The sequence below is a fragment of the Peromyscus leucopus genome, chromosome 3, assembly GCF_004664715.2.
Source record: "Peromyscus leucopus breed LL Stock chromosome 3, UCI_PerLeu_2.1, whole genome shotgun sequence".
NCBI classification, from domain to species: Eukaryota; Metazoa; Chordata; class Mammalia; order Rodentia; family Cricetidae; genus Peromyscus; species Peromyscus leucopus.
In genome coordinates, this window is record NC_051065.1 from 138,615,225 (window position 1) to 138,684,169 (window position 68,945).

Consider the following 68,945-nt stretch of genomic DNA (forward strand, 5'->3'; position numbering starts at 1 on the left):
AAAAATATGTTCATTTGAACCATTTCTAACTATTTCTTTTTATTAAGACAGTAATCCAGGTTAGCCTTGAACTCTCAACAATCTTCCTGTATCTGCCTCCCAAGAGCTGAGGTTATAAGTACGATCTCCCAGACCACACATTGCTAGCATCTTCTCTCTTGGACAGTCTTCCAAAGTGACACTTGCCTCTGTTGCTCATAATAGGGACTGGGTTGTGATTCATTTGTCCAGGCCTTTACTGAGAAACAAATACCATATATTCCGTTGGTTTACTATAAATAATAGTTCAGTGAATACCCATTTGTGTGGACACTCATGTTTTGCTTGTATGCATGTATGTGTACCACATGCATGCCTGGTGCCCAAGGAAATCAGAAGGGGATGTTGGATTCAAGCCAGCTAGGATGATATAGCAACACCTAGATTCGAAACAAAACACAGAGAAAGAAATATCTAAAGTTTAAATGTATTAATTTAACTTAACTTACTCAATAGAGACTCAACACTTTCCTTTTCTGGGGACACAGAACTAATAGGAAGAGGCAAGCTACAGTTACAGCCAAACATTCATATTTAAGCCATTAATCCAAAAGAAATCATGGATATTTTTAACCCCCAAATAAGTGTGTCTTTATGAGAGTTTCTGAATCTTACAGTTATTCAGACAGTGTAATCCTTGAATCAGCTTTCTGTCAAGGAAAGAGAACAATCCCTAACTGTTTGGACTAATCTGACCAGAAAGGGTCCCAGTAGTTTCTAAGTGTGTTGGATTAAGCACATGATTAAAAATAAAACCCAAAGAATATCCTGATGATAAGTTTTAGAGAGTGTTCATATAATGGACAACTAACTTCTGTTCGGTGCCCAGATGCCAAGACATTTACCACCACAATTCTAACGTTAAGTTTACACGGTTAGTATCTCAAAGGAAGCTTCCAAACAGACAGGGTAGGATTGTTCAGCATTGTTTGTAAGAAGTGAAAAACAATTTAAACTCCTGTTGCTAGGAAAAGGGGCCAGGGGAGCATCCCAAACATGGAATGTTGTGTTGCTCACTGTGTGTGTGTGTACCCTTACAGGTGTGTGTGTGTGTGTGTGTGTGTACATGTGTGTGCAGGTGCATATGAGGCCAGCAGCTGACAGCCAGTGTCCTAGTTCAATGTGTGTGTGTGTGTGAGTGTGTGTGTTGTGTGTGTGATGTGTGTGTATGAGTGTGTGTGTGTGTACATGTGTGTGCAGGTGCATATGAGGCCAGCAGCTGACAGCCAGTGTCCTAGTTCAATGTGTGTGTGTGTGTGTGAGTGTGTATGTGAGTGTGTGTGTACAAGTGTGTGCAGGTGCATACCTATGGAGGCCAGCAGCTGACAGTCGGTGTCCTAGTTCAATGTGTGTGTGTGTGTGAGTGTGTGTGTGTGTGAGTGTGTGTGTGTGTGTGTGTGTGTGTAGTGTGTGTGTGAGTGTGCTGTGGATGCCAGCAGCTGACAGCGGTGTTAGTGTGTGTGTGTGAGTGTGTGTGTGTGTGTGTGTGTGTGTGTGTGTGTGTGTACATGTGTGTGCAGGTGCATACCTGTGGAGTGCCAGCAGCTGACAGTCGGTGTCCTAGTTCAATGTGTGTGTGTGTGAGTGTGTGTGTGTGAGTGTGTGTGTGTGTGAGTGTGTGTGTGTGTGTGTGTGTACATGTGTGTGCAGGTGCATGCCTGTGGAGGCCAGCAGCTGACAGCCGGTGTCCTAGCTTCATTTCCGTTGCTGTGAGAAAATAAAATACCCTGACAAAATGCAATTTAAGAGGAGAAACTGATTTCCCCCTGATTTTAGTTTAGCTCACAATTCCATGTTCTAGTCCATCATAGCAGGAGGCCAAGGTGGCAGGAATCTAAAATGTCTAGTCATGTCATACCCCATCGCTGCATTCGGCCTGCCTACTGCTCAGCTAGCTTTCTCTAACTGTATCTAGGGCTCGTAGCCCAGGACGCTGCCCCGCGCATTGAGGCTGGGTCTTCCCACATTAAGTAAAGCAAGCAGGACAAAACCCCACAAACATGCCCACCTACCAGCCTGAGCTAGGCCATCCCTCTGGGAGACTCTCTTCCCAGGTGAATTCTAGCTGTGTCAGGTCGGCAGCTAAAGCTGACCATCACATCAGATGTCTTCCTCAGTTTCTCCCCACCTTAGTTTTGGGACTCTTGCTGAACCTGAAACTTTTGGCTGGTGAACGCCGGAAACCCTCTTGGATATCCTGTCTCTTTTCTCCCCACCTCCTCTAGCCACTGTGCCTCCTCCCTCTGTCCCTTCCCGGACTCATGACTCTTGGTTTTATTATGTGATGACTTAGTGTAACCAGGACTGTCTACGGGACCCTGAGTTTGAGAGGGAATAAAAGGAATGGAGGGTGAAGGGAGGACATGGGAAGGGTGGGAGGGAGGGAGGAGAAGGGAGAAAATGATGTCATTACATTTTAACTTTAAAAAGGAAATTATTTCCAAAATAAAGGCTGGAGCAGTCCGAGAAACACAGTGACACCTTGTCTCAAAAAGAAACCGAAACAAGCAAAACAAGCGTTGTTGGAAGGACAGAGAGTTACTGCTACATTGAGATGAAGTGCCTACAGCAGCAAGGGTAAGGACACACAGGGAAGGACAACTGAGGTAGTCTGAATGCAACTGGGTTCTGTAAGCTTATAGGGAGTGGGACTATTAGGGGGTGTGGCCTTGTTGGAGGAAGTGTGTCATTGTGGGGGTGGGCTTTGAGGGTTCATACATTGCTTAAGCCACACTCGGTGTCTCAGTGCACTTCCTGTTGCCTTTGGATCAAGATGTAGCTCCTTTTATTTTTGGTTGTGAGCCTAGCCTTTAACGGCCGAGCCATCTCTCCATGGGCTGGAGAAATGGCTCAGATGTTAAGAGCACTGACTGCTCTTCCAGAGGTCCTGAGTTCAATTCCCAGCAACCACATGGTGGCTCACAACCATCTGTAACGAGATCTGATGCCCTCTTCTGGCCTGCAGTCATATATGCTGTATACATAATAAATAAATAAATCTTAAAAAAAAAAAAAAAGAAAGAAAGAAAGAAAAAAAAGATGTAGCTCTTTCTACAGCACCATGTCTGCCTGCACGCTGCCATGTCCTACCATGATGATGATGGACTGAACCTCTGAAACTGTAAGTCACCCCAATTAAATGTTTCCTTTATAAGAATTACCATGGTCATGATGTCTCTTCATAGCAATAGAAACCATAACTAAGGTGGGGCAGTGGTGGCACACGCCTTTAATCCCAGCACTCAGGAGGCAGAGGCAGGTGGATCTCTGTGAGTTCAAGGCCAACCTGGTCTACAGAGTTAGTTCTAGGATATCCAAGTCTCCACAAAGAACCCCTGTCTCAAAAACAAACAAACACACCAAGAGAAAGAAACCCTAACTAAGACAATAAGGAGTTTAACAAGTACAAATGCTTATGTTTGGGAAGGTGGAAAAGTTGTAAGAAATGGACTGGGAATGTATCTCAGTTGGTAGAGTACTTGCCTAGAAAGCACAAAGCCCTGGTTTCATTTCCCAGCACCACATAAAACTAGGGAGGAAGCAGGAAAGTAGAACATACAGAATGAAGGAAAGGTAAAAAGCCTTGAGGCAAAATGTAGATGAATAGAAACAGGTTAAATTAAGTTAAAAGAGCTGGTGGGACAAGCCTACGCTAAGGCTGAGCATTTGTAATTAATAAAACGTCTCAGTGTCTTTATTTGGGAGCTGGTTGGCGGCCCAAAGAAAATGCCAACTACACATACCTGTCATCACAGCAACCCTGGAGGTAGAAGTTGAGGATCTGTAGTCCAAGGTCATCCTCGGCAATATCAAAAAATTAAAGTAAAAGAGTACATGAATTTGAGAGAGGGCAAGCAGAGTATAAAGGGCGGGTTGTAGAGAGAAAACGGAAGGAGGAAATGAGGTAATTATTTATTTAATTTCAAAAAGATAAATTTTTAAATAAATAAATAAGCATGTTCCTTTGAAAAAAAAACTGTCAAGGGCTACTGAGGTGGCTCAGCATGTAAGAGCACTTGCTGCTCTTCCAGAGGACCTGGGCGTGGTTGCCAGCACCCATTTCAGGGACCTGTAACTCCAGCTCCAGGTACCTCTCTCTGGCTTTCACAGGTACCCAAGCACATGTGGCATACACATACGTAGACACAAACACATGAGCAAAAATTAAAATCATTTTTTTAAAATTGAGTTGGGGAAAGGACTCATGAGTAAGAAAGTGTACTGTATGTATAAATATGAGTTCCTGAATTTGAATTCCCAGCACCCACATTAAAAAAAAAAAAAAAAAAAAAAAAAAACAGTGTGGCCCTATGTGCCTGTAACCCCAGCATTGTAGGACAGAGAAAGGCAGATCTCAGCGGCTACCTGGCCAACCAGCTAACCAAAATAGTAAAGCTTTCCGTTCAGTGAAAAACTGTCTCGCAGCACCAAGACAGAGCGCGACAGGGAAGTCACCAGATACACACCTCTGGCCTCCACACTGTGTGCCCATAAACACGTACACACACACACACACACACACACACACACACGCACGCACGCACGCACGCACGCACACGCACACGCACACGTACATATTCACACACACACACACATACACAGAGAGGGAGGGAGAGAGCGATGAATTAAAATGTAAATCACATTAAAAAAAAAAAGAAGAACTTCAGTGCAGCTCAAGAGGGTTTGACTGATGCCTGGACACAGCCAAGCCATGCTGACATGTCACATAGCTCATTCTCCAAAATTCAAAGTCTATTGTTCATGGATCCAAGGGAACTTTTTCTACTTCCTACTCCCTGAGAAAACACCTATGGATTACCCAGAATACTTCCTCCTCAGTCTAGCACACCGAGGAGCTCCAGGTGGCTGGTCTTGTCTCAGAATCTTCTTTGCAGCTTGGCTTGTCTGAGTGCCCTTGAGGCGGTTCTTGCTGCTTGGGAAGGAGAACCGCAGGGAATTTGGTCAGTTTCAGGAACCCCCTGAAGCTATTTTGAGTTACGTTCCTGTGTTACTGTGTTTCCCTGCAGAATAAAGTGTTTCGCCTCCCTGTAACCATCTTGTTTAAAATACCCTGTTGTTTCACCTCCCTTTTTATATCTGTACCTTGAGGAGTTTCCCTCCAAAACGGAAGGCTTTAGCTAAGAAGAAACTGCTTCACAACAGGCCAGATGTGGTCATCTGGTGTCCTGCTGTATTACTCTGTCTTTATGTCTCTCTCGGATGTGAGAAATGGGGCTTACCATTTTTCCAGCGAGGCTGGCTGGCCAGCGAGCCCCAGAAATCCTCTTGTCTCCCTCCCATCCCAGTGTTGGGGTGACATGTTATGAGAGACCACGGGCGTCTGTTAAAGGATCTCAAGAATTTGTTGAGCTATGAAATGGGAATAATACACTCACTGATATGGAATAAGAAAGATGCCACTGCTGTTCTGCTGGTCCACCTACTGCTGTCCTGCCCTTCTGTCCCCCTCACCCTCACCCCCTGTGGCGGGAGGAAGGGCCAATTGCAAGTTGCCACCCAAGAGAGAGAATGACTCCTCTCTCTCCAATCTCAAGGGGTCACTTACTCAGACAAAGCCACGCCCTAGGGCTTGTACAGAATGGATTCCCACAACAGTGACTTATACACATGGCCACGCTCAGCTTTTAATGTAGGTGCTGAGAATCTACTTCAGATCCTCATGAGAGTGCAGCAAATGCTCTTTTTCTCTTTTGAGTCATGTCTCCAGCCCTCATTCATTTATCTATTGCCCATTTTTATTGTAAGTGTCCACATAATTCATATAGCATACCAGAGGGTCAGCACTGAGATAAAAGTAACAAAAGCATACTACTTCTGTGTCATGCATTAAAAAAAATTCAATAAGCCAGGTGGTGGTGGTGCACACTTTTAATCCCAGCACTCAGGAGGCAGAAGCAGGCAAGTCTCTGTGAGTTGGAGGCCAGCCTGGTCTAGAAAGTGAGGTCCAGGACAGCCAGAGCTGTTTCACAGAGAAACCCTGTCTTGGGAGTTGGAGGAGAAATTTCAGTAACACAATGTCAATCCTGTTGAGAAAATCAAGCTTTATCACAAAGTTACTTTTCCAATAATGCAGGAGATATTCCACACTGTCCGGGGTCTTAGTGGCTCTCTGGTTAGAACGGTAGGGATAGTAGTAAGTGTCACAGCTCTGAGGGAAAGGTATCCTGGCAGTCCGGAGTCAAGGATTACCACAAAGTCACACCACACAACAAACCTCACACAAGAGAATCATCAGGAAAAACACAGGAGGGTGGCTGCCTCTGCTCAGGTGAGAAGCTGCAGGGAAACCAAGTGGGAGGGCTTAGACATGGCTTCTTGGGGGTGGGATTTCCCAGGGTGGGGATTGGTGAGATTTCAAGTCCTGAGCTTGGAGTGAGCCCAGGAATTGGTGGAGTTTTGAGCTCAGGGACTTGTGGGATTTCAAGCCCTGGAATTGAGCTCAGGCTTTTTACCCTATAATAGTGGCTGTGGGGGTTCACTGGGGTGTTTCGATTCTCAAGCTGTGTGAGGATTTAACCACAGCTACATCAAGCAAGAGGGCAAAGACCACCACATAGAAGACACACCAGTCATTTTTATCAAGTTTCTAGGAAGAATGCAATAGGCAAGGCATGATTATGGTGGCACACACCGGCAGGATGTGTTGAAGGAGTCAAGAAGAATCAGGCATTCAGGACTCCCCTGGGCTCCACTGTGTGGACAGGCAAGGTACCTCAGCCGGTTACAGCGCTTGTTACACAAACCTACTGCCCTGAGTTCGATCCTCGGAACTCACCTAAAGGTGGAAGAAAAGATCGGACTCCACAAAGTTGCCCTCCATACAAGTGGCCAATGGCATATGCACCCACATGAACACACAATGATAATAATTTTTAAATTAAAAAAAAAATCAACATTTTGGGCCAGTAAGATGTCTCAATGGATTAAGTAAAGGTGCAGGCCACTAAACTTGGACACTTATACTGGAAGGAGATAACTCAACACCTGCAAGATGGCCTCTGATCTACACACACACATACATACACACACATACACACACACACACACACACACACACACACACACACACACACACACACAGAGTGTAGCACATGAGTGCCCCTGCACATGAAGGAACACAAATCAATCAATTAATTAATTAATGTAATTTTAAAAAATTTTAAAGATAGGAATGGTGGGTGGTTCAAACCTTTAATATCAGTACTCTGGAGGCAGAGGCAGGCAGATCTCTGTAAGTTCTGTGCTAACATGAGCTATATATTGAGTTCCAAACTAGCCAGGGATACATAGTGAGACCCTTCCTGAAACAAAAAATTAAAGCCACAATTCCTAGAAAGGAGCTCAAGCAAAATCACATATACAGGCAGGCGGGCTGGAGAGATGGAACACCAGTTAAAAGCACTTGCTACTCAATCATAAGGACTGGAATTTGGATCCCAACTCTCATGTAGCAAGTGGTAACTCCAGCTCCAAGTGACCCATGCATGCACAGGCAAATATAACACACACACACACACACACACACACACACACAAATAAAATTAAATGTTAGCATATAACCGAACTTTGAGATTTTCTTTTAAATTACATAAATAGATTCAAGGGGTCTAGCACAGTGGTTCATGCCTGTAATCCGAGCACTGGGAAGGAAAAGCAGAAGAATTTCTGCAACATTGAGACCAGCCTGGGCTACAACCCACAGAATCAATAGCAAACTGTCAAAGTCAGTTGCAGAAATTGTGTCCCCACCAAGACGCTGGCTGACCAATGTCCCAAATATACTGCCTGTGAATGCAATGCCAATTCATGGGGATATGCTAACCAGTAAGTTAATTTCAGGACTGTGGCACTGTGCAAGTTTCTCTGGGAAAGGGTCACTGGAGAGTGTGACAGAGTGTCTTCTTGCAAAGTTCAGAAAGGCCCAACAGCAGCATCCCCCAGCAGCATATCTCATCTGAAGAGCTGTTCTTTCCTGCCTGTGTGTTTCCAGGTTCCTGTTAAATCCTCGGGGTCAGTACCACACCGCTGCATTGAGTGTGAACACTGCCTGCTGAGGCCTCCATTGCTGTTCTGCCTTGACTATGCAGACAGCCTGCGAGCCCCACACACTGTGGTGAGGTTACAGGTGTGCCCTGGCACACCTAGCTTTTTAAGTGGGCGCTAGATATTCAAACTCTGCTCCTCACAATCGCACAGCATGGGCTCTTACCCACTGAGCCATCTTCCCAGTTCCCAAGGCACTGATTCTTGAGCCTTGTGAGTTCACATTTAATTCATCTACCCTTCCCTCCTCTGCCCTTGAGGATAACGCAAAACAACATAAAAGCAAATTTAAAATGAGGGCTCTTTGTTTGCCTCTCTAGACCTAGCACTAGCTTTATTGAAAGTGAATCTCTTGTGATTGCTCTGTGGTCCATGAAAAGCCAAGCTGTCCCACAGTTAAACAAACAACAAAAGCCCCAGCAAATTCCCTTCTCCCTAATATCCAAAAAGGCAGCACATGAAAAGATGCCCCCCATAATTGAACCCCTGCCCAAGCTGTAATAGATTATAAGGCTTTCCCACCCTGCTGGCCCCTGCTAAGGCCCTGGCATGGCCCAGTGCCCTTGCCAAGGCCCTCCAAACTCCTGAATGGCTTTTCCAAGGTCTTTTCCCCAGGCCACAGCTGTCACAAGCTGACTGCACCATCATAAAAACCTACCTGGCCCAAGATAAACTATACAAACTGCCAGCCTGAGATAAACATCCCTCACATGAAAGGGAAGGGCTCCAGGACCAAGGCCAGTTTCTGGCCTCTCCAGAATCCTTGGTCTCCCTGTGTTTATTCTCCTGCTTCTCCCTAATTGTGTTTATTTCTTACTTATCAATTTTCTGACCAATGCACCAAGTCCTGGAACGTTGACAGGGTGCCCAGTGAACTAATTACACCCCTCCTCAGAGTTCTAAACAAAGCCAAACAAGACAGAGGAATGGAAGGAGACGCCAGATCATTGTTTATCCCTGATGGAGCTGGCTTGCTGAACATAGTTTAAGTGAGAATCAGAAGTTTCCCAACATCATGCTGATAAGTAAGATTCAGTGGTCTGAAGCTCTATTGGGAAAGAGCCCCAAATCTGCCAATTAAGTCACCAGTCCAAGGGCAGAGTTAGGAAAGGGGGTCGTTGGGGAGAGCCAGGTTTATGCTAACACAACACAACTCTCTTTACCTAGGACAGTCTCTTGGTTTGTTTTGATTTGTTTCATTTTTTGAGACAAGGTCTCATATTTCACAGGCTGGCCTTAAACTTGACTGTAGTGGAGACTGACCTTGAACTTCTGATCTTCCTACCTCCACCTCCAGAGTGCTGAGATCACAGCTTTGAGCCACTACACGGTTTACGGGGTTCTAGGGATCAAGCCCAGGGCTTATTGCTTGCGAGGCAAGTACTCTGGTAACTGAGCTATACCCCAGCTCTGGTTTGTCTTTTGGTTTTTTTATTATCGTGTTGGATGTGTGTATAGGCACACACGTACCACGGCGCATGTGTGGAAAGCAGGGGAGAACTTTGTGGAGAGGGTGCTCTCCTCCACCTCTTCTGGGGCTCTGGGACTAGAACTCAGGTCTCGAGGGTTACTTCATAAGTGTTTACCCACTGAGCCATCGACTTGGCCTGTGGTTGGTGTTTTGGATTTTGTTGTTTGAAACAGGGTCTTACTGTGTTCATGAGGCTGGTCTAGAATTCCATATATAGGCTGGGCTGGTTGTCCTATCTCTCTCTGAAAAACAGTTTTCGTTTGAATATCTCAGGCCCCTCCATGGCTATCAACCCCTTGTGCATTCTAAATAAGCATCCTACCACTAAGGTATACCACCATCACCCTGAAGGCGCTTTACTTATAATAGATACACCTGTATCATTTCACTATAGTTAAATCTTTGAACTAGTCAGACATGGCTGCAGTGGCCTGTAAATCCCAGGAAAGAAAAGGACAGAGAGGAGGAGAGGGAAAAGGAAAAGTTTGCTTTGCTTGAGGCCAGCCTGGGTTCCACAGGGAAACACTCTTTCTTTTCTTTTTTTTTTTTTTTTAAAGGTTTATTAATTTATTATGTATACAGTGTTCTGCCTGCATGTGTCCCTGCAGGCCAGAAGAGGGCACCAGATCTCATTACAGATGGTTGTGAGCCACCATGTGGGTGCTGGGAATTGAACTCAGGACCTCTGGAAGAGCAGTCGGTGTTCTTAAACACTGAGCCATCTCTCCAGCCCAGAGATACTATTTCAATCGATCCATTATTCTTCACCAATCAATTAACTAAAAGGGAATTCCCTGAATGATCATGACGAGGCCAACTGACACCACTAGGAGATATCGAGATATCAGACATGCCGCTGGAAGCCTTGCTGTACCCAGACAGGCACTGAACTCTTGGTAATCCTCCTGCCCCAACCTCCTGAGTTCTGAGATTGCTGGTGTGCACCACCCTACCCAACCTGAACATTTAAAGAAGCAAAAGGAATGTGAAAAGCAAGAAAACTTCCTTTACACTATGATTTGCATTTCTTTCTCTTCCTTCCCAAACCGTGGAGCTAGCCCATGCCTGCTTCCTCCTCTACATACCTTCCTTTCCTTCTCGAACTTCCTGTACTGTTCCCTTCTACACGTCACCCTCTTTTTGTGCTGGGAAGAGCCTTTTGGCCTCCTCTCAGCATTTTGGCTCTCCTCACTGCCAATGACCCTGCTCGATTCAACAAAGGCACTCTAGAGAGCACTGGTACAGAGCGCCAACTCTTCTTGTAGACAGAGAGGCGTGGGCAGTGCATGATTTTAACATGTTTCCTCTGTCACGCAGGCATAAAACAAAATTCCAAGTAGGCCAGAACTCAGTGGGGAAGAGAAGGCAATGTCAGGGTCACCCAGGCATGGGATCTAGGCAGACACAAGTTTGCGGTGAAGAGATGTCAGAAATGTGAATCTTGAGTTGAATCAGGCACTGCATAAAACCAGATTCCTAATTCAGCGAGGGCCCCTGTGCAGGCCGGGAGCTGGGGAAGGATCACCAGAGATGCTGGGCATGGGCACAAGATGAAGAGTGGGGAGTAAAGGCACTCCATAAATACACAGCAAACCTGGATCCCACTGGCGGTGACAGATTCTGGAAATGACAAGTGGAGACAGCACTAGAGACATCCCACCAACCCACCAGGCCAGAGCCAAGGAATCACGGATGCAAACAACTCCCGACTCGACACCTTTCATTCACATTTAATACCACCAGCCTTCCATGTCTATAAATTCCACATGTGTGGGTTCAGTCAACTGTTGGTGAGAAACATTTGAAAAATATTTGTAGCTGCACTGAACTGTATAGATTTTTATTCTTGTTATCCCCTAAACAGCACTGGATGACTGTATAGCATACATACACATAAATAAGATAAAAATGTATCTGAAGAACACACAAACAAGCTTTTTCTTCTTCTTTTTCTGGAAAACACCAAATGGCGGATGGCGTCGGTAGGTACAGCAGGAGGGCCCGGAGGACCTGGGGATCCAGGATTAGGGGGCTGTGATAGCTTCCGTGAAGGATTCAGCAGCGGTCTTAGAGGCTGCAGTCATGGTCATGGCCAAAGCCATGGGGCTTCTGGAGGTAAAGACAAAGACAAGGAGTAGATCCCTGTCACCAAGCTGGGCCGTCTGGTTAAGGACATGAAGATCAAGTCCCTGGAGGAGATTTACCTGTTCTCCCTGCCCATTAAAGAATCCAGGATTATTGACTTTTTCCTGAGCCCATCCTTAAAGGATGAGGTTCTAGAGATCATGCCAGTGCAGAAGCAGACTCGGGCTGGCCAGCGGACCAGGCTCAAGGCTTTAGATGCTACTGGGGACTACAATGGTCATGCTGGTCTTGGTGTTAAGTACTCCAAGGAGTAGCCACTGCCTTCCAAGGGGCCACCATGTTGGCCAAGCTATCCATTGTCCCTGTGCAGAGAGGCTACTGGGGGAACAAGATTGGCAAGGCTCACACTGCTCCGTGCAAAGTGACAGGTCACTGTGGCTCTGTGTTGGTGCATCTCATCCCTGCCCCCGGAGAAACTGGCATCCTCTGCTCCTGTGCCCAAGAAGGTGCTGCTAATGGCCAGTATTGATGACTGCTACCCATCACCCAGGGTCTGCACTCCCACCCTGGGCAACTTCACCAAGGCCACCTTTGACGCCATCTCTAAGACCTCCAGGTACCTGACCCCTGACCTCTGGAAAGAGACTGTGTGTACCAAGTCTCCTTATGAGGAATTCACTGACCATCTTGTGAAAACCCACACCAGAGTCTCTGTTCAAAGGACCCAGACTCCAGCTGTGGCCACCACAGAGGGGTTTTTATACAAGAAAAATAAAGTGAATTTAGTCTGTTAAAGCACACACACACACACACACACACACACACACACACACACCCCTCACAAAGTTTTCTATTAACTTCCTAGACAGGGAATGTTTACCGGTGTGCATTTTTTTTTAGATATTTAGATGTCTTCAAAATCAACCCTGTCACCACCACAACCAAGATACTAGATAATTCTACCAGCCCAAGTGTCTTAGGGTTTCTATTGCAATGATAAAACACCATGACCAAAAACAACTTGGAGAGGAGAGGGTTTATTTCAGCTACAGTTCCACATCACAGCCCATCATCAAAGAAAGTCAGGACAGGGACCTGGAGGCAGGACCTGAAGCTGAGGCCAGGGAGGATGCTGTTTACTGGCTTGCTCCTCATGGCTTGCTCAGCCTGCTTTCTCATAGAACTGAGGGCCACCAGCCTAGGGGTGGTACCATCCAGAGTGTGCTGGGCCGTTTCCATATCAATCATTACTCAAGAAAACACACGACAGGCTTGCCTGCAGGCCTTAGCAGATACATGATTTTGATCGGGAGTTTTCTCTGCCTTGGAAAAATGCAGTGTTGGAGAAACACCAACCCCAATGTGGACTCAAAACGTGCAAGGGGTAAGTCTTCTTTGAGAAATCCACATCCTAGTTCTTGGTTGGGTTTCACTTCCTTCCTTCCCACCTTCCTTTCTCTTAACCATAGGGCTTCAATTCCACATGAAAATCTCCTAACAAACTCCTACTGTGCCCTAAAAACCTTAAAAAAAAATCCAAAAAAAGAGTCTGACCAAAACTGCTGGGAGCTCAGCATGCTTCTCTTACAACAAAATGTCCTTCATCCTTTGAGAAGGGGTTTCTTTGCTCCTCCCTCCCTAAGGAAAATGACAACCACCATTTTTCTTCTCATAGTTCTAGCCACCTTTGAAAGGGATGTCATTCTATCTGCCTCAGGAGAGACTGGAGCACAGAGACATAAAGATGTGCCCTTTAGTCATTTAAACTCAGTGGGGCTGCGAGTTTGTTGTTTTTAATTATATTTACTATTATTATTATTATTATCATTATTGTTATTATTATTATTAGTGTGTGTGTGTGTGTGTGTGTGTGTGTGTGTGTGTGTGTGTGTGTACACGAGCATAGAATTCAGAGAACAAGCTGAGTAGTGGTGGTGGATCTCTGTGAGTTAGAAGTCAGCATGGTCTACAAAGTGAGTTCCAGGACAGGCACCAAAACTACACAGAGAAGCCCTGTCCCGAGAAACAAAATAAGGGGTTCAGAGAACAACCTTGGACTGGTTCTCTCCCTCCACCACGGGGGTTCCAAGTATCAGGCTGTCAGCTTTAGCAGCAACCCCCTTTACCAACTGAGCATCTCGCCAGTCCTCTGTTTATTTCACTTACCTTTGTTTTGCTTTTGTTTGTTGGGGTATTTTGTGTGTGTGTGGTTTGTCATTTGATGATTACTGTTTGACGTTCAGAGACGGGCCCTCCCTGGGGCAGAGCCCTGTCCATCCAGTAAGAGACAGTGTAAGGAATGGACCCTCCACACTGCATCCTCGATGAACTACAGTGATTGGTGAGGCTTGTGCAGCATATCCCCCTCTCTAGACAGCTAATGCTGGCACAGAATGTTTGTTTTTATGGAAACAATTACAGGGCTGGAGATGTGGTTCACTTAGTAAAGTGCTCACCCAGCATGCACAAAGCCCTTGGTTTGATAAACTGGGCACACCTTTAGTTTTGGTATTTAGAAGGTGGAAGCAGGGGGATTAGAAGTTAAAGGTCATCCTTGGATACACAATGAATTGCAGACTGGTCTGGACTTCATGAGACCCTGTCTCAACAACAAAAAGAGACTATAAAAGATATCAGTGTATCATTTTTCAACAAAATGGCAGGGCATTGCTGGCCAGAAATATTTAATCACCATAAGGTCTTTCAGTTTGGCAGAGTGAAAGGATAAATGTGGGATCAAGTGTCACCCGGAGACAGTTGGCCTTGTTCTCCTCCAGATTATTTATAAGAGTGACAGGTCAGCCTCTGAGCCACACAGGAGTCAGCAAGACCTTAAATTGCCCTTGTTCAGCTGCTCACTGTGACCCTGAGCCACAGCTCTGAAACTGTTTCCTCGACAATATGGCTGCTTCCCAGAATCTTCATCAGGGTTAAACTATGGATCAGCAGCTTAGCTGCCTGCACACAGCACCTCATAAACGGGAGCTATTGTTTAATATTGTTTAAGCTATAATTTAAGTGGAGACAGAGAATGTGCGTGTAGCAAATTGCACTTTTCTGTTTACTTTCTCCAGTGTGCAGATCTTAGCAAAATGCAACTCAGGAACTCCAGGGAAGTGTCATTCAAACTCTAATATTTGAAGCTGGACATGGTGACACAAGCCTGCAAACCTAGCTGATGTAAGAGGATCACCAAGAGTTATGGGCTACGTAGTAAGTAGCAGGCTACTTCATCGCAAGACTGAATTTAAAAGAAGGAGAAGGAGGAGGAAGGAGAAAGAGAGAGAAACAATCAACAACCACAAAAACAGGAGAAAGAAAGAAAAAAGAAAATTACCTTGAATAAATTGAAGGTTAACTCATGTTACTAATAAAATCCTTTGACAGAAGTGTAGAAGTCTGCAACTGAATATTCAGTAGTATTTGAATTCTTGCGTGTCATTTTGATAAAATCAAGGCAAAGGATGAGGAGACATGATCAATTAAAAAGGTATTTCAGGTAGCATCTGTCCTTCCCTAAGTGAAGAGAAAGTCTAAAGGGCAGTGCTTCAAGAGACCTGAAATTGGAGGTGTATTGAGGCTTCTAGTTACTTGTTCATGTCAAGTCTGAAAGGAACTTTAGGGTCTCAACTCATATTCTTAAAAGATTCATTTATTTATTTTATTCATATGGTGTTTTGTCTGCATACATATCTGTGTAGCTAGAGTTTTCCTGCCTGGCCCACAGTCAGGACAAATCTCTCTCACCCGCCAGTCCCACAGCCACTCAGACCCAACCAAGTAAACACAGAGACTTATATTGCTTACAAACTGTATGGCCATGGCAGGCCTCTTGCTAACTGTTCTTATATCTTAAATTAACCCATTTCTATAAATCTATACCTTGCCACGTGGGTCGTGGCTTACCGGCATCTTCACCTGCGGCTTATCATGGTGGCGGCTGGCAGTGTCTCCTCCTGCCTTCCTATTCTTTCTTTTCTCCTCTCTGTTAGTCCCGCCTATAATTCCTGCCTAGCCACTGGCCAATCAGTGTTTTATTCATTGACCAACCAGAGCAATTTGACATACAGACCATCCCACAGCATATCTGTGTACCATGTTTGTGCCTGGTGCCCAGGGAGGCCAAAAGAGGGCTGGAACTGGAGCTATAGATGGTTGTGAACTGCCTCCTGGGTGCTGGGAATCAAACCTGGATCTTCCAGAAGAGCAGCCTGTGCTCTTAACTTCTGACTCATCTTTCCAGCCCCCAACTCAGGTTTTAAAAAAACAAAAAGATGGAATAGTAAGCTAGTGCATTTAGTTCACAAGAGATACAAGTGCTGTGGGATGTTCTGTATGTTAAATGTGTTGCTCTGATTGGTTAATAAATAAAACACTGATTGGCCAGTAACCAGGCAGGAAGTATAGCGGGACAAGGAGAAAGGAAAATTCTGGGAAGTGAAAGGCTGAGGCAGAGAGACACTGCCAGCTGTCACCATGACAAGAGAGATGTAAGGTACTAGTAAGCCACGAGCCACGTGGCAAGGTATAGATTTATAGAAATGGGTTGATTTAAGATATAAGGACTAGATAACAAGAAGCCTGCCTGCGCCATACAGTTTGTAAGCAATATAAGTCTGTGTATTTACTTGGTTGGGTCTGAGCGGCTGTGGGACCGGAGGGTAAGAGAGATTTGTCCTGACCGTGGGCCAAGCAGGATCAGGAAAACTCTAGCTACATATATGCCTTGGAATTAAGATTTATTTTTTAATTTAATTATTATTAGTAGTAATTGTAGTAGTTGTTACTTATGTATGTGAGAGAGAGAAAGAGAGAAACATGTGGTGTGTGTTTGTCCAGACATATAGGTGCCAAGGTACAAATGAGGCAGGCAGAAGAAGATAATCCTCAGGAGTCAGTTCCGGGATCAGACTCGGGTTGTCAGTCTGGAGTGGAAAGCATTTTTGTCTGATGAGCCATCTCACTGGCCCTGGACTCAGGCTTCTTACTGGTTAGGATACAGCAGAAAAAGATGGTAAAACACCCAGGGCCTTACACAGGGCCCAGCTAACCTCTGTGCTGCTTACCACGTGTGCTGTGGAACAGAACTTGTGTTTTGTATCTTTTGAGAGGAAAGTCTAACACCGTAGCCAGGCTGCCCTAGAACTCACTACGTCACCCATGCTGACCTTAAACTCACAGCCATCTACAGGTGGAGTTTTCCTGTCCTGGGAACTGCTTCCAAATAATTAATAAATTATTAATATAAGCACACAGAGACATATTAATTGTAAATGATCGCCGATAGCTCAAGCTTATTACTAACTAGCTCTTACATTTTAAGTTAACCCATATTACTCATTTACATTCTACCTTTATTAGCATGGCACATTCATCTCCTGCTCCCTCTGCATCTGGCTGGAGACTCCTCTGATTCTGCCTTTCCTCATCCCATCATTCTCAATTTGGCTTTCATGCCTAACTTTATCCTGTTCAGCTATTAGCCAGTCAGCTTGTTTATTAAACTAATCATAGTGACATATATTCACAGAATGTCCAGAAGAATTATTCCATAGCAGCCATCTTCCTGCCTCAGTCTTCAAAGTGCTAGGCTCAAAGAATGAGTTAGAACCAGAGCTTGGTAATTGTTGTGGAATATTATTTTAAGATGTGTTACATTTGTTTGTGCTGTGGAACATTTGTTTAATGATTCAAAGATGTGTTGCATTCTTTTATGTTGCATTTGTTTAACTCTGTGAAGATGTGTTACTGTGCCTGTCTAAAACACCTGATGATCTAATAAAGAGCTGAATGGCCAATAGCAAGGCAGGAGAAAGGATAGGTGGGGCTGGCAGGCAGAGAGAATAAATAGAAGGAAAAGTCTGGGAGAAAAAAGAAGAAAGAGCAAGAGAACAAGGAGAGGAGGGTGGCCAGCCATCCAGCCACACAGCCAGCCACAGAGTAAGAGTGAAAGTAGATACACAGAAATAGAGAAAGAAAAAGCCCAGAGGCAAAAGACAGACAGGATAATTTAAAATTAAGGAAAGCTAGCTAGAAACCAGCCAATCTAAGGCTGGGCATTTATAATTAAGAATAAGCCTTTGTGTGTAATTTGAGACAGATCATATTTTATAGTCCGTGTAAACAGTAAATGTCTAATGTAAAATGTGGAAGTCCTTCCTAACCTCACAATGATGAGTTAATGATGAAGAGATAGCCGTTCTCAGTGAATTACATGCACCTTAAAGCTAGTAAAAATCCATGGTCCCCTTTTTAGAAATCTGTAGCATGTGAATTCACGTTATAAGTTACAGCAGGGTATACGTTTTGGACATCATTTGAATTTGCTACCTAGTTAAAAACAATTTCCATCAGACTTCGAATGTGCCTTCATTAGACGGTCACATGTAACAAAACTTCCTTCCTTTGGAGACCCCTCCAGGGAGTTCACTTGACTTTCCTGTAATGCTGATACCCCTTTCCTGCTCCGTCCTTCACCTGCTGCTTTTTTAGGCACAAAGAGCACCCATCTACTCAATGGCCCAGCTTTGAGGCCAGTTGACAATAGCGGACTTCAAGTTACTCCATCAATAGACATTTAAATAGCCACTGTATAACAGCACTTCAGCAGAGGTGTCCTAGGGGAAAAGAAAATCAGTGACCCTGTGAGGTGTATTCTCACTGTCTGCCCCACCTGCCAAGCCTTCTTTACCTCCTGGTGCTCTCCAGGATGCTCCACTCCCCGAAATCCACCCCTGCAGAGCCACCAAATGGGCAGAATCCCGTCCCCCTTGCTCAAAATGCATCAAGGACTTCTCTATCAGTTAACACACGCATTTGGCAGCTAGTAACAGAGCCTAGAAACAGTAGTGGCTTAAACCAGATAAAAGTTTATTTTTCTTTTCTGTAAAAGAATTCTGGAGATAAGAGATGCGGGGCTGGTAGGGCCTCGCCTATATAGTTCCTGTCTCTCTCCCCTCCACAATGGACCTTCTATCCTTACAGACAAAGACGGCTCCTCGGGTTGCTTCCGCCTTCTCCATCTTGTGGACAGCGGCAGGAGACAGATGGGTCCCAGGCAAACTTCTTTTGTGATCACCTCAGGGCTTAATATGGTCCAGCATACATGGTGAGCAGCCCCTAAGTAATTATAAATGCAAAAAAAAGGTTCTTTTACCGCATTTTAATTTATTATTTGCATGTGTGTGGAGGTCAGAGGAAAACCTGCTGGAGTCAGCTCCCCCTTCTACCTGAGAATTGAACTCAAGCCATCCTTCACTTGCTGAGCCACCTCGTCTGCCCCAAAACATAATTTTGTGGCAACAACAGAGGGAGACAATTTATCACTCACAAAACTTCAGTAAACGTCAACGGTGTGGCCCAGCCTGGTACCCTAGGCCTGTAATTCCAGAACTCTACAAGCAGATGTAGAAAGAGTATGACTTCAAGCGGTCTACATAGAGAGTTCCAGGCCACCGGAAGTAAGTAGCAAGGCCCTGTCTCAGAATAACAAACCACGAAGCTGGGAGTGCTGGCACGCACCTGTTAACCTAGCCCTTTAGAGGTGGAGGCAGGAGGATCAGGAGTTCAGGGTCATCCTTGGCTACATAGTGAGTTTAAGGCCAGCTGGCCCATATGAGCCCCTGCTCATAACTAAATAAATAAGCAAACAAATATTATACAATATACTGTATAATACAATAATATAATATACAATATACAGTATACAAACAGTATACCAGTATCGGGACCTACAGGGTGTAGTTTGAAACTCTTACTTTGTTTTATAAAACTGTACAATTACAGGCTGGGTGTAGAGGTGATCAGTGTTGAGAGCTTATCTAGTATGTGCAAGGCCCAAAGTCTGGTCCCCAGCACGGGGGTGGGGGGAGGTAATAATAAATTCAAATATGGCTCACTATAGTATCTGAAATTCCTAGAATTAAACACTTGGCCTATTGGATTAAGAGACTGCACCTGCAATAAAATGTACCGTATTACACCAAGGAAGTAGGGACAGGTACAGGAAGAGGCAACTTTTGATACATTCAAGCTTAAGGTAAACCACACAACTTTTACTTCTCAGTGTGTGTGTGTGTGTGTGTGTGTGTGTGTGTGTGTGTGTGTGTGCCAGTTGTCTTCCTCGGTCAATATCCACCTTAGTTTTTTTGAATATATTTCTAAATTGTATTTATTACTATTGTGTGTACATGGTGTGTTGTGTGAGTGCCACAGCACTCCTGCAAAGCTCAAAGGAGAACTTTGTAGAATTCTCCTTCCACCTTTATGTGCGTTCCTAGGACTGAACTCGGGCCACCGAGCTTACTCAGCAAGCACCTTTACCTGCTGAGTCTTTGAGACAGTCTCTCTGAACCTAGAGCTCACTAATTCTGTTAGGCTGATGGGCCAGTGAGCTCTAGGGATCTGCCCGTTTCTGCCTACCCAGCAGGGAAACTTCAGGCACGCGCCATTGTTGTGGAATATTATTTTAAGATGTGTTACATTTGTTAATGCTATGGAACATTGGTTTAATGATGCAAAGATATGTTGCATTCTTTTATGTTGCATTTGTTAACTCTGTGAAGCTGTGTTACTGTGCCTGTCTAAAACACATGATTGTTCTAATAAAGAGCTGAATGGACAATAGCAAGGCAGGAGAAAGAATAGGTGGGGCTGGCAGGCAGGAAGAATAAATGAGTGGAGAAATCTGGGAAAGAAAAAAGATCAAGGAACCAGAAAAGATATACAGAAATAGAGAAAGGTAAAAGCCCAGAGGCAAAAGGTAGATGGGATAATTTAAGAAAAGCTCGCTAGCAACAAGCCAAGCTAAGACTGGGCATTCATAAGAAATAATAAGATTTCTTGTGACTTATTTGGGAGCTAGGTGGCAGGTCCCAAAATAGCCAAAAGAATAAAAAAAAAAACATGCCATGGAGCCCAGCTTTTTACTTGAGTGTTGGGAGTGTTCATGCTTGTGGGACAAGTACTGTACTCAAGCCATTTTCCCAGCCCTTTATTCTGTTTTTGAAACAAGATCTCATATAGCCCCAGCTGACCTTGACCTTCACCTCCCAAGTGTTGGGATCACTGGTGTATAAGCCATGCCCAGCTTCAAAGTAAATTTAGAGGAAGAGAAAAAAATTGCTTAGGTTACTGTAGAAGCTGCCAGGTGGCTGACTAATGGACCCAGGTGCTCATGTGGGAGCATGCAGCCATGGGGGCTTCCTAGAAGGATGCTGAACAACCTTTGTGAGTTCAAGGACAGCCTGGTCTACGTAACAAGTTTCAGAACAGTCAGGACTACATAGTGAGACCCTGTCTCAAATTTTAATAATTAATAATAATAATAACAATAATAAAGATTATGCAGAGACACACCAGCTGGGAGTTAGGGGTAGCACATGCCTACCATCTTTAGAAACAGGAGGATCAAGAGTTCTAGGTCAGCCTGGTCTATATAAGATTATTATTTCAGAAAAAAAATGTAATTAGGGTAAGTTCTGTCCAAGTACACCAGAGAAACTCATTGTTATCCCCAGGAGAGCCCCTTTTCTCCTCTAGATAACCAGCCCAGCGCTCCTCCATTGTGCACCCGCTTTCCCACGGTCAACGAAGCCACCAGGGACATCATTCAAAGTCCAGCTCTTCTCAGGTGTGTGGCACCAGTCGGGCCCCAGCCCTGGCATTCAGCTTGGGGTCCGCTGGAGATAAGCAGCCACTGCCCTGGCTCACTTTCCATCCGCACCACTTCTGAAGGAAGATCGGTTTTATTTTGTCTTGCTTAGGAAGAGGAGGCAGCGAAGTGGCTGGGGGAGGGGGCACCGACCGGACACCGGGCTGGGGGGGGTAGGGCTGGGAGGGGGTAGGGCAGGGGGGTTGCAGCGCAGTGGGGAGGAGACAGGGAAGTGGGGGGAGGGGAGGGCAGTCGGGGGAGTAGCGCAGTGGGGGGGGCAGAAAAGGGAAACAAAGATGATAAGATATAGGAGTTATTTCAGGGCTGAGCTGATAGTTATTATTTTCAACAAGTATGAAGGGTGAGTCTTTTAACTTTTTTCTCTGTCTCCCTCCCCTCTTTTTTCTTTTTTGAGAAAGATCTTGAGCTCAGTATGTGTGGCTGATGACCAATCCTGCCTCCACCTCCCAAATGCTAGGATTAAACATGTGTACCACCACCATGACCAGCTCTTCTTTGGTCTTGTTTTTTTTTTTTTTTTTTTTTTTTTTTGACATGGGGGTGGGGGGAGGGAGTAGTCCAGGCTGGCTTATACCTCACTTTGTTGCCCAGGCTGGCCTCAAACTCATGCAGTCCTCCATACAACTTCCCAAGTGCCTGGATCTACAGGTATGAGCTCCCATATCCAACAAGAACTCCCCCGCCAACTATTAAAAAACAAACAATGAGAGACTGAGGACGCAGCTCCATTAGGAGAGTGCTCATCTAGCATGCACAGAGTTCTTCAACCCCAGTACTGCATAAGACTAGAGTTGGGGTGCTCACCTGTAACCCTAACACTTGGAGGCAGAGGCAGAAAGATGGGAGGTTCAGGGCCATCCTCAGCTACACATGAATGGGCAGGGGAGACTGGGTTGGGGATTATAGATCACTTTCACGAGCTCCAAACAAGCCTGAGTTGACAGCGGAAAAAACAGAACCGCATCAATTTGCTAATTGAAAAACCCAAAGATAGCTGATCGCCATGGTGGCCTTTGGCCTGGCCACTGACCAACTCTAGTACTATGCCACTTTGGCCAGCAGAGGGCTCTCTTTGCTAATCGTCAAGTTCCAAAATAAGAAAACAACAACAAAAAAGTCCCTGGGTTGCTTTTTTTTTTTTTTTTTTTTTTTTTTTTTATGATGCCCCGTCTGAAGCCTCTTCCAAAGCTAAAGTAATAAAGACGTAGCAGGAAGTAGTGGCAAAACCCTTCGATCACAGCGATGTGGAAGAGGCCGGACCAAGAGGATCAAAGCTGGACTAGCCTGGGCAACTAGTAAGACCCTGTCTAAAAATTGATAGTGGTAGTAACTTTAAGACAAGAAAAAAATTAGGAGATAAAAAAAGTGCAATTCAATGCAATCCCCATCAAAATCCCAACACAATTCTTCACAGACTTGGAAAGAAAAATACTCAACTTCATATGGAAAAACAAAAGACCCAGGATAGCTAAAAGAATCCTATATGATAAAGCAACCTTTGGAGGTATCACCATGCCTGACCTCAAACTCTACTATAGAGCTATAGTAATAAAAACAGCTTGGTACTGGTATAAAAACCAACATACGGACCAATGGAATCGAATTGAAGACCCTGACATTAATCCATGCACCTATGAACACCTGGTTTTTGACAAAGGAGCCAAAACTATACAATGGAAAAAAGAAAGTATCTTCAACAAATGGTGCTGGCATAACTGGATGTCAATATGTAAAAGATTACAAATAGATCCATATCTGTCACCATGCACAAAACTCAAGTCCAAGTGGATCAAAGACCTAAACATAAATCCAGTTACACTAAACTTAATAGAAAAGAAAGTAGGAGGAGGCACTCTTGAACGCATTGGCACCGGAGACCATTTCCTAAATAAAACACCAATAGCACAGACCCTGAGCACAACAATTAATAAATGGGACCTCTCGAAATTAAGAAGCTTTTGCAGGGCAAAAGACACAGTCAATAAGACAAAAAGACAGCCAACAGAATGGGAAAAGATCTTCACCAACCCCACATCTGACAGGATTGATCTCCACAGTATATAAAGAACTCAAAAAACTAGACATCAAAATACTGAACAGTCCAATTAAAAATGGGCTAAAGAGCTAAACAGAGAATTCACAAAACAAGAACTACAAATGGCTGAAAGACATTTAAAGAAATGCTCAACATCCTTAATCATCAGAGAAATGCAAATCAAAACAACTCTGAGATACCACCTTACACCTGTCAGAATGGCTACGATCAAAAACACCAATGACAACCAATGATGGAGAGGATGTGGATCAAAGGGAACACTCCTCCACTGTTGGTGGGAATGTAAACTTGTACAACCACTGTGGAAATCAGTATGGCAGTTTCTCAGAAAATTAGGAATCGAACTACCTCAAGACCCAGCCATCCCACTCTTGGGCATATATCCAAGGAATGCTGGTTCATACCATAAAGATACATGCTCAGCTATGCTCATAGCAGCACTATTTGTAATAGCCAGAACCTGGAAACAACCTAGATGCCCATCAACGGAAGAATGGATGGAAAAAATGTGGTACATATACACAATGGAGTACTATTCAGCAGAGAAAAACAATGACAGCATGAAATTTGCAGGCAAATGGATGGAACTAGAAAAAATCATCCTGAGTGAGGTAACCCAAACCCAGAAAGACAGTCATGGTATGTACTCACTCATAAGTGGATTCTAGATATAAAATAAAGAACAATCAGACCACAAAAAAAAAAAAAAAAAAAAAAATGTGGCTGTGATGGCACATGCCTAGATTCCAGCCCTTCTTAGGTCATTTAAGGCCAACCTGAGCTACATTAGATCTCATCTCAAAAAAACACAGGAAAAAGGGGCTACAGTGATGGCTCGGTGGTTAAGAGCACTTGTTGCCCTTGCAGGGGACCTGGGTTTGATTCTCAGCACTCCTGTGTTAGTTCACAACCACCCACAGCTCCAGTTCCAGGGTGTCCCACCCTCTTCTGACCTCCACATGCATGTGGTGCGCATAACATATATGAAGGCAAACACTCATACACACAAAATAAATAAAAATAATTTAAAATTAAAAACAACACAGAAATGGAAAAACAACACAAAATGCTGAGAGCCTATACAATGGCTCAGTTGCTGCCAAGCCTGAGTTCAAGGCCCAGAGCCCAAACACTGGAAGGAGAGAGCTCGTTCCCAAAGTTGTCCTCTGACCTTCACATGCGCTCATGAGTGCACACATGCACACACACACCACACACACACACACACACACACACACACACAAATTAATTAATTAAGTTTTTTGTTTTTGGTTTGGTTTGGTTTGGTTTTTGGATTTTTTTGAGACAGCGTTTCTCTGTGTAGCCCTGGCTGTCCTGGAACTCACTCTGTAGACCAGGCTGGCCTCGAACTCAGAGATCCACCTGCCTCTGCCTCCTGAGTGCTGGGATTAAAGGCGTGTGCCATCACTGCCCGGCTTAATTAAGTTGTTTAATGCTGAGTTCTTTAAAGAAAATGAGTCTTTTTCATCCGTAGGCTCTTTGCTTACACAGTCAAAGAGAAAAACACCAATTGAACCTAAAATAGCACAACAGCTACTTATTATGACAATAAAAAGGGAACTCCAGCGAAAACCAGTAACTGGGGGGAGCAGTAGCCACTGCAAGGTCCACCTCCTGAGGCCTCTGGTTCAGAATGCTGACTCTAGACAGAGTTTATGGAATCCAAGCGGGCCTTTCTCCCTCCCTTCGATAGAGGGTGGATCCCAGGGACTACGTATGCTAAGCAAGCCCTCTCCACTGAGCTGCAATTCTGGCCTCAGGCCTCACATGCCTAGCTCTTGCTGGGCTATCACTCTTCAAAAACCTAAATCATATCACTGCAACTACTGTGTGCTCTGATGGTCCAAGCATGCCATCCTATTCTATCTGTTTCATTTAATGAAGGTATAGTTTTTCTTTTAATATTGTGTGTGTGCGCGAGCGAGCGAGAGTGTGTGCGAGCATGCGTGCATGTGCGTGCTAAGCAATGTATTGAGGAAAGATAAAAGCACACAGCTGAGCTGGGTGGGTGGCATATACCCGTTATCTCAATGCTTAGAAGGTGGAGGAGAAGGATCAGAAGTTGGAGGTTTGGGACCTGGAGACAGCTCCATAATTAAGAACATATACTGCCCTTGCACAGGACCCAGCACCACATGAGGCAGCTCACACTACCTATAACTCTGTCTCCAGGGGTTCTGACACACTCTTCTGGCCTCTGAGGGCACAGCACGCACATGAGCAAACATATACACACATAGACATAATTTAAAAAAATAAATCCTTTTTAAAAGGGGGTTTTGGACTGGAGAGCTGGCTCCGTAGTTAAGAACACTTGTTGCTACTGCAGAGGACCCAGGTCCCAGCACCCACATGGTAGCTAGCAACATAGGTAACTCCATCTCCAGGGGGTTCTGATGCCCTTTTCTGGTCCCCACGGGCGCTGTACACATGTGGTATACAGACATACATGTGGCCAAACCACTCACCCACATAAAAATATAAATAAATCTTTAAAGAAAAAGTTCAAGTTGCTCCTCTGCAGAGGAGCTCCAGGTTCAGTGAAAGACTGTCTCAAAAAATAAGGAAGAGAAGGAATGAGAAAGACACTCAGCTTCAACCTCTGGCTTCCACATGCGTGCACACGTATGTACACACACAAACAAACGCACACATAATAATTAATATCACAGTTTCCTTTTAAAACATTTATCCTATTTATGTATTTATTGGGTATGTGTGCACACACACGTGAGTGCACATATATGCCACAGGCAAGCATGCTGGAAGTCAGAGGACAGTTTGCAGGACTCTGTCCTTCCACTACATAGGTTCCAGGGATTAAGCTCTGGCTGTCAGGGTTGGTGGCAGCTGCCTTTACCCAATTGAGCAAATCTCCATGGCCCTTTTTTAGTGTTTTGAGACAAGGTCTCATGTAGCGCTGGTTGGTTTCAAACTCCTTGTGTAGCTCAGGCTGACCCTCACCCCTGACTCTCCTGTCCCATCTCCAGCATGCTCAGGGCATTTCTAGAATTTTTTCCTCCATTTTTCTATTTAACAACAGATAGCATTACATCCACAGATGAGTTAAGAGGGGTGTGTCGTGTGTTTGGTTTCCAAGGCACATAAGGGAGGTATAAATATCATCCCCATTAACTCGGGGATGCCTTAACAAACCACAGAAAACTGAGCCTCTCCATCTTTTTACCACATGGGATCTTACGGGGAACATTATCCCCAAACTCCTAGTCCTTGATCTTTGGCAGCTGGTACACCCGAGGATGCCGCCCGCGGGACTGGCTGCTGCCTCCGAGAGTTACTCAGAACACTTTACGGGAAAATCGTTTCACATTTCCATTAGCAGGCCAGTCTTTAGCTGCCACTCAGCACTTGGCTGACCTGAGCTAGATCACAGAGTATTGGGTGCACGAGGTCACTCGCCCAATCTTTCCATTTACAGATGAGAAAATTCTAATCTGTGATTTCCTGCGGGGACGTTTGACAAGATGACTTATAGGTTCCTTCTGGCCGCGGTCCCGGGATTCCTATGTCCTTCTCAGCATCACGCATTCCGCTGACACGGATCAGGTTATTTTCCAAGAAAGCTAAGTTCCTAATTTTTGGCCACAAACCACATATTCACAGGAGTCAAAAAAAAAAAAACCAAAAAAAAAAAAAAAAAACAATGCCATCATGTAGGACGAGCATTTAACATACATGATCGTACTAGAAAAAGAAAACCATGTGACGAATGTACCTTGATGGCTTAAAAGAACCACACATTGCTTCATTTGGCAACCGCTCTCGGGTCAGGTCTGTTATCTTCAACATGACTAGTGTATTGTACTCCCAGGCTCCAGTCTGCTGGAGGAGATGGACAGGAATGTAATTACTACAGAGAATTAGGCAAGACTTCTAAAGGATAAATGCTAGGAAGGGGTCTCACAACTTCAGTTTTATGCTCTGACAGTTTGAGTCCTGAACAATGGTGTCTAACTGAGCAAAGATGTAGAAACTAAAATCTAAAATCTTTCCCCAGGGCAAACTGTGTTAGTAATTAAAGCAAAACAAAACAAAACAAAAAAACCAAACCAAAACAAAACAAACAAAAAATAGGGACCTTTAAAAAAAATCCATCCCCAAGGTCTAGGTATGGTGGCACCCTCCTCTAATCCCAGCACTGGAGAGGAAGTTTGAAGTCAGCCTGATCTATATAGCAAGTTCCAGGTCAACTACACTATGTAGTGAAAGACTCCATGTAGGAAAAACAAATTCATTCCTAAGATTGGGCATAATAGTTTCCACCTGTGATCCCCGAACTTGGGGGTAGAGGCAAGAGGATCAGGAGTTTAAGGTCATCTTCAGCTATGGGGGAGGGGGGGTTGAGGCCAGTCTGGGCTACAGGAGACTTTGTTAATAGTTAATATTGTCACCTTGAGGACCACTGAGATAGCTCAGCAGGTAAAGGCACTAGCCACCAAGCCTGACCTCCTGAGTCTGATCCCTGCAACCCACATGGTGGAAGGAGAGAACTGACTCCTAAAGTTGGCCTCTGACCTCCCTACATGTGCACACACACAGAAATAAATGTTTAAAAGTTACATATAAAGCCAGGAGTAGTAGTGCACAGTGCTCAGGAGTTAGAGGGAAATGGATCTCTGTGAGTTCCAGGCCAGCTTAGTCTACATAGAAAGTTCCAGGACAGCTAGGACCATGGAGAGAGAGACTTTGTTTCAATTAAAAAATAAATAAATAATAAGTACAATATGTATATACATATATACACACACATGCATATATACACTGCAAGTTAGACAAGATCTAGAATCACTTTGTCTTAATTTATTTCCTGTTGCTGTGATGAAATATCCTGACTGAAGCACCTTGGAGGAGAAATGGTTTTGTTTATAGCTCACGGTTCCAAGCTATAACCTATAACCTATAACCTATCATAAAAGGGAAGTCACAAAGGCAAGAGACCGGTCAGCTGGCCACATTCCATTAGGTCAGGAACAGACAACAATGAACGCATATGCACTCCTGCTGAGATTGATCTCTTTACTCTCACACAGCCCAAGATCCTCTGCCTAGAGAATGGTGCCTTGTCTTCCCACAGCAATTAACACAAGATAATTACCCAGGGGCATGCCCAGTGTCCCATCTCCCAGGAGGCTGCAGATTCTGTCAAGTTGATATTAAGAGGAACCATTACACACCTAAGAGATTTATAAGCCCTCTCTCCCTCTCCCTCTCTCCCTCCCTCTTCTCTCCCCTATCCTCTCTCTCTCTCTCCCTCCCCCCCCCCCTCCTCTTTCTGATGTGGGAAAACCCACCTATTGTGTAACAGTTTCCCCTGAGATTGAAACATTCCATCCTGCAGGGAAGCTTTTTAAGCATGAACATGAACAACTCAAAAGGCTTCAGGAAGTCCCCGAAACCAACTAGATTTGCTCTGCCCCTCCCTGCCAGAATAATAAGTAATAATTTCCAGAAACAATAAAAGCTTAGGATCCCTCTCAGAACTGTAAAGAAGACTCTCAGACAGGCAAAGCTTCAAGGAAGACTCCAAGACCAGAAGAAGAAGCAGGGAAGAAGCAGAAACCAGCTGAGCTGCCTGGAAGAGGGTTAGACCAATGGGACACATGGAAAGGACACTCTCCAACCTATTGAGCTGCCTGCAGGCTGTTCAGCGAGCTCCAGGTTCCCAGCTTTGTGAGCTGTCACTCATGCTGGGGTGGGCTTTGGTGATACAGCTGTCTTTGAATCATTTCTGCTCTTGTAATGACTCCTCATCCATATTCCTGTAAATAACCCCAATAAACTCCCCAAGTTGGACTTTGGTGGCATCTGTACTTTATTGTGGGTTCTTTTTCTGGGGTGAGTAGATGTGTGTGTGTGTGTGTGTGTGTGTGTGTGTGTGTGTGTGTGTATTCCATCTCCCCAGGAAAAGTTTGGTCACTCAACACCATCTTAAATGTGAATGGCACTAGCCTCATGGAGGACCAGAGTCCTAGACTAAATAAAAAGGTGAAAATGGGCTGAACACCATCATTCATCACCCTCTCTGTGTTTCCTGGCTTCAGAAGCAATGTCACCAGGCTCGCACTCTTATTAACAACTATTATACGAATCCCCCACCTCCACAGTCCCGGTGTTCCAGTGGCTGCCCTGTAAGAGCTATGCCTTTGAGCAATGCTTCCCTGTCCCCCAAGAGGAAGTCTGCAAGGGATGGAAGCGTTTCAAGAACCAGGGGGCTGCGATGTGTCGCCTCAGCAGGAAGCAACAGGTGAAAACCTGCACCTAAGAATCAGAGGGCTGCTCCTAGAGAGACACACGTCACCTGAGCCTGTGAAAATGAAACACCTGGGAATCCTCTCCAACAGAATTGATCCCAGGGAAGAGCAGATTAGCAGCTTCCTGAGAATGGAGGAAGCAGAAGCCAGTGTAGAAGATTTAGCCACTCCAGATCACAGAATGCCCCAGTTCCAGACACTGAAAGAAACCCAGTGAAGAACAGCCAAGAAGCGGAGGAGCTTGGGATAAAGAGACATGAAAAGAAGGCCAAGAAGCCCCCCAAAGAGCCAGGGCTGCAGACCCCAAATGATGGAGTCCAGGGGTAAAGTCAAAGGGAAAAGAACATGCTTAAGGTCTGGAGGACAGAGTGAGCTTCCCCAGTCTTGTGCAGCCGAGGAGAAACAATTGAGAAAAGTACTGAAAGAAGTCTCTGGAGATTCTGATGTTGGGTGCTTAATGTCCAGAAAAACTGGAGTCACTTTGGATAGTTGAACCTCAGCAAGATTAACTCTCAGTACAAAAAAAAAAAAAAAAATTCAAAGAAGGATGAAGACATTGTATCTACTGGGAAATTAGGAACAAGCGGTCATGGGGGGACAGTGAAAATATGTAGTAAAGACATTTGAGAAGGAAAAATTGGCTTAGAGATAAATTCCAGTGTGATTTTCACCTCCAGTGTGAAGGAGGACTGTAAATAGTGCTGCCCCTGTTTGAAAGGAAGCTTTGAGCTTTCCTGGTCCTACTCTCTTCAAATGCCAACAGAGATCATGATGAGGGTCCCCAGGGATCTCAGAGCAATAACGATTTAAAAATTTCAGAGTGGGCAGGCCGAAGTGTGGCCCTCTGTCCTGTACAATAGTGCTCTAAAAACACACACACACACACACACACACACACGACTATGCCTTTGAAAGGGGAAAAAGAAGGCCCAGCCACTAACCTGGAGTGCGGACTAGGAAACAAGATGAGCGCCAGAGGCTGAGCAGCTGCCGCAGCGGAAGGAGAAGGATCTGGGCAGAGCAGGCTCAGGCACAAGTTAGGCAAGGTTTGAAGAGCCGACTGTGAGCTTCTAACTATAATCTAAGCACTTAGGGCTGAGGCAGGAGAACTGCTACTACTTCAAAGTCAGCTTGGGCTACATAGAATTCTAGGTCTGCTTGGACTACAGACCCTAATGAGTTGGGGAGGGAAGGAAAGAGGGAGAGAGAAGACAAGGGAAGGGGGAGGGAAAGGGGGAGATGTGTGTGTGTGTGTGTGTGTGTGTGTGTGTGTGTGTGTGTGAGAGAGAGAGAGAGAGAGAGAGAGAGAGAGAGAGAGAGAGAGAGAGAGAGAGAGAGAGAGAGATTAACTTCTTAAGTAACCTTCCAGACCAATAGTTCTCAACCTTCCTAATACTTCAACCCTTTAATACAGCTCCTCAGGTGGTGACCCCACAACCACAGAATAATTTTTGTTGCCAATTTATAACTGTGATTTTGCTGCTGTTATGAATTGTAACCTAAATATTTATGAAGACAGAGGTTTGCCAAAGGGATTGGGACTCACAGGTTGGGAATCACTGTTCTAGGCCATTTTATGCATACATATGAACCCTAAGTTTTCCACAAGAAAGTTTCATTCTACAAATATTGCTCTGACTGCTTTTTGCACTCATATAACAGGGCCAACTTCTATTAATAAATAACAAACTGCTAAGGGTGGGCTTCATGTTTTTGGTTTTCCTATCGCTGGAGATTGAATCCACACCCAAGCATGCCCTGACGGAGCTCTACCCCAGCCCTACCAGGCGTATTTTAACGTCTATACTCACTATCTTTCTCGTGCATGCTACGAGTCCAATCAAACAATGAATCCTGTCCTCTTACATGGAATCTCGGAGCTAGGAAATGGCTCAGTGGTTGAGTGCTCACTGCTCTTACAGAGGCTCCAGCATTTCATTCCTAGCACCCAGGGCAAGTGGCTTACAAGCACCTGAAAGCCCAGCTCCAGGAGCTCTGATGCCCTCTTTTTCCTCTACTGGCACCCATAAGGTGTGTCATACACTCTCACACAGACACACACATGATGAAAAAGGAGACAGGGTCTTGTGATGAAGCTTAGGCTGGCCTCCAACACTTGGCAATCCCCCTGTCTCTGTTTCCCAAGTAGGAGGACTGCCAGTAGGAAGCACCATACCCAGCATCAAATGTTTTGTTCAGTTATTTTTTGTTTCAAAAGAAAATCTAATATATAACAGTACAAGATCATTCTAGAAAGTACACACAACTGTGTATTTCCCAAAAAAGTAAATTTGTAAAAAAGAATAGCGAAATAAAGACTATACATTTAAACCAACAGTATATAATAATGTGTATGATACGTGTATATAAGTGTATGCATGTGTATGATGTGTGTGTATATTTGTGTATTTGTGTATGTGCATATATGTATGTGTGTGTTCTGTGTATGTGAATGTGTGTATGTATATATGCGTGTATCTTTTTGAAGTGTATGTGTGTGTGGTATGTGTATGTATATGTGGTGTTATTATGTATGTGGTGTGTGTGTATGTGTTGTGTATATGTGTGTGTATGTGTGGATATACATAAGTATGTATGTGGTGTGTATGTATGTATGTATGTATATGTGTGTAGTGTGTATATATGTGTGTAGTGTGTGTATGTATATAGTGTACGTATATGTGTATGGTGTGTGTATAATGTGCAGTGTGTGTATATGTGTGTGGTGTATGTATATGTGGGGTGGTAGATTTAACGTCTTCCTCAAGTGTTGTTATCACCAGCCACCACCAATTGTAATAATAGTCTTTCTCCACTGATGTGACATTTCACATTTGTCATGAAATAAATAATAAATGACACTTCAGCTGAGTGTGGTGGCCCAAATACAGTTTGGAGGAAAATAGCTCCTGGTCACATTCAGCATTGGAAGCGAGGTGGCAGACCTGTGAGAGGCGTCTGTACAACTGGAAGGGGCCACCTGGGGCGTCTGCAGTAAAGGAGGTGAGGCCACTAAGCCAAGGCTTAGGTATTCTGAAGACAGGGCTCTTACATTGACTCTGAGTCACGGATCCCACAGCACCATCTCCTTGCTTCCCTGGTCACCAGTGAAGCTGGGAAAAGTCACTGAGCCTTGGAGGGAAGTAGCAGTGAAACTCAAGAATAGCCCTGTTCGCTTCGGGTACTGCGCTTCCTGACTCAATTTACCTAAACTTTATGGTGTGTGTGTGTGTGTGTGTGTGTGTGTGTGTGTGTGTGTGTGTGTGTGGTTTTTTTTTTGTTATTGTTGTTAGTGGTGGGTTGGTTTTTTTTCTGTTTTTTTTTTTTTTTGTTTTTTTTTTTTTTGGTTTGGTTGAGAGTTCTTTATTTTGGGGGTGGTTTTCATTTTCTTTTGGTGGCTGTGGAGTAAGACATGGCCTTGTGGATCCTGGCCTCCAACTCAATGCTGCAGAAGCTGGCCTGTAACTGATCCCCTGCCTGCACCGCTGGGGTTCTGGGATTCCTAGCAGGCAGCACAGCACAGTCTTTCTGTTCCTTTGTTTGTTTGAGGCAGGATCTCCCTGTGTAGCCAAAGCTGTCCCAAAGTCATCATCCTTCCGCTCCAGTCTCCCCGGGCTGGGATTACAGGCAGGTACGACTATTAACAGCTAATACATTACCACTTTGATATATGGGTCCCAACCCTTTTCTACTCCAATATTGTCTTTGCATGTGGGTGAGTTACTCATTACTACAAATAAACCTATGCTAGGCCATTTCAGAAATTATTAGGGATGGGCTTAAATCCAACAAGTGCCTTATTGTTTAAACTGTGTTAATCTTGGTTAAAAAACAAAAACAAAACAACAACAAAAAAAAACCCATAAAATTTACCATTTCAGCCTTTTTTTTTTTTTTTGTACATTTTTAACTCTGTTTACTGAATGTCAATTTTAAACAATTGGTTTTTCAGCCAGGCATGATGGTGCATGCCTATAATTCAGCACTCAGGAAACTAAGACAAGAAGATCCTTTTGAGTTCAGACTGGACTACAGAGCAAGGCCCTTTCTCGACAAAAATAGAGTAACAAAACTTACCTAAAAAAAAAGCCAGGTATGGTAGCCTATACTCTGGAGGCTGAAGCAAGATCACACTTCAAGGCCAGCATAGTGAATTCTAGGCTAGCCAAGGTTACATACTAAGACCCATATAAAAAATAATAAAATGGAATAATAACAGCAAAATTTTGTTTTTCTTAGGGATAATAATGGCAGTTACAAAAACTAGAAAAATAGATGTGGTCTTACATCTGTAAGCCTGTGTTTGGAAGACAGAAGCAGGAGAATCACCATGAGTTTGAACCCTGCCTTCAAAAACCAAAAGGAGAGAGAGAGAATATAAAAATGTATAGCTGGGCATGGAGACATCAGCCCATAATCCCAGCATGTAGAGACAAAGACAGAAGGAAGGGTCAATAATTCAAGGCCTGTCCACCCTACATGAGACCATCTTTAAAAAAAAAAAAAAAGAAAAGAAAAAGGAAAAATACAAAAGAGAGAGAAAAATAGATTTACAACATTCGCAAAGTTCTGGCTATGGGTACTGTAAGAAAACAGTGAAAAAAAAAAGGACAAATGAAGAACAGGGGATTATCACTGTTTATATTATTGATAAATATCTAATTGTTATTATTTATTATATATCAGGTGTTGTGCTAAGTACTGCACACATATTAATTAGTCCACTGATGGGGACAGTGAGGTAAGGTCTCACATAGTCTAAGGTAGCCCTAACCTGGATATACAGACAAGGATGACCTCAAACTCCTGACCCTGTGTCTCCACTTCCCCAGTGCCAGAATTCAAGGCCACACTCAGCCTCCACTAGATATTTTTAATAACTTTATGTAAACACTAAGCATCTTCATATATGAAAGACAACATGGTTGCTTGAAGTTAGGTGGTGGAGGCCATCCTCAGCTACATTGTGGGTTTGGGGTCAGCCTGAACTACATGAGACCCAGTCTCAAAACAAAACAAAACCTCCCAAAAAAACAAACAAACAAATAAAGTTAAGTAAATGGGACGAAAACCCAAGCAGTCAGGGCTTGATATCAAACCACTGTGCCAGTTGTCTGAAGGGGGTGAATGTGCAAAATTCCTTTTAGACAGAACATGAACAAACTTTAATTTTCTAATACCATTTGTGGATTTATATTTTTAATTTAACGATGTATACATGTGTGTCTATGTGAGGGCATGTGCACACGTGAGCACGGTTATCTGAGGAGGCCAGAAGAGGGGCTGGAACTGCAGTTCCAGGTGGTTGAGCTGCCTGGCATGAATGATAGGAACTCCATGCTTGTCCACTGCAAGAGCAGCCCGTGCTCTTAACCAGTGAGCCACCTCTCCAGCCTCGTCTCTCTCTGTGCATTTTTTTTTTTTTTTGAGTGTGTGATTAAAGACACAGAGCTTGAAATTTATCATTTAAAATTATTTTTTTAAGAGTACAGTTCCAGCCGGGCGGTGGTGGTGCACGCCTTTAATCCCAGCACTCGGGAAGCAGAGCCAGGCGGATCGCTGTGAGTTCGAGGCCAGCCTGGCTACAAGTGAGCTCCAGGAAAGGCGCAAAACTACGCAGAGAAACCCTGTCTCGAAAAAAACCAAAAAAAAAAAAAAAAAAAGGAAAGAGTACAGTTCCATGGCATTAAAGGTATTCACATTATTGGGGCTAGAGAGATGCCTCAGTAGTTAAAAGCACTGGCTGCTCTTGCAGAGGACCCAAGTTCTGCTCCCAGCACCCACACGGGGGCTTACAAAGTCCACTAAGTTCAATTCCAGGAGATCTAATGACCTCTTCTCACCTGAGGGCACCAGGCATATACTCAGTACATATACATGCATGAGGGCAAAACAGTTACCAACCTGACAATCTTTAAAGTTTTTTTCATTCATATCACTGTACAATTATCACCATTTTTTTTTTTTTAACTTTGCTTAGGGTACATTCTACACTGAAAAAAATTAATTAAAAACTTTGATTTCATGTCATCCAATTTATTGTTATTTCATTTTATGAATTTTAATTTTTTTCTATCATACTTAGAAATGCCTTCCCCAGTCTGATATTTAATTTTCAAAAATTTCCTGGGGGTGGGGAGGTGGGGGGGATTGGCTGATGGCTCAGTTGGTAACATGCCTGTAAAGCAGGCAAGAGGCCCAGCGTTGGCTCCCCAGGATCCATGCAAAAGCACAGTCAAAACAGGGCTCTGAGAGGAGACAGGCCGCTCCCTCAAGAGCAAGGGCCAGCCAGCCTATCCGGATGGATGAGGTTCAGATTCACAGGACAGATAACACACACGTGGCACAACACACCAAATTTTTAAAAATTCTCTCAGGTTTCTTTGTGTATATTTATGATTTTATATTTTCCTACTCCATTCTTTTCTTTCAATTTTAAATAGTTTAGTGTGTGTGTGTGTGTGTGTGTGTGTGTGTGTGTGTGTGTGTGAGAGAGAGAGAGAGAGAGAGAGAGAGAGAGAGAGAGAGAGAGAGAGAGAGACATTGGGGGTGTGGGACATGACACACAGAAGACAGAAAACAGAAGACAACTTTGTGAATTTGGTCCTCTCCGTCCACCCGTACATGGGTTTCAGGATTGAACTCAGGTTACCAGCTTTTGCTTAGTAAGTCTCTTTACCTACTCAGCAAATTTGCCGGCCCCGCTCTTTCATTCTTTCTAATTCTTTAAGAATTTATCCCAGTGAAAAAGGTGAGATAAGGCTGCCGCTTGACCATTGCTATTTGTGGTGCTGGGCTTCAAACCCAGCACCCGGCATACTAGACAATTGTCCTACCATGGCTGCCTGGCCCTTTCTTTCCTATTTTTTTTTTCTCTTTCTTTTCTTCTTTTATTTTCAAAATAGAATCTCCTGTGGCTTGGGCTGGGCTCAAACTCACCGCAAAGCTAAGGATGACCTTGAACTCCTTAGCCTCCTGGTTCTGCCTTGACAGTGCTCGAGCCACAGGTGTGTGCCACACATCTGGCCTCTCCTGTTATTTCTTTAAAGCCAACAATAATTAGAATCAGACATTTTAAATCCATATAGGCCAAAAGAAGCTGGGAAATTTGTGGAGGGGGGTGAGGGGGAACAACAGAGCATAAGGATTGATCTCACCAGAAATGAAAGCATAGTCTGCATTCAGATATAAACAGTGTGGCCCTGGGTACAGGAGAGACTGCAGCGAAAATAAAACAAAGAAGGACAGAGAAAGGGAGGGGGAAATAATAAGAGGGCAGGGGGTGTGACTCGGCGGGAGAGCACTTGCCTAGCATGCACAAGGCTCTGGGTTGGATCCCTAGCTCCTGGGGGTCATGGGGAGGACACAAGATAATCAGTTTATCGTTAGTTAAGTGTCAAGGCATTAGTGAGGGTTGTCATCTTTCTCATGGTCAGTATCCCTGTCAAAGAATACAGTTCCCCTTTTCACCAGTCCGGGTCACCTGTTAGAGACCCCACCCTGGAATGAGAATTCCGCATCTTCCCACCACCTTCTCATCCCTGAAGTACCAGTAGTAAATGTGACCTGTTTGAGTTCTGGAGTTTGTTTCCTTAATTATTCCTAATATACCGGACTTCCCTGGCTCTCCTCACAGAACAGGAGAGCTATGGTGATCGAGTCCGATTGCATCAGATATACAGTCATGTGTTGCTGATCACAGGGCAACTTCTGACCAATGCGTTGTGACTGTGTGACCACCACAGAGCCGACTACAGAGGGTGGAGCCAGCCGCACATCCAGGAGTCAGGGTAGATAGAGGCTGCAGCTCCCAGCAATCTGAACAGCTTGTCCTGGATCGCATACTTTAAGTGATTGTAACAATAATATTTGTATATCCAAACATCTAAGCCCAGAAAAGAAAAAATATTGTATAAAATCGCTTGCACTGTGTATAAAATATTGAGTGACCATATTGTAGAAAAAATACAAAATGGAAGCAGATTGTGGCAGTTTCTGCTTTTAATGTGAGTACTGAGAGGCAGACAGGAGACCAAGTTTAAGTTTGAGGGTCACCCGGCTGTCTCAAAACAAACAAACACAAATATAAAACGCTGTCACTGTATAGGACCCTTACCAAGACCAGAACATGCATGTCTGGGAGTTGCCCTGGGGTAATCAATGAGCAAGGAACAGGCAATGAATGTGGAGACCCCTGATACACATAGGACAGTTGGACTGAATGTCATTTTTTTTTTAACAATTTCTTTCTTAAATAATAAATTAATTTCTACAATATACTGTTTTTTAATAAATTAATTTTTTTTTTACTTTTTACTTCTCCCCCCCTCACCCCCCACGTAACCCAGGCTGACCGCAGACTCACCGTGCAGCCCAAAATGACTTGGAGCCCCCCTCTCACATGCTAGGATCACTGGCATGCGCTGCTATGCCTGCCTTTTTTCTTTTCTTTTTTTTACCTTTTCTAACTTTTGAAATAACATCTAGCTTAGAAAACATTGTACAGATATTTAAAAGTATTTTCTTTATGTGCTTTACCTGTGAGGTCATTTTTGGTTGTGGCTTGGTTGTTGTTTTGTTTCATTTTGGGATAGTCTCATACAGGCCACTCTGGCCTCTTGCTTTGTAGCTGAAGATGACCTTGAATTTCTGGTCCTCCTGCCTCGGCCTCAGCCTCCTGAGTGCCAGGATTACAGGCATGCACCAGAAAGCTGGGAATCACAACTACTGCCTGCTCATGCTAGGCAAGCACTCTACCTACATCCCCAGCCTCTCTATTTTAATTTATTTACTTTAAAAAAAAATTGGAACTGGAGAGATGGCTCAGTGGTTAAGAGCACTGACTGCTTTTCCAGAGGACTCAGGTTCAATTCCAAGCACCCACACTGTCTGTAATTCCAGTTCCAGGGGACCCGACACCCATGGCAAAACACCAATGCACATAAAAAAAAAAAAAAAAAAAAAAAAAAAAAAAAAAAACCACTTTAAAAAATATTTTTTTGTTGTTTTTCAAAGTCAAGTTCCAAACACATGCATTAGCCTCCACAGGCTCAAGTTCATCATTATCTGAGCCAGGTGTGGTGGTGTACATCTGCAATAAGATAAGTGCGTGGGAGGCTGAGGAAGGAAGATTGCTTCAAGCTGTAGGTCAGCTACTCTGTAAGTTCAAGGCCAGCCTAAGATCCACTGAATTTTAGTATGCTTGCCTATCACACGCAAAGCTCTGGCTTCTATCCATGCACCAAAAAGCATAATTGATATGACATCTTTTGCCTCTACCTTTTATCCAGTCTTCCTGGAAGGTGGTCAGGGGCAGTGACATGCCTAGAACTGTTGTCTCCTATGATGACAATAATGAATTCTGAAGGACAACCTGGAGACTCTTTTACAGTTAACTTTTCCGTATATCTAAGTAGGAGTATACCCTAAAATGATCATAGAAAGCATACACTAGAAACTTAACAGTAATAAGTGCACAAGCCAGTAACAGTTATGTATCATTATCAAGTATTGCACATAACGGTATGGCAGGGCATGTGCCTGCACTCTTGGCTGTTTATTCCAGTAGCCCTACGAATGTGAATAATACACAGTGCTATGATATTAGAACAGCTCCGACATCAACATGCAGTACTTTATCTGCTCCATTCTTGTCCTCTGGGACCACTGTCAGCAGCAACATACCCCAATAACTTGGCTCAAACTAATACTGGTTAAAGAGTAAAGAGTAGGTTTTCATGCGCTAGTAGAGTTCTTTTGTGTGTACACGTGTGTCCTGTGTGCATGCCCATGTGGAGGCCAGAGGTCATCACTGGTATCTTTTATTGCCGTCCATCTCAATGAGCCCGGAGCTCACTCTGTTAGCAAGAATGAATGTCACTGTGATCCAAGTATCTACTTTTCCCTGTCCACTCACCAGCTCCGGTATTAAAAATGTGCACTGCCAAAGCTGGCTTTTAAAACAGGTTCTGGGAATCCAAACTCAGGTCCTCACGCCTGTGCAGCCAGCATTCAGTCCACCAAGCAACACCCTCCCTGCCAAACCCTAGATGTCTGTGGATTTCTATTTAGTTGTTCCAGAGCCTGAGTTTAAGGCCTCCCTTTACCCGAAAGGTCAGGGTGGGTGCAGTAGCACACACCTACGGACCTACCTAGTCAGGAGATTAAAGTCAGAGATCCACTGAGCTCAGGAGTTCAAAGCCAGCAAGACTTCATCTAGGAGGTGGGGGTGGGGGGCAAAAGTTTTTCTTAAATTATTTTTTATTTTTGGCCTGGACCTCATACAGATCCACCTGCCTCTGGCTCGTGAGTACTAGGATTAAAGATGTGCACCACTATGCCCAATGGAGTATTATTCAATGACCACTTTTGTTTGTACCCTTGTTTGTATGTTTGAGGGTCACGTGCAGCCCAGGCTGACCTCAAACTCTCTATGGAGGCAAGGCTGGCCTTGAACTCCAAATCCCCCAGCCTCCACCTACCAAGTGCTCAGATTACAGGTGTGCTCCACCATGCCAAGCTCAAACTTCGAAACCAGTTTGCATAGTCATTTGCTGCCTGAATCTTATCTATAACGTCCCATCGGGGGAACATCCAGTGCTTGATTCACACTCAGGATGGAGACCTGTTTCCTGAGACTAGATAGTCCTTACGCATAAAGTTCCTCCCTGTGTTGACATTTTTTTTTTCCTTATGGAGTGCCCACTCTGATTAGGTGGGTCCTTTGAAAGGCAGAAGTGACCAGTGCACCTCTAACAGAGTCAATGAATACAGCCTAGAGATCAGCTCAAGCAGGTTGGTTTATGATGGGGGTCATAGAGTTTAGTGAGCTGCGAGAGTTAAGGGGTTTGTCTGGTCAGTCCAGAATAGGGTAGCTAAAAACCTAAAAACACAGTACACTGGTTTAGAACTGTGGGGAGGCCAGGGCTGGGCATCTGGCTAAGACAGGCTGAAGGAGAGAGACATCAGGGGAAATTTTTTTAAAGGAAAGAAAAGGAGAGGGAAGAAAAGGAAAAAAGGTATGTGTTAGACTTCACTAACACAGAGAAAGACTGATGTGGGGCTACCTTTTAATTATTATAAACATTTAAAAGCTTCACTGCAAAGAGAAACATAGTTGGATCCTGATTAAAAAGGGTCATCACTTGTATTAGACCTGTGCTACCAAGGAAATTGTCCTAAATCTTAACATACTCTTTCCAATGAGTTTTCAGACCCAGAAATCAAAGAGACTTTAGATACCCTCTCTCATCCTCAAGCAAAAACACTGGAAAACAGTTTGTTGGGTTTTGCTTTTTTTTTTTTTTTTCTTTAAGGTAAAAAAAAAAAAAAAAAAGAAAGAAAGAAAAGAAAAACAAAATGACACCGACTGCCTTGATGGTGATGGATTTTGACACTTTAACCCCTGGAATAACACCCTCTTTGCTCTATATAGAGTCTATAGACACACCTTGTATTTGGTTTATTTCCTTGATGGGGAAGTATTCATTTCCAGGATACCTACCCGCTCCCACCCTCCCCAGATCTACCTTTCCAAGGCAGGGGAAGGTGCATCCTCCTCGGGCTCCAGCCTGTGCCCTCCTAGTACCTCTGGCCAGCAGCCTGTGGGCCCGCGCTCCCTGGACATCCGTGAATGTTTGATGCTACATCTCTACCCCAGCCGATCTTCCCGCCTGCACAGTGTCAACGGCACTTGGGTGTGTGTGGGGGGGGTGACTTTTGGAACAGAAAGCTCCACCCATCCTGCTCCCTACCGCCTTCAACCAAACCAGCTAAAACACCCCACCTCAGGCTGCCCAAGTAATTCTCATCACATGATCTACGGTACTGTAATTTTTTTTCAAACAAGAAAACAAGCAACCAAAAAAAAAAAAAAAAATTCAAACTGCACGCGCCGGCCAATGGGGAATCAGGGGAAGGTGGGCGGGGGAAGAGCGGCGGGCTGGGCGGGGACCCGCGGACCTGGGGACCGAAAGATTCGTAAAACGCAGCGAGCGCACGGTTTGGGGTTTTTTTCTTCCAAAACTAAGTTAAGAGCGAGGCTCCGCCTGCAGCTGCAGCCTCTCAGATCCACCTTAAATCTTCAGTGGACTCGGTGCAGGGATCAGTGGGCGCAGCCAATGCCAATCAAGTTTACAACCACCAGCTCGGGACGGGGTGGGGGGCGGGGGGGGTGAGAAGTGGAGGGGGGGAGAGGTCTTCAACTTCTTCCTACACATGCACACATGACACACGCATACTGGCAAACACACGTACGCACGCACATGCACACGCACACAAAGGGAAGGAGGGGGCGAAAGGCCGGCGCTCGGCAACCAGGGAACATGGTTTGCAAACGCTTCTATCGAAGCATACTGGCCACGGCCTGGACGCTCCGGGACGCGGGAAGCGCGGCCAGATCCGAGCGCCATGATGGTGGCTGCGGTTCGCAGCCCGTGTTCTGGAGGGGGAGTTGCAAATGATGCAATCCCCCGGCCGGCGCCCGAACCGCGCTCTCTTCTCCCGGCCTTTCTCTTAACGTTCCTTTTAGAGGTGCGTCGAAGTTTCGCGCCCAAAACATGGATAAGGATTTTATTTTTATCTTTTTTTTTTTAATTATTGTTAAGATTTTCTATTTTCTAGTTCCTGCCTCTGCCCTGAGTCCCCAAGCATGACAAGTCTGGGACTTGGATGGAGGCCCGAGGGACTTGAGACTTAAGTTTACGTGGAAATAAGTGCACTTTCGGTTCTCCTAGATCCGTCTGTGGCCGACCCCACCCTTTTCCAACCCCACGCGAGTAAAATCAGGGAGGCGACCCCATAGATTTCTAAGCAGCCTCCTGGGCCCCTCTCCCCCGCAGTGTCGTTTGCAAGATTTTTTTGCCTTATTTTTTTAGCCAGGAAGGAGGGGGTGGCAGGCATAGGGTGTGGCTCAGGTGGAAGATGGCAAATGAAAAAGAATCCGCACTTTGAAAAACAGATCAGGGATCCTAAATGAACTTCTAAACAAAACACCTTTTAGTCCAAAGCGCTAGAAGAGCAATCGTGTCTCCTGGAGATGGGGGTGCAATGGCGAAGGCAGCGTTGCCTGGCGCCTAGGAAAGGTCGTTCGGTGCGGGCAGGGCGGTGGGCACACAGTGGCCTGAAAGGCCGACTACCTGCTCCCTCCCACTTATGAATGTCCATGGCCCCCAATGTAACCTATCATGCCCCCCCACACCCACACACACAAATCCACACTTCCCCCAGTTCTTCCCTGCCCGGGTATGCGGCTCTGGACAGCCAAGGATGCAATGGTGGGGGACACTTTGCAATGCAGGGGCGATCCCCGAAAGTGGCAGTGGCTTTCCACAGTTTGGTGCGCTTCGGTGACCGTCCCTTAGCCGCTGGCGAGCCGGGAAGGCTTTCGAAATGCGCGGGGCTGCGGATCATTGGAGCCCTGCGGTAGGGGTGGGAGCGGGTGCTGCCCTGGAGGGTCCACGAACTCGGGGAAATTGGTCCCTTCGGGCAAGTCCCCCAGGGCTCTGGGGGCGGCGGGGTGTCCTCTGGAGAGGATCGCAGGCCTTCCAAAGCGATTTTCTTCGTCCGGAAGATCGATGGTGAGGGAGGAAGATTTCTGAAAAGTAGCCCTGCCGGGCTGCGCGGACAGAGGCGCGGCCGCTTTCTGCGGCCTGCGGGCGCCCGGGGCGCGGGAACTGCGCGCAGCGATCCTAGCAGTGCGGGACTTGCAAGAAGCCGACTACATTTAGAGACTTTTGGTCCAGAGGCGCCAGCCAGCAGGACTACGGAGTTGCCACAGCGACCAGGCGGGATCGGGGCTGCGGGACAGTTCGGGAGACTGGCGCGGTAGTGGGGTAGCGGGTGGCTGACGCCGCCGGCGGCCGCAAACCCGCAAAGGGACGTTCGCGGCGGGCGCAGGAGTCCAGGTCCTGGGGAGAAGGACCATTTGAACCATCAGATTGTATGTGGAGGCTTGACACAGACGTTCGGAGGATGGAGAACACAGTGACTTGGGCGGGGGTGGGGTGGGGGGTGCGTTCCTGTGGACTTGCCTGGCGCAGAGAGCATCAACATCTTCCCGGCCCAGCATTCCTAAAATGCAGTCTCTTAAAATACACATTTAAAAAAGAAAGAAAAAGAAAGTTTTACGGAAGGAAAATGAGGTCCGTGCAGCAATAGAGAGGTGTGTTTTCCCATTTTGAATTGATTTCTGACTCTTGGACCTCCTGCAAGTCACCCTTTATATATGTTTTAAACAGAACCACAAAAACACCTTTAGTCTTTAATTAAAATAATACCTACTTGAAGGACGTGGCCCAGCGACCAAAAGACCTGCTTTCCCATCCAGCACAGGAAGAAAAACCAACTCTTACCTTATTTTTAAAAAAGGAAGAAAAAGAAAAAAAAATCTTGACTCAGAAATGCTAGAATTACCTTTATAATCGCTTTTGGGTGTGGTGATGTAAATGGTAGTATTTCAGTGAATGGTTTAACCCGAATTTAGATTTTTCACAATTTACCCATAAATTCTCTTATAATTTAGTTTTACACTTTAACAACATTTTAAAAATTAGAGTGTGATGATTCAAGAATTATTTTTGATTAACCTGGCTTTAAAATGCCCAGTCTTTATATTTTTAAGTAAAAAATATACACCTTTGCTGAGCAGATATGAAGACACAAGACTCTCAGTTTTAATATTTGAACTATTTTTTTTGGGTGTGTGAACTATAATATGAATACTCAGAAATTGAGGAATTTGTGTATAACCAATTTCATTTAACCAACTAGTGTTGACTAAACATCAGTTTCTTAAGGACTTGTGTGTCTGAATATTGTGGGCAAGATTGGTGGGTTGGGGGTCTGGACATTGATTTCAGCACTCACACCACTTCAAAAGTGTAAATAGAGAATCTAGAGGAGTCGTTCTATCACTTTCATTTTCAATACTGCAGATGTGTGATCAGACAACACTTACGTAAGGGACCCCCCCTTTTGGTTCTCACACACTCATATCCTAGAAAACATAAATATTTTAACTAAATGGGGACTGCTGACAGTCTTACATGAGAATGTGGCTTTTCCTCTTTCCACTTAAGCTTTGTCTACCCAGAGAGGACTAAGACAAAAAAGGCCACTGCTTAGTACATTCGGACCCCCACACACACCAAAAAAAAAAAAAAAAAAAAAAAAAAAAAAAAAAAATCGTGTGACTGAAATGTAGGCCTAAATTTTCTAGATGTCTGCCACTTCCCATTGTACTTCTGTGATTATCAGGGGCATACCAGGCTGAATACCTCAAGCTCAGTAAAGCACATGATAGTTGCACTCAGTGAATAGCTACGGAAGTTATCTTTATTGATTGCTTGATGTGTAACAATAATTGGCATCTTTTTCACACATTACAAAAATTATACTTGGCTCAGTATGCAACCTTTTGAGCATAGCCATATTATTTAACAAAAGGGGGGGGGCTAGTCTACCCAATACAGCATTTACAAATGCACAAACATGCCACTTTGGCTTGTATATTGTCTAGATTAAAAAAAAAAATCTCTTTTTAACATAAATAAGTTAGTATAATTTTCAGTGTCTTTACAGAGTTATATACACAGGCACACTTCAAAGGTTTTCTCATACACAGGCAATGAAGAAACACTGTTTAAAGATGTGGTATCCATTTCACTTATTCTACAAGTGTGCTTTTCCTAAAAGCACATTCCTTTTTTTCCTTTAAAAACAGCACTTTCCTTGGGGCAAATTAACAAGCAGGATGAGAAACTTTGAACTAAAAATTATTTCATTATTTGTGTAAAGTTACAGACTTCTAAAAATATCCAGGGATTTAGGGCTCTTTTCACTGTCTACACAGCTCAAACGAGAAGAAAACGAAGACATTTTCTCAACAAATCTGATGTGAAATGATCAATTCTAAGAGTTCAGAATTTCCTGTCATGCATCCCAGATTTTTGCCCAGTATTACCTGGAGTGATTACTGCTAAATAATTAACTGGTAAATTCCAATTTTAAGGGAGAAGAAAAACAAAAAGTAGTTTTTGTTTTTTTTTTTAAGCCATTTGTTGCTACATAACAGAATCTTCAGAACTCCCAAATGAGAATAAGTTTCATGTAAAAATAAATAGCAACTATATGTAGCAATTATTCAAATTTTGATTATTTTAAAATAAAGGATCAGTTCTTACTGAAAGGGACACTACATCTTTAAAGAAAGCAATTTAAACCCTTCCCCCACCCAAGTTGCTTCTCTTCATGCAAGTCAAATATTTTTCTCCTTGCTACAAATTGAAGCAAGTTCTTCACACACCCCCCACCGATGCCGATTCCTCAGCCCCACCCTCCCCTCCCATCCCTAATGTTTATGTGCTACATAGTAAAGATAAAAACTATATACACAGGTAGTACAATGAAGCAAATAAGGAAAAACCTAATTGCGCAATGCTACATCCAAGGCTTTTAGAGGCAGATGGTTTAAGAGTGCCTAAAATGTTTAGTGTTATTATGTTGTTGCTTTCTCAGTGCTTATACAGGATGTCCATTCCATGGAGTCAGCGATATGTATTTAAATCGTTTCATGTATATCTTCCTTGCTTCATAAAGCAGTGATGTATCAAATAAACAAGGAAATATTCTTAATTCTGCAAGAGAAACAAAAGAATTAGGGAGAAAACACTAGAGTAACATTGCCAAAGTACAGGAATTATTTTGTTACTATCTTAGTTGACAAATACTTCAGTCATGGGGGATAAACACAGGCACTCGAGACCTGATGACTGCAATCATCTCTAATGCTGTCTTCACTGGATTTTTGTTCTGCTCTGTGTGGTGTCAAGAGTCAGGGTTCTTAACAAGTGGGCAATTTTGTGCAGCCCTCCCATGCCCCAGGGGACATTTGGAAATGTGTAGGGACATTCTGACTGTCACAACTTCGGGAAGAGGATTGCTACTGGCATCTGGTGGGAGAGGCCAGAGATAATGCCAAACATTCTAAAATGTACAGGACAGCCTCCCACAACAAAGAATAATTCGGCTCAAAATGTCAACAGTACAGAGGTTGAGAAACTCACTCTAAAGAATCTGGGTCAAAGAGAGTGAGAAAGAAAAGAAATTCAGGAACCATAACACTTCAGAGTAGCATAATTTCTTGAACTTGAAAAATACCTGGAAATGAAATTTCGAAAGACCCCCCCAGAGGCAGGGAGGTCTAAGAATGGTTTTAAAATTGCAATTTATTTATATGCAGAATATCTGCATGAATGCTTGTGACTGAGCCTTAGGGCTGCTTAGTCGGCTCTAAGCTGCTACTAGCAAATGCCCCTTGATTAGAATGGGCCAGGTAAAAATCTAGGAGGCTCATCTGAAGAGCTAGGCCACAAGTCACACAAGCCAACTAAAGCTACAGGTGTGATGGCTATTTAGAAAGAACTTCCATCCAATGTTTCCACATTATCGAGGGTATCGTATGGAAAGTGGTTCTAATGTTCCATTTTCTATCAGCTCTGAAAAAACGCTAGGTCTGTAGGAGAAAGTATATTATGGACAAACACAACAAACCAGAACCCTACTTTATCTCTATATTCCTTAATTTATTTTTAAATTTCTATAAATGAGGACCTGAAAAGTTAACAATAAACTGTTAAGATCTCTTTATATGCTGGGTTATGAGTGGGCTTTGGAAATAGAGACCACAGTCTTCGTTTATAAGGAGCTTAGAAACTATTAATATATGTAGTCAGGTCATTATGAATAGTCAATCTATGTAAATTTGGGGCTGGGCTACTCTAATTAGGTAATCAGGGTGATGAGATTTTGATACATGGAAAAACCCACACTTGTGCTGGCCCTACTGGTCCTAACATCTACAATCCATTTCCCTCAAACATCCAAACCATCCTGTTTCAGCACAATTAGCACACACAGCTGATGTGTTGGGGGATTGCTTCCTCTGGCTGTTCATTTAACTTCTGCTTTGTAACCCCAGGGCTAAAATCAGAAAATCTGTGGGAGCAATAGTACTTCTGAACTTTCCACTCTAGCCTTTTTTTTTTTTTTTTTTTTTTTTTTTTTTTTAAATAAGAAGTTCCCTTCTCTCTCTCTCCAACACCAGGATACAGGAAAAGTGACAGCTTATAAAAATGATTTGAAAATGCAGGGCACGGTAGCCCTATTCACACTCCTATCCAAGTGTGAACTATGAGTGCCTCACGTTTCTCCTAAAAACTTAAATGTAATTGTGTATCTGCCACTTATCCATTAGTCAAAATAGGTTCTATTAGCTCAAAATGAACCTATGGGAAATGGATTTTCATGAAGTGAGACTGGGGGTGCCTCAGTCCTTGTTTAGATGGGGAAGAAAATTGTCACTCTCGGCCTAAGTTTTGGTGGGAATCCTTGGTGAGAAGTCCTTGACTCGGAAAACATCTTAGGACACAAACACTTTGTATTACGGTCCCCCACCAAGTGACTGCAGCCTTCCCCACTGGTAATTTTTTTGACCCAGGAAAATAAGTCTCCCTGGCAGGCAACTAATCTGCCAGCAGACCTGGGGTCTGCAGGCGCCCCCGGGGAGCGCAGCCCAGCTGGGGTGTCAGCTTTGTGCTCTTCCTCATTAACCCACCGGAGAGCGGTTTACGTCTGGTGTCTTCGGAGGCCGGGCTTCTTGGGCGTCTGCTCCACAGAGCCGGCGTTCAGGGAACCGTCTGAAACATTTTCTTCTGTTCTGTTGGTCCTTTTGTTTTGCGAAGAAGAATCTAGGAGGGGGGCAAGGGGAAATTTTTAAAAGAACACACACAAACCATCTTTATTAGCGAGAACAATGGCTGACAGAAGTTGGCCCAAGAGTCAAGGGATGAAAAACCCACCACCTCCACCCACGACCCCTGGACCCGTCATCCCCGGTAGCCTCTAAGGACAAAAAATGAGGTTGTTTCCACTAACAGAAGGCGTATTCTACACCCCACATCGTTCTCTCTCGCCCCAGCCAAGGAGGAGGCAGTTGGTAAACATCCCAACTTTTGTCACATACCTACAGCTGGCTAGCGGGGAGGAACTGCGATGTGTTAGGCTGGGGAAGTTATCAGATCTTACTATCTCCGGCTTCTGACTTCAAAATCATAAACAGGCTAGGCAGTCGGCTAAGGGGCATTTCAAACCTAAGCTTCGCACAAGCTCGACCTCCCAGAGCTAAAGCAGAACATACTGGAAAAGCCAACTGAAGAGGGTCGAGCAGAGAGGCGCTAGAGACAGACATTTTACGTTTTTCAAAGGGTCATTACCGTCTGCGGCAGGTCGCTTCCTCATCCCTGGGCACTGCTCCGCTAACCCCGCTGGACTGTCTGACGGGTTAGGCATTTGGTCCGCCAAATGCCGGTCCTCAGAGTTTGCCTGAGACGCAATTAGAGGCAGCGCCTGGCGGCTCCCGTTGATATCCTGGCTCTCCTGCGCCGGCACCTTGCAGGCGCCCTTGGGGGGGCGCGGGGGTCTGTAGTAGAACTCCGGCAAGCTGCCCTTCTCCACCTCCTGCCACTCGTATCTGCCCTCCAGGGGCTTGTGATTCTGAAAGTCGAAATTCCACTTGCGCTGACTCGCTTCTTCCATATCTCGGCAGTGCTTCTCCAAGTCCCGGGTTAGCTCTTCGTGATTGACCGGGCCGAAGAGGTTTCTGCAGGCGGAGGGCTTGGGGTGCTCCGCTTGTCTAGCGTCCATCCTCTCCAGGCTCGGGCTCCCGTTAGATACTCGTACGTTTGACATCTTCCTCCCCGGGCGGGTGTGGACCACCGCCTCCGCTCGCGCTCTCCGAAAAAAATAATAATAATAGTAAAACGAAATAAACAACAAAGCCGAACAAAAGCGAAACGCCCCGGTCGCAGCGCGAACCCCTCTTTGAAGTTCTGCGACTGCACCCGAGGAGTCAAGTGGAGCGGAGTCGGGCGAGCGACCGCTCGAGCCGCAGGAGCGCGCAGGTCTGGGGGAGAGAGCGCAGGGACGCCCCGGCCGCGCAGCTCGAGGCTCAGTGATCAAGTGTACTGGAGGGCGGGGAAGGGAGGGGAGGAGGCAAGAGGAGGTGGCGAACAGTCGGAGTGTAGGCTGGGGCGAGCCCGTGGGTCGCGCGAACGCAGCCCCTCTCCAAACCTTGCCGCCGCGCGAGTCCCGGAGCCGCGAGTGAGTAGGGACAAGGGACGAAGGGGAGAAAAACACCCCGAAAGCAGGAGCCCCCCCGCCTTTTTTAGTTGCCCAATATGGCGGTGGAAGGGAGGCTGACGAAGAAGAAGATGATTGACACTGCAAGTCTATTTAAACAGAGGAGGAGCTCCATTGGTTGCGGCGCCGGTTGCCGCTCCGCCCCGGCTGGCGAGCGCGCTCTTAAGGTGGCCCCGGGCGCGGCGCCGCCGCCTCTCCGCGTTCCCGTGCGCGCCGCCTCCCCGTAGCGCTGCCAGGACATTGGCTGGTCGCGTGACTGCTCAGAGGTGTACGACTGCCAACAAACCTGCTCTGGCTGGCCCCGGAGAAATTAAAAATAAGACAAACAAACTAGCCAAACGGCTGGAGAGCTGGGGAGGGGCCTGCGCGGCGGCCAGGCGGGGACCTGGAGAGCTAGGTCCGGGAGCTGCAAAGCTGCGCTGGCAGGCGCGCCACCGCTCCCGACTGCGACCTCCAGGTCTTCGCCCAGAAAAACACAGGGCCTGGGCCAGTGGGCTCCAAGGTCGCTGGGGTTCATTAGGGGCCCCGGTGGCTGGTTCAGCCCGCCTGCATTCGCTGAGGTGGGAATGCGGGAGGGTGTGCGGGAGACCGGAGAAACCTTGGCTCAGCGCCTGGGACCACCCCCCACCCCCCTTGGCAGGGTGCCTTAGCTGGGGTGCAAGAATCGGCCGCTTAGTCTGACCCCAGAAGTCTCTGCTATGCTCGGACAAGCCCGGGGCTTCGGGAAGGAGTCAGGACTGGCGGCTCCTGAGTTATCAGGGTGTTTCTGAATCCAAGCATTGCCTCCACAGGGATCTCGTGATTGAAAAGCCCCGGTGCTCTCTTAAGCCTCTTCATCTGCTTTATAGCCATCCCAGACACTAAAGTTTGAAAAAACCAGGCTACACCCCAGGATCTGATTTTCTTGTTTCCCAAGCACAGCGAAGGCCATAGCCATAGCCATAGGCCGCGTGTGGGAACTCGCCTCTATACGTTTCAATTCTCTCCCGTGCTGAAGCCGTTTCCTCCACCTGAGTCCAGACGCCAACTACAACAGCTCCTTCCTTCCTCCCCTCTTCTCTCCCACCAGCCTGTAGCTCCCGATCCACTCAGCAGTATTCAAATGCAAGCAAATACTTCTGGAGAGCTACAGGCTTTTAAAGGCTGAGAATACTTCCTTTAAGGATCCGATTCTCGATTAGCAAGTGATTTATAATACCACCATCACGGTATTACTAACTCACTCTAGTAATATTGTTTGGGTATTTCTTTGCTCCTGGTGGCAACAGTGATGGAGGTTAAAGCAGAATAGGCAGGCCTGCCATAGCTCAGACAGAGTTTAGTGGGACTTTAAGCTTTACCCACTGGTGTTCCCAAAACAGTCTTGGTTTGTGCTGAACCCAGTAAATTTTATTAGAAATTAAATTTGTTTTAGTATCACACAGTAGCATAGTTTTCTTATGCACCTATGCTGTAGGTGAGATTGAATGTTGACTTGTTTTCTTAGTCACATCTTGTCTGCCAGGGTGTGTGTGTGTGTGTGTCTGTCTGTCTGTCTGTCTGTGTGTCTGCCTGCCTGCCTCTCCTAAATTCAGAATGTAACAGTCCAGAAGGCCCTTAGGACCCCGTGGTTTTAACCTCTTTTTCACTAGTGAGGAAACTGAGACTCAGGTTTCCTGTCTGGGGACTTCCATTCAGTTGGTGGCAAAGCCAGGACTAGATGCAGTTCTCCTCACTCTCAGGCTGGTTCATTTTCTGTCCTTTCCTTCCTGGTGGTCGCAGGGTTCCGGGTTTTGTCTGGATTTGCCTGGACTGCAGCCTGCAGGCCCTCCACTCTTACGAGGATCCAAAATGGCTCTTTCCAGGCCTGGGCTGCCTGCAGATGTTTCCTTGATGTCACTATCATTTAATGCAGCTGTCGCCAGCCTTTGGCATCACCATCGACTAGTTAGACTGAAAGACAGATTCCATAAGGATGGATGATACCCAGAGAGTAGGGGATAGGGTGGACTTCAACACCAGGCCTTCTGAATTAACACACATGAAAGACTTTAGTTGGGATCAAGGTGGAAAGTTGCATCTTCTGCGATGTTTTGTTTGAGATGGTTTTATGCTGTGTTGATCAGGCTGGCCTTGAACTCCTGGCCTCTGCTTCAGCTTCCCAAGGAGCTAGGATTGGGCTGGGCTCGTGCCATGGTGCCTCAGCAAGGCAAGAGGACCAGGAACTTAAGGTCATTCTTGACTACACAGCTGAGGTCAGACTGTGATACCGGAGACCCAATCTCAAAAAACAAAAACCCAGTAGCTGGAACTACAGGCCCATTCCACTGTGCCCAGCTTGTTATTTTGTTTTGTATTTTAGATTTGGGCTGAGAGATGGCTCAGCAGGTAAAGGCATTGACAAGCTGAGTTCAGTTTTCCAAATCCTTAAGGTAGATAGAGTTGACTCCTACAAGGTATACTATGACCTCTGCCCTACACACACTAAATGTAGTTCCCCAATTATCCCCCCCCCCATTTAACATTCCTACTTAGTATACTGAACTGGGGAAGAAGATGTAGTAAAATTTGGGTGAGCCTTATGTCCACAACATATGTCCATCCTTGACACCAACACCATAAAGATTTTAAATGCTAGAGATCCCAGCACTGTGGAGGTAAAGGTAAGATCTCAACTACACAGAGTTCAGGGCCATCCTGAGCTACGTGAGACCGTGTCTCAAACTTAAACTAGAATAAAATATGATTGCTAGTCTGCAAGGAGCTCCTCTCTGCCTGTCCTTCAGTGTGTGAACTATGCTCTTATGTAAAATGGAGAAATTACAACTCACTACAAAAGATTTTTTTTTAATTCGTCACAGATTTAATATCCACATGAAAGCAGAAACTTAATCCTTCTGTCCCTGCATGGCAGGAAGGAATCTTTCAGCATTCTGCAGGAGCACCATCTTGTTGATGTGTTAGTCTCACGGAAAGCAGTCCTGGCCTCTCCACCTTAAGAAGTCTGGCTGCCAGCAGAAAGGCTGAGCTTAGCCGACCTCACTACGGATCTAGAGTGTTTTGTTTACAATCAAGGCACCCAAGATCGTAAGGCAAATACTGAGAAGGCAGGAGTCTGCTGTAGTAGCGGCGAAGCGTGAAAAAAAAAAAAAAAAACTATGGAGTCGTGAAGGAAGAGGCGGAGAGCAGAGCGCAGTCCCTTGTAGAAAGTTAGGGACCTGCGGAAAAGTAAACCGGGGAGGAATGTTCACACGGGTAGAATAAAGTCCCACGGCACATTGCTGTTCAATGGGGCTTGCTTCTCGAAGACCCCCAGTCCTTCTTGAAGCTTGGTAATCTTTTCCACTCTGGGCGCTTTCTTAGCGCTGAGAAATGTCACCCCCCTTCACCGCCACTCCCCACCCCCGGTTTGAGACTTTCATGAGTTTAATGGAAGAGGCTAAGATCAAAACGATTTAAAACACCTGTGTGGAAGGTTCGTGTCCCAAAAGGTTGGGCAAGCAGCTCCTAGCAGCCCGGCTCCCAGGTGCGATCCTCACAGAGCAATTGTGAGCCTCCATTGTGTCTGTGAGATGTCCGGCTGTCCTACCACAAATGCATACAACAGGACAGCTCTCACTCGACATCACCAGCCCTCCAACTGCCTTCTTAGAGCTGGGAGAGTTGTGCCTGGTTTCTGACACTTTTAATTTATCTTAACAAATATTTCCTGAGCTTCTTCGGTTATCACGCTGTTTCTTTCTTGTCCCCTAGCTTTCATCGTTGTCTCCCCCACCCCCACCCCCATCCCCCGGTCCTGGAACTCACCACGTAGATTACTTAGACTGCCTCAGCAGGCCTCCTTGCCTGCCTGTCTACTCCTCCCCTGTGAGTGCTAGGCTATGATTATGGAGGTGTACCACCCTACCCAACTGGGGTTATAATCATTGTTGCTCTTGTTTGTTTCTTTGTGTGTGGGGGGTGGGGGGTTGTTTTGGTTTTCTTTGGTTGGGTTTTTGTTTGTGTGTGTGTTTGTTTTTGAAAATGTTTCATTGTGTAATCCAAGCTGGCCTTAAGCTAGCTGGCAGTCTTCCTGCTTCAGCCTCTGGGTTGCAGGCATGCACTACCACATAGCTGCCTCGCTTGCCTTTTTCACACATTTATTGGCATCTCCTGTGACAAGGCGTCATCCTGGCACTTGGGATACAGAGCTGAAGAGTTTGAAATTAGGATGAAGCTCATATTCTAGTAAGAGAAGGTGGGCAGAAGATAACCACAGTGAGTAAAATGCAGGGTATGTAGAGATATCACACTATGGAAAAGCAGCCATGAGCAAAGGAAAAGCGGGGGTGGGGGGACAATGAGGATGCAGTGACCTGGGAAGTGACCTTCCTGAGAGGCTTGAGGACTTGAGGAAACAGGTATGCCAGGTATCTGAGATGAGAGTGTGTCCCAGGAGCAACAAGAGCAAGCGCAGAGGCTCTGGTGGGACCTTGCAGGAGGCACTCATTCAAGGACACCTGTGCGAGCAGACAAGGCAAACAAGGGGGAGGGTGTCCACAGGAGCACTGGCCACCTGGGCCTCGGAATACAGCTGTTCACAGCCAGGAACAAAGGAAGACACCAGAACGTCAGGAGGCTTTAAGTAGCAGAATGATGTGACCTTACCCCGTGTGAAGAAACTCCTAGGGCATCTATTTCAGCAGCGTGGGGAATAAAGAGATGACTAAGTCATAGTTCTCGCCTGCGGGGAACACACGCCATAGACAGGCACACCACCACATACACAAAGAACTAGAGATGGGAAGGAAAACCCAGATGAACAGGACGAAGTGAAGAGCTACCGTGTGCATGAATATTAGGGTCTTGAAGGACAAGGAAAATGTGGGCTAGCAAGATGACTCACCTAGTAAAGAGTGCTTGCCCCCAATCTCAGGCACTCACATGACGGGAGGAGAGAACCAGTCCCTACCAGTTGTCCTCTGACCTCCATGGCACACGTATGCCACATACATAAATAAATATCAAATATGTAAATGTCATTACAAAAAAAATTAAAGAAAAGATGTCAGCTCGGTGTGGTGCAACATGCCTGTAACCCCACTGGACAGTAGAGGCGGGGGAGGATCAAGAGTTCAAGGCCAGCCTTAACTACCTAAACGGTCTGAGGCCAGGCCAGCCTGGGTTACTTGAAACTCTGTCTTCTCAGAGGGAAGAAGTTGGATATAGTTAGTGGTGGACACATATGATCACAGCAGCTGGGAGGTGGAGGCAGGAGGATCAGTTCAAGAGCAGCCTTGAGTATATGAAGAGAGCTGGAGGCCAGTCTGGATTATATCAGACCTCAACCTCAAAAGATCAAGAAAGAAAGAAAACGCTGATAAAATTATAATCAGGAGGGAAGGGGGATGAGATCAGTCACAGGCCAGAGAAGGCAAGCAAAAACAAACTCCGTCTTCTGTACCCAGTGGTGGGTGTGGCTGGGACCTCTGCTGAAGAGAGAATGGTGTGAGTACTGTCCCAACCTGTCCCCTGAATGAGAGCAGGCCTGGGCCTGGGCCTGGGCCTGGGCCTGGGCTCTGAGGTTAGGGTTTATCAGACCAAAGTCATCTCCAGAGGTTGAAACTGAGGGTCATCTGAGAAACAGTGTCTAAGGCTGGAGCTAACTGAAAAGCTGGGCACACAGTCCTGCTGTAGGATGACTCCAAAAGGGAACTGGGAGGCAGTGCCGAGGACAGCAGGAGGCAGAAGGGCCATGAGGCAGGGTTGGAAGCAGCCTGGCATGATCTCCTGAACCTCAAAGGCATGGCTGCACTTGCTTTCTGGTGCCTCCAGCCTTGGCTGTGCACAGGGAAGGAGCTGCTAAGGGGCCTCCACTGGCCTGGACAATGAGATCTTTGTCTTAGGAAGTGGAGTCTGACAGCAACGTGAAGGTTGGGTGTGACGCCTGGAGAGGCTGCTGCACACACAGGCAACAGATTGCGGTGAGTTAAAGACTAATAAGGTAATGTGGACTTGGGATGAGAAGTGCCCTTCTAAAAACACTATCTTCAGCCCATGTGTGATGGAGATGCTGATAACGTCTGTCTGCCAAGTGTCAGAAGAGAAGAAAAAGAACACTGGATGATGGCCAGAGAACAGAGGCCAGGGTGCTGTAGACCTGACTCCCGGTAGCAAGTTTCAAAGACATTGTCTTATGTTAATAGAACCATGACCCGTCTTTTGCTCCAAGCTACTGTGTTATGGGTTTCTCTCTTGGAACCTGACATTCATGATTAGCACAGTACTCTCCATAACGGAAGCAGCTTCCTCTGGCTTTGCCACAGCTGAGCCTGCAATGACCACAATCCTGATGCAGACACCAGGACCATCTTATGCACATGGAACTCTGAGATAGAGGACTAAGTGTTCCAAAGGCTCTCAGACTAGGGTACCCCTCTTCTGGAGGTGACTGCAGAGTTCATTTTAGCAGGTGCAATGACATGATGGCTTTGCACACTGCACCTCTTGAAAGGCCTCTTCGGCTTAATGAATAAGTCATAAAGAGAAGGTTCTGGAGCTGGGGGATGGCTCAACCAGTAGAAGGGCTTGTCTGGCAAGGCTGATAGCATGAGTTCAATCTCTAGAACTCACACAGAGGCCGAAAGACAGAGCCAACTCCACAGGGCTGTCCTCTCACCCCACACATGCGTCCCGGCTCATGTGCCTACACACACATTATACATGCACACACAAATGCTTTCTCAGATCCTTAGAGAAAGAAAAGTGCAATCTTTGGATGTAAGAAGAGGTTAGCTGCATGTGGTGGCTCCTGCTTGTAATCTAACACTGGGGGGCGGGACACAAGGCAGTGGGAATGCCCACAGGTTTGCGCCCACCTGGGCTACACAGTGAGTTGCAAGCCAGTTTGGGATTATAGAGTGAGACCCCCTGCCTCAAAAACAAAACAAGAGGGCTAGAGAGTTATGGCATTGGTTGAGAGTGCTTGTTGCTCTAGCAGAGAACTGAGGTTTGGTTTCTAGAACCCACTTGGCAGCTCACAACCACCTGTAACTCTAGCTTCACAGGATCCTACACCTTCTTCTGACCTCTGTAGGCGCCATACATGAGTGTGGTGCACATACATACATGAAGGCAAAGCAGTCATACACGTAAAATTGAATAAATACAAAAATGTTTTTAAGGCCGGGCAGTGGTTGCACACGTCTTTTTCCTAGCACTCCGGAGGCAGAGCCAGGTGGATCTCTGTGAGTCTGAGGCCAGCCTGGTCTACAGAGCGAGATCTAGAGAAACCCTGTCTCAAAAAACAAACAAACAAACAAAATGTTTTTAAAATAAAATTTTTAGGCCAGGCAGTGGTGGTGTGTGCTTTTAATCCCAGCACTTGGGAGGCAGAGGCAGGTAGATCTCTGTGAGTTCAAGGCCAGCCTGGTCTACAAAGTGAGTTTGGACAGCCAGTGGTATTACACAGAGAAACTCTGTCTTGAAAAACCAAAAAGTTAAAAAAAATTAATAATGAAATAATTTAAATATGATAAGGTAAGGGTTTTTAAAAATTGGCCATTTTTAGCTAGAGGAAAAAATAGTTTTGAGGAAAATGTAGTATACAAAGGCAAGCTGAGCGGTATTGCCAGTGTCCTATGGATAGGAATAAACACAGAATTCAAAAGCATGAACATAATTCACTTTTCACATCTGTAAGTGAAACATGGAATTTAGAATAATGAACATTCTTGTCACCGACCCACCTTTGAAAACTATATTCTCTTCTTCAGGTCGAGAAAGAATAGAGAAAATTTCCCACAATTCTAACCTCAATCTTCAGTTTATTCAAAGTTACACAGAAATAAAAAAAAAAAAAAATAGAAAAGAAAGCAAAAAAGCAACACCAGAACCTGGAAACTCCCCACTCTGTTTCTGATCAGTCTCTCTTAATAATTATTCACATGATTATTTGTTCATTTCTTCCTTCATTAAAATTTTAATGAGCCCTTAGCAGATGCCAGACTCTCTGGGGACACGGCAGAGAACAAAAGTAACCCAAGTCCCTGCTGTCATGGAATGGTGCTTACACTCAAGTGTGGAAGGCACACAATACACAAATAAATAAGCGTAATACGTCATGTTGTTGTGAGTGCCAAAAAAGACAAAAAGACAAGTTGGGGGAGGGAGGGGAGCGAGAAAGAGAGAGAGAGAGAGAGGAATGACAGCCAATGCTGCTCCAACAGGAAAGGACTCTTAATAAAATGGCATCTGAGTAGAGACCTGAATGGGGGAGGGCACAGACCATGGAAGTTCCTGTGTTCCAGGTGGAGGAAATAGCACACCTAAAGTCTCAGAGGTTCAGAATGTCCTTGGGATGGATGGTTGAGGAACAACAGGGGGCCAATAATCCAGACATATAGTGATGGGGGCTAGGTGGTAGATGATGAGCTCAAATGGGAAAGGAGAGGCTCAGATGATGTACAGTTCATTACTCCTACTGAAGTCGGTTGCTTTGAGCAGAGTTTTGATCTGACGTTGGCCAAGACAGGGTTTCTCTGTGTAGCTTTGCTCCTTTCCTGGAACTGGCTCTGTAGACCAGGCTGGCCTTGAACTCACAGAGATCCACCTGCCTCTGCCTCCCGAGTGCTGGGATTAAAGGCGTGCGCCGCCGCCGCCGCCGCCGCCGCCGCCGCCGCCGCCACCACCACCCGGCAAATTTAATTTTTTAAAGACAAGACTATATAGACTAGGCTGGCCTCATGCTTGATGTACAGTTGAGGATGGTCTTCAATTCCTAATTCTCCTGCTTCTACTTCCAAAGGCTGAGATATATCACCATACCTAGCTTATTTTCTTAAATTTCATAATACATTGCTGTGCCAACAAATATCTTTAAACTTTTTAGAAAGCTGAGTGTGGTGGCTAATGCTTATGACCTTTAGAAGGGTAAGGCAGGGGGATTGCCATGAGTTAGAAATTAGTCTGGACTAGCTTAGGTGTTGTGTTAGTTAGGGTTTCTATTGCTGTGAAGAGACACCATGGCCACGACAACACTTATAAAGGAAAACATTTAATTGGGGCGGCTCACTTCCAGTTCAGAGATTCAGTCCATCATCATCATGGTGGGACTTGGCACCGTGTAGGCAGACATGGTGCTGGACAAGGAGCTGAGAGTTCTACATCTTGATCTGCAGCCAACAGGAGTCTGTCCACACTAGGTGTAGCTTGAGCGTAGAAGACCTTAAAGCCCATTCCACGGTGACACACTTCCTCCTACAAGGCCACACCCACTCCAAGGCCACACCTCCTAATAATGCCACTCCCTATGAGCTTATGTGGGCCAATTACTTTCAACCTATCACAGGTGTCAAAGACCCTGTTTCAAAAAAAGAATTGAAAATAATTTCTTTTTTTTGAGACAGGGTCCTATGTAGCCCTGGTTGACCTGGAACTCCCTGTGTAGGTGAGGCTGCCCTTTAACTCCTGATCCTCCTGCTTCTACCTCCCAAATATTGGGATTGAAGGTATGTGAAGAAGGCTTCAAGCAGCTGTTTTTGTTAGCCAATCACAGCAGGATACTATCTTCTGAACCTACAAAAATAAAGTGTAAGTCATTATTACAGATTCTTATTATATGAAAAGGGCAGCAAGGTGGGTGTTTATGCTTTGTTTTTGGTTGTTGTTTCCAGTTATGTCTCACTATGTAGCCACAGATGGCCTGGAACTTGAAATGTAGCCTAGGCTGATCTGAAACACTTGGTCTTCCTCCTGAGTGCCAACATGCCTGGCTGTACTGATGCTACGCTCACTGTTTCTGATATTTCTTTCTTTTTTCTTTTTTTTTTTTTAAAGATTTATTTATTAATTAATTATGTATACAATATTCTGCTTTCATGTATCCCCGCAGGCCAGAAGGAGGAGCCAGATCTCATTTACAGATGGTAGTGAGCCACCATGTGGGTGCTGGGAATTGAACTCAGGACCTCTGGAAGAACAGCCAATGTTCTTAACCTCTGAGCCACCTCTCCAGCCCTGTTTCTGATATTTCTACTTCAGTGGGTTGGATATTTCCAAGGCCAAATGCAATGTAGAACTTTCTGCCTCTTCCTTAACTCAGAATTAGATTTTTTTCTGACCTAGAATGTAACTCAGTTACTTCAGACTAACTTTCTTTGCCTTTCTTTACTGAAAAGGCAGAAATATCCAAAAGAGTCAGGCCCTCTGTGGCCAAAGGAGGACAGAAGACAGTTAGTAATAAGCTAGAATTTCCTACTCTGCCCTGGAAGCAGGAATATGATCGACTACGGCTCTGCTTAAACAGCATGGCATCACTAGGCCAGAACCATCAGCTCCAGTTCTGCAAATATTCCAAACCACAACTGTATTTGTAATCTACTTTCCTAACATACCTACAAGCATTTTAATCCTCAGTTCTAGAGAGATAGCTCAGTTGTTAAGAGCACTTCCTGTTCTTGCAGAGGACCTGGGTTCAATTCCCAACACCCACATAATAACTCACAACCATCTATAACTTCAGTTTCAAGGGACCCAACGCCCTCTTCTGACCTCAGCAGGCATTAGTAATACACGTGATGCACAGACATACATGTGAGCAAAACACTTATACACATAAAATAAATCTAAAAAATTTTAAATAAAGTTTTAATCCTTAGAATTTTTTTTTATTATTATTATTATTATTATTATTATTAGTAGTAGTAGTAGTAGTAGTAGTAGTATTTTGGTTTGGTTTTTTGAGATGGGGTTTCTCTGTATAGCCCTGACTGTCCAGGAACTTGCTCTGTAGACCAGGCTGGGCTCAAACTCAAAGATCCTTCTGCTTCTGTCTCCTGAGTGCTGGGTTAAAGATGTTCACCACCAGACCCAGCTTAATCCTTAGAAATTTAATTGAACTCCAAACCTGCCAACATTCTACCTGCTAAACTTTTTCCCACAGTACAACATAATAATATGAATTTAACATTTACTTTATGATAGGGTGCTGGGGGATATCTTTCTGTACACTATTATTGTCTGTATAGTCAGTATAACCCTTAAGAAGTACCTGGGCATGGTGGGACATGACTGTTACTCCAGCACTTGGGAGGCAGAGTCAGGAGAATCAAACTTTAAGGTCAACCTCAGCTACATAGCAAGTTCCAGATCTGGGATACATGCCCCCCCCCAAAAAAAAAAAAAGAAAAATTAAAGTTAAAAGGTGACTTGTGAGCTGGGTGTACCCCTCACATATTTGTGCACACATCTATATATGTAAATATGCATGCATCACACACACACACACATACACAAAACCATCATCATCTCTCTCTATCTTATCTATCTCTCTCTATCTCTCTATCTATCATCTATTTATTTAATGTGTATGAGTGTTTTGCCTGCATGTATGTCTGGCCTTCTGATCCCCTAGACTAGAAGTGTGGATGGTTGTGAGCTGCCATCTTTCCAGTCCCCTATAATGGCCATTAGTACAGACTTTACCCTCAAAAAGGAAAATGGTTACTAAGTAAGTCAACCTTACATTCCCAAAAATTACAACTGAGGGGAATGGAGAGTTTACTCAGCAGTTAAGAGTGCTTCTTCTGGGGTTGGGGATTTAGCTCAGTGCAGGGTTCGATCCTCAGATCCAAAAACAAAACAAAACAAAACAGAAAAAGAGTGCTTATTCTTCTTGTAGAGAACCGAGTTCAATTTCCAGCACCTGCAAGGCAGCTCACAATCATCAGTAACTACAGTCCAGGAAATCTGATGTCCTCTTCTGGCCTCCATGGGCACCTGACACAAATACTGTGCACAGATATACATGCAGGCAAAACACTCATACACAAAAAAATGATTAACAAAATAAATATGTAAAAATAATTAGAACTGGAAGGTTCTTCTGTAGAATTAGAGATAATAGAGAAAGAGGCCAGACAGAGTGAAGTTGTACAAGGACCTGCAGTCACAGTGTACTGGAATGTTTAAACATGGTCATCTATGACAAGGTGTCTGATCCTCCAAACTTCTAAGAAATCTTCTATTCCTGTTTTCATGTGACCCTTATAGCTGGGATGGTGGTGGCGCACACCTTTAATCCCGACACTAGGGAGGCAGAGGCAGGTGGATCTCTGTGAGTTTGAGGCCAGCCTGGTCTACATAGTGAATTCCAGGACAGCCAGAGTTACACAGAGAAACCCTGTCTCAAAAAACTCAAAACATTAAAATAATAATAATAAAAAAAACCCGAATGACCCTTGTAAATATCCCTTAGACCAGTTTTTCATGTTCTAAGAACTTGGCAGTATGATTAACATTCCTGTGGCACACAGGAACACACATTACACACGTTACCTGTGGTGACAAGTGAGACAGACCCTTTCATCCAGAAGACCCAATTCAACCATATCTCATAGACCTAGTCAGAGGTAGGGCCAAATCATGCTACGGACACTCTCGATGTGGTCAGAAGCAAGTCAGACTTAATACTCCACATCCAAGACAAGCACACAGTTAACGGAGCCCAGCTGACACAGAACAGTCACAGTTTGATTTGATCATGCTTTTGATGTATTCCATTCTGTCCTTATGTATCTGTTGATAACCTCCAACAGGTCAGGCATGATGCTGGGTGCTGCAGTCACAGGCACAAGAAGCTCCACAGACAAATGTGACCAGGTATCAGTGGGGAGGCTCAGACACACCACAGAAAACCCGAAACAACGGGCCAGCGAGGTGGCTCAGCTGGCAAAGACTCTTACTATCAAGTTTGTTGACCTGAGTTCCGTCCCTGGGGCCCACATGGTAAAAGGATAGAAACAACTCCTCAGAGTTGTACTCTGACCTCTAATGGGTACAGTGATTTGACCAAATGTAACTTTTAAAAAAAAGAAGAAACAAATTACAGAAAATCTAATCTGTAATAAACACAGTTCTCACTTCTTAAATGGTAGATTCTCTTTGGCATTCAGATTTTTCTGACAGACCTCCTCTACCCACATACAGTTTATCAGTCATGATGAGGTTTGCGTCAGTATATTGTTTAGCCAAGCGAAAACACAAGGACAGAATTAAATCACAGCTCCTCAGTGCCTTGATCACTGGTATGTGGAACGGCCTAACGAGATGGTCGGGATTCATAATGACCAAATTCAATGTAACCATTGTTTAACACAAGTGCACATTTGACAGGATTTTAGTGTGATATGATGTTTTAGACTTGAGTTATATATCCCTTAGTGACTTCTTTTCTTCTCTTTTGTTTGAGACAGTGTGTCAATATATGACACAGGCCGGCCTGGGAGTCACTACAGGTATGCAAAGCTGGCCTCGAACTCCAGCCCCTTCTGCTTCAGTCTTCCGACTGCTGGGTTTGCAGGCATGCCTTAAGTGATTACCAACAGAAGTAAACAGATGAAAAAAATGTTAAAAACAAAGTAAACCCATGTTTAAAATAGAGGAAGAAAGGGAGGAGGAACTGAGTAAAGAGAAAGGGAGGTAAAGAAAACAAGACTTGACTCATCACAGGGGCTGCAGGGATGGTTCAGTGGCTAAGAGCACCTGCTACTCTTGTACAGGACCCGGGGTCATTTCCTAGCACCCGCATGGTAGCTCACAACCGTCTGTAACTTCAGTTCTGGGGGATCTCTGCTGGCCTCCAAGGGTACCAGGCACACATGCATAAATGCATGCATGCCCAAATAGACATGCAGTACATGTAGGCAGAAAGTCATACACATAAAATAAAAATAATGTCTTAAAAAATATATATGATTCATCAGTGTTTGGATCCAGATTTATCATAAGTCCGTGTTTACCATGGATATAGTCATAACTGTTTAAAATAAAATGTGAGAACTGCCATGTGCCTACTCTAACGTTCAGTCTGACTTTCTAACACTACTCATTCTGAGAGCTCTGCTGGACTCTCTGATAGGGTGTGGAGATGTGAGTGAAACCACCAGCTCTTGGGGTGGGAGTATATCTCAATGGTGGCGCATGTGCATAAAGTCCTCGGTTCAGCTGGCACACTAATCCCAGTACTGGAGAAACTAGGGCAGGAGGATCACCACAAGTTCTAGACCAGTCAGGCTACACAGTATGTGCCATGATAGCCTGAGGCACAGAGTGCGGCCCCACCCAAAAAAAAAAAAAAAAAAAAAAAAAAAAGACAAGACAGCATTGGGTTCCCCAGCACCAAAACAATAAAATCCTTTACTCATTTCACAACACTGAGTTATGTGGTAAAGCTGCAAAGTGTAAATGAAGGTGTGAAACCACTTTCTCCTGTGTATGCTGGGGTACAGACTGATCAAGAAAGCAATATCCAGTCAGACATTGTAGCACAACCATGTGACTCCAGCTACTGTTCAGGCTGAGGCGGGATTTCAAGTTCAAGGCTTGCCTGGTCCACATTGGGAGAGCTTGTCTTAAAAAACAAACAGACAAAACATGGGCATGATTCTCACATACATAATCCTAGCACCAGGAAGGCCAAGGCAGGAAGATCACTGAGAATTTGAACCAGCTTGGGCTACACAATGAGTTCAAGTCTAGCCTGGACTGTATAGTAAGACTTCAAGACAAAATAAGGCCAGGGAAGTACTGGCCTAGCATATGCAAGGCACACACACACACACACACACACACACACACACACACACAATTTTTTTAAAGCAAACTTTTGGATTTGGTTTTGAATTTTGATGAAACTGAATTTGTTTGCTTTAGTGTGAAACCAGTACTAGAGATTGAGCCTAGGACCTTGTACATTCTTGGCAAATACTCTACCCCTGAGCTATATCCCCAGTCACAGCTTTGCTTTTAATTTTGACTCGGTGTTTCACAAAGTTGCCCAGGCTGGCCCTGAACTCTTTCTGTAGCTCAGGCACGCTTTGAAGTGCGATCCACCTGTCTCATGCTCCTATCTATTTGGAGCTGAAGGCCTACCACACTAGGTCTGGATGAAACTGCCTTGTTTTTGTTTTCTTGAGAAATAATATCTATAGTTCTGTAGCCCAGGCTGGCTCCGACAGGCATACATCACTATACTTGGCCTGAAACCGCTGTAAATCACAGCAAATGCCCTGAAGGGCATGTATGCTCAAGGAAGCAGCACCTGTTCCTGGATTAAGGCTCTAAGGTGGCAAGTCTACAGAAAGAGGGACACAAGCAATTTGGGTTGCCTAATGGCCACATTTTTACAAAGTAAAAGTAAAGTAGAAACAAATGAAATGTCACTCCAGCATGTAATGAATATACAATTTATCAAGACTTTGTTGCTATTGTTGAGACAAGGTCTCAGTATGTAGCCCCGGCCGGCTTCAAATGTACAACCCTCCTCCTGCTTCAGCCTCCCAGGTCCCAGAATTACAGATGACCCATCACACCCAGGTTCTTGACGTTTATATTTCCTTTTTCATACTGATGTCTTGAAATCTAGTATATTTTATGCGTACAGTCCATCTTCATTTGGATCAGCAAAGTTCAGTGCTCCATAGCCAGAGTGCTGGTCAATAACAGAGGGTATTTTTTTTTTTATCACAGGGGGCAGAAAACCTTAAAAGGCTATGCTAGTACTTCCAAATGCCAGCTGAGATTTCCTTGTGTACTTTTTACCACCACACTATTTTTAAGGTCCCTAGGTAAAGTTTAAATGGACTGTTTCTAACTCTAAAGTTGTTATTTTTAGAGGCAGTTATTTATGACAGGGTCTCACAAATAATAAATAGCCCAGCCTGGCCTTGAACTCTTGATCTTCCTGCCTCTGCCTTTAAACCACTGGGACAACAGGTGTGCACCACTATGATCAGCTTAAAATGTCACTTTAAAGAACGTTATTTTTCTTTGTATATACTTGCTCAATATGGAAGTTCAACATATGATGGAGTTCTGAGTAATAAAATACAAATGAATATCTATTAAGTCATATGGGAAAGAAACTGTCCTTATAAGAGAGACTTCAAGAGGAATGCTGGAAAGCTACCCACTCTCCTTATCCTTCACGTATTTAGAAAGATTAAGTAGGCTGGCTCCTGTCTCAGCCTCCTGAGTGCTAGGATTAGAGGCATACGCCACCATGCCCAGTGGCCTCTTTCCTTCTTTTTGGAACGTTTCCTATTGAGAACATGTGTAGGGGTGTGACAACTACCTCGGGATAATGACAAAAGATTCTTTAACACAGCGGAGATAACAGAAGGGCATTCTTCTTATCAGAGATGTAAATTTCTGAAGCCAACCATGCAGACACGGGGCAAAGGGAGGCCAGGGCAGAGTTCCCTATCAGTAGGTAGAGTACGTCAGCAAGGCCCTCAACAGGCTTTGCCGAAATAGTAACAAACCAAACCGGCCCTTCTTCCTGCCTTTCCCTCCTTTGGTGAAGGTTCTTTCCCCCATCAGTCCTTCTCTTTTTAGACAGGGTCTCTCTGTATAGTTCTAGCTATCCTGGAACTCGATGTGTAGACCAGGCTGGCCTCAAACTCAAGAGATTTTCCTGCCTCTGCTCTGGGATGCTGAGATTAAAGGCACGCACCACCACACCCAGTCCATATCATTTCTTAAGGTACAAGTGTGTTGAATTACCCGCCCCCCCCCAAGTACTTAACAAGTACTTACTTAGTGTAGAGCTAAAAGTGACAGCAAAGATTAAAAAAAAAAAAGTTCCCCACCCCCCACCAGAAATGTCAAAAATGTGTATTCACTCAATATGTGGGCACAAACGACAGCAGGGTTTTCAGTACTATACAGTGTCATGATAATCATAGGCAAATATGCTGTACTGGCTGGTTTTGTGTGTCAATTTGACACAAGCTAGAGTCATCAGAGAGGAAGGAGCCTCAGTTAAGGAACGACCTCCATGAGCTCCAGCTGTAAGGCATTTTCTCAATTAGTGATCAATGGGGGAGGGCCCAGCCCATGGTGATGCCATCTCTGAGTTGATAGTCCTGGATTCTATAAGAAAGCAGGCTGAGCAAGCCATGGGAGGAAGTCAGTGTGGAACATCCCTCCATGGCCTCTGCATCAGCTCTTGCCTCCAGGTTCCAGCCCTGTTCTGACTTCCTCCAATGATGGACTGTGATGTAGAAGTGTAAGCCAAATAAACCTTTTCCTCCCCAACTTGTTTTTTGGTCACAGTGTTTCTTTGAAGCAACAGAATGTCTAACAAAGGCACATGCCCAGGAAGTTGGTTGAAGAAATGGTACTCGGAAGTTTTTGTTACTGATTGTGAAAACTTTTAAGTATATTTTCTGAGTTAAATAGGAGACTAAATGGGTGACCATTACTCTAGTTCACTTCCTTTTCTTCTCTCTTTTTTGGTTTTTAAGACAGGGTTTCTCTGTGTAGTGCTGGCTGTCCTGGCACTCACTCTGTAGACCAGGCTGGCCTCACACTCAGAGATCTGCCTGCCTCTGCCTCTTGAGTGCTGGGATTAAAGGAGTGAGCCACTACTTACAAGAGAAACATTTTGTTTGACCACTTATCAGTCCTACACTAATATTTTATCATATGTAGAAGAGTTAGAAACTCAAAGGACTCATTTCTTTTTAAAGTCAAGTATTTTACACTTGGTGTTCGAGTGTGCAGACACCACAGGCCACATGTAGAGGTTTCAGCGGGGACCAAACTCAGGTCATCAGGGCTTGGTGGCAAATGCCTTTACTCACTGAGCCATCTTGCCAGCCCAGGACTCACATTTCTAGCCCCTTTAGTTTTTTTGTGTTTTATGTTGTTTTCCATTGCTGGGTTTTATTTGTTTGAGACAATGTTTTGCTGTGCTCCTTAGGCTGGCTTCGAACACTTGAACCTCCTCCTCAGCCTCAGGTACTGGCGTTGCAGATGCAACACCATGCCAGGCTTTATCTACTCTTTTCTTGAGATAGAGAGAGAGAGAATTTTTAGTTTGTGTGTTTCCCTGCATGCATTTATATGCATCACATGTAGTGCTCTCAGAGGCCAGAAAAGGCATTGGATCCCTTGGAGCTGGAATTACAAGAGGTTGTGAGCTGCCAAGTGGGTACTAGGGACCTGACTCCAGTCTCTTCCTGAGCAGCAAGTGTTCTTAACCACTGAGCCACCTCTCCTGCCCAGCGTGTATGAACTCTTCATCTAACTCTCATACCGAAATTCCATTAGAGACATATCATAATGTTCAAAACAGTCTTTCAGGGTGGCTATGGTGGAACACTTCTATAGTCCCAGTACTTGGGAGAATGAGGCAGGAGGGTTCCAAGTTTGAAGCCATCCTGGATTACACAGCAAGACCCTCTCAAAAGTAAAACAACAACAACAAAAAAAACCATTACAATCTGTTCTTTTGTGATCGCTGCCAGTCTTGACAAAGTAAGCCCCCTTTTTGAGTTAATCATAAATATGAACAAGAAATTCATACACCTTTTCTATATTTTTTCCTTTATGAAGATAATGCCAGTTCAACATAGGCTTAGAAAACTGGTTATCATCTTACCTCTAGTAAAGCTATTGTTCCTGGAGATAATAGAGAATGCTGAAGTAAGTTCCCACCTGTATGTTTTTAAGACAGGGTCTCATGTAGCCCAAGCTGGCCTGGAACTCAGTGTGTAGGTGGGGATGACCTTGAATTTCTGGTCCTGCCTCTACAGCTGGGAATACGCAGGCATGTGCCAGGCCGCATTTCACTCAGCTCTGGATGAGACCTGTGGGTTTTGTGCAAGGAGCCTATCAACTGAGTCACAGACCCTGGCAATCTACATTAGCCTTTTTTTTTTTTTTTGCCATGTACCCAGATGGTACAGAAAAACTATTTAAAATACTATACTTAATCTATGATATTGAACATGAAGAAAACCCAGAGGCTAGCTTTTGAGATGATGGCTTCTCTCGGTTTTGGGGAGCACGAAAAGCCTCGAAAATCTGGCCCTGTTTGTTCACATGCATACATTTTCCTCTTTTTTACTGATTGAAATGTCACTTTTCTAGTAGGAAACGTTACAAATTTAAAGTTCTCAAATTCACCAGTCAAAAAATAACTATGGTCTAATAAAATTGTCAAAAACATCAATTGTTTTTAAACCTAGAAAAATACCCAGGCTTAGTTGACTTACCCCTTAATTTATGGTTTTTGAGCATACTGGAATATTTCAATAGAAATTC

At 44.8% G+C, this 68,945-nt stretch overlaps 1 protein-coding gene and 1 long non-coding RNA gene across 5 annotated transcripts; both read right to left on the minus strand.

Moving 5' to 3' along the window:
* Positions 1 to 11,367: 11,367 nt before the first annotated feature.
* Positions 11,368 to 41,413, minus strand: LOC114710366. Of its 4 annotated transcripts, none has more exons than XR_005091160.1 (4): positions 41,210 to 41,412; positions 27,146 to 27,249; positions 18,642 to 18,778; positions 11,368 to 11,683 (listed from the first exon to the last, which is right to left on the minus strand). It is a non-coding gene; the product is annotated as an uncharacterized LOC114710366 (long non-coding RNA). The 4 variants fall into 4 exon arrangements; XR_005091161.1 differs by lacking the exon at positions 11,368 to 11,683 and adding an exon at positions 18,254 to 18,276 and having other exon boundaries at positions 41,210 to 41,413; XR_003737046.2 differs by lacking the exon at positions 11,368 to 11,683 and having other exon boundaries at positions 18,509 to 18,778; positions 27,146 to 27,252; positions 41,210 to 41,413.
* A 3,579-nt stretch (positions 41,414 to 44,992) lies between these two features.
* Cdkn1b (cyclin dependent kinase inhibitor 1B) lies at positions 44,993 to 49,957 on the minus strand. Its single transcript, XM_028894462.2, has 3 exons — positions 48,953 to 49,957; positions 48,295 to 48,427; positions 44,993 to 46,315 (listed from the first exon to the last, which is right to left on the minus strand). Exons 1-2 carry the CDS (start codon positions 49,425 to 49,427, stop codon positions 48,306 to 48,308), a joined length of 597 nt encoding a protein of 198 aa, XP_028750295.1. The 5' UTR covers positions 49,428 to 49,957; the 3' UTR covers positions 44,993 to 46,315; positions 48,295 to 48,305.
* Positions 49,958 to 68,945: the final 18,988 nt, after the last annotated feature.

What these genes read in the sequence shown, in the direction of transcription:
- Cdkn1b (XM_028894462.2), bottom strand. Translation starts at nt 49,427, where the DNA reads ATGTCAAACGTACGAGTATCTAACGGGAGCCCGAGCCTGGAGAGGATG. An exon ending in GAAGCGACCTGCCGCAGACG is followed by an intron (nt 48,428 to 48,952) that starts GTAATGACCCTT and finishes CCCCCCTCCTAG; the next exon opens with ATTCTTCTTCGCAAAACAAA.